Genomic DNA, 72,089 nt, shown 5'->3' with positions numbered 1-72,089 from the left:
AAATCGCTTCGCGCGTTCGCTAGTAGTGGGCCCCACCGGCTCCGCCTAGCTCACCGCTGTCTGAAATAGAAGATTTTATCACAAACGGCCACTAACATGCCCAAAACAAGCAAAACGGCAAAACGACACGCGCGCACGTAAATATGACGGACGGAAACGGAAACGGCAGATTTGATACTCATTTCTAGTTTACCCATAAGTTGAGTTACGAATATCGGATTAAGGCGTATGAGATGCCAAATCGAAGCTTAAAGGATGAATAACAACTGTTATGAAGACATCCAGAACTAAAACTGGAGGCTTCAGTCCCAAATGACCAAACACAATCACTTACGAAATCTGGCCAATGCACAAATGGTCAGTTTTGAGTGTGAACTGTTTTCTATGCTACACATGGTCAAAAGAGCTGAAAATTGGCAGTTAGATAGTTCATTCCAAATGGAACAACTTTCATGAAGGTCGGCAATCCAAATTCGGAACGGAAATTGGTCATCAAGACCAAAACAGATCTGACCAGAAAATGGTTATCTTCACGGCCAGGCCTTATTTGCTCGGCTATATCTCAAAAACTCTCCAATACTAGAAAAATCATTTGAAAACGATATTTGCTCATAAACTTTATCTGGGAATTTTTCTAATCAAGAAAATGTAGAAAAGCGGGCATTAAACAAATAAACCCTAGAAAAGTAGAAAATTTCCGGGTTCTCAAACTCATTTTTTTTCGGGGCGTCACAATCTCCCCTCCTTAAAAGAATGTCGTCCTCGACATTCCCTGTTGTACCAATCAAGTCGAAACATCCCGCAAAAATCTCTCAAGAGTCAAATCAAACCCACAGTCCGGCATCCTAAACTTCAAGCCTAGGATACACTACAGAGATCTGAAGCCTAAGCTCTGATACCAATTGTCACGGCCCCACCTCCCCCTAAGGCGAACCAGAGGGTTCGGCGGGCCGCCTGCCCGGCTCTCGCCGGGACTCAGTCGCTCACTACAGTCCTCAACCCAATTACAATATAAATCTCAAAATTTCATCAAATTCTCCAATGATTACATATTACAAATGCAGCGGAAACTGATTCCAATCGTAGAACGTATACTTACATCCATATCAATTTCAAATATTTATACAAGACCAACTCGTACATAAAATAGATCCAAACTTAAACTGTACACGATATAAGCCATCCAGTCACGTGAATAAGCACTCCAAGCTTTTCTTCGCCTTGAGCCCTGTGGGGGGGAAAATAAAACATTTTTGGGGTGAGCTAGAAGCTCAGCGAGTAACCATTAAAATCAGTAATCAAATCGGTTTCACAATATTTCTTTTCAATGATGTCATAAATCAATGATGTCATAAATCAAATGATAAGTCCAGAAACGATTACAGCATTTACAAAACATTAAATATGGAGTATCAATAATTCAAGAAACATGTACAATGGAAAGCGATAGTAACATTCATGAAAGGATACATTCATTCTCCTGACATTTCCTCGCTCATTTGATCATTTATTTCATTTCATTCACCCCGTCCCTGGCTTTTGGCCAGGCTCCACCAACCTACATAGGTAATACTCGAGTATACCAAACGTTCACCCAAGTTCCTAATCGCCTGACCGAGTCCGCTTCTGGCTCAAGACGACCGGTAACAAGGGGCAATGGCCAGTTCAGCCCAAAAGGCTTACATTCATGCGCAAGTAACATTTCAATCGAAAATTTCACATTTATCGAGGTCGAGTGCGATAAAGTACACACTCGCCTCGAAAACTCGTTTTGAAAATCATTATAAGCGCTTAACACGTTATCAACCAAAATACAAGTCATGAAGTCAAGAAATATAGCAAACAAGGCACACTCACATGCCAGCACGCATGATATGCAAGAAAACATTTCAAAAGTAACTTTGGAAACAGTTCAAAAGTAAATTATGTAAGAAACGGATCATAAATAACTTTAGAAGTAGTTTGAGGTCACTCACCTCCACGGCTCACAATCCTCGTCCAATATAGCCAATTTCATCATTCAAGTCCTTTAAAAGTTCGGACAGCACTTCCCCTGAATTTGCTAACTTTTCCAGCCATCATGGCTTCATTATATCCTCAGCCAGTCCCAAAGGTACACACACAACAACGAGTTCATCCCATAGCTATTCAGCAAGCTCCAAGTAGTACTAGTACAAGTCAAGCTAGGGAAAAGTTCCGGAAATGAAGGTTTAGCTCAAACCAGAAAAATAGTTTTGGACGTCACTTTGCGGTAATGGCACAACTTGTACTACGATTATCGGATTAGGGTGTAAGACCCACCATTTCGAAGCTAAGAACCAGGGCTATAACAATGTAGAAGGTCACTCAGTCCAAATCCCAGCACAACTAAGTCAAAAATGCAGAAAACCAACCCAGAACCGTAATTGCAGGTTCCCAAATCACACAATGCTGTAATGAACACAACTCAGTCTATACAGGTCCAAATGCCGAAATTCCAAAGGCATATGTTAGATAAGACATCCAGCTACATTTCATCAGAAGACACCAACTTCAAAATCCAAACTAATTCAAATCAAAACACACAATTACAAGTGCAGTTCGCACATTCTGATCACCCAGAACAGCAACAGTAAAAACGGTATAAATCACTCTACACTACTCCAAATGCCCTGAAATTTTGCAGGCACTTCAAAATCATTAATACCTACAACTTTCATGTTTTGAGAAAATTCCAATTCGGCCTCTAACTATGACCTAAAATTTCGGACAGAATGTTCAACCAAGAACCCTAATTTTCCAGAAATTCTTCCAAATTCAAAATTGATTGCAATTATCACTAATTCACATCTACTAGAGTCATTTCCCCTCATTAACAACCATCATAGATGACCACAACATCACATTCATATTAAACCAGCAAATTCATCATAAAATGGAAAACTTCACCAAAACTCTTCAAATCAAGAATATGATAGCCAGCCTGTATAGACTGACTTGGACTGATTACAGTTTTGTGTGATTTGGGAACCTGCAATTACGGTTCTGGTTTGGTTTTCTGCATATTTGACCTAGTTGTGCTAGGATTTGGACTGAGTGGCCTTCTACATTGTTATAGCCCTGGTTCTTAGCTTCGAAATGGTGGGTCTTACACCCTAATCCGATAATCGTAGTGCAAGTTGTGCCAATACCGCAAAGTGATGTCCAAAACTGTTTTTCTGGTTTTGAGCTAAACCTTCATTTCCGGACCTTTTCCCTAGCTTGACTTGTACTAGTACTACTTGGAGCTTGCTGAATGGCTATTGGATGAACTCGTTGTTGTGTGTGTACCTTTGGGACTGGCTGAGGATATAATGAAGCCATGATGGCTGGAAAAGTTAGCAAATTCAGGGGAAGTGCTGTCCGAACTTTTAAAGGACTTGGTTGCTTTGCATTTGTGATCTAAGGCTTGGATTTGAGCAAGGCAATGCTATATGATGGATGGTTTCAGAGCCGTGGAGGTGAGTGACCTCAAACTACTTCTAAAGTTATTTTTGATCCGTTTCTTACATTATTTACTTTTGAACTGTTTCCAAAGTTACTTTTGAAATGTTTTCTTGCATATCATGCGTGCTGGCATGTGAGTGTGCCTTGTTTGCTATATTTCTTGACTTCATGACTTGTATTTTGGTTGATAACGTGTTAGCGCTTATAATGATTTCCAAAACGAGTTTTCGAGACGAGTGTGTACTTTATCGCACTCGACCTCGATAAATGTGAAATTTTCGATTGAAATGTTACTTGCGCATGAATGTAAGCCTTTTGGGCTGAACTGGCCATTGCCCCTTGTTACCGGTCGTCTTGAGCCAGAAGCGGACTCGGTCAGGCGATTAGGAACTTGGGTGAACGTTTGGTGTACTCGAGTATTACCTATGTAGGTTGGTGGAGCCTGGCCAAAAGCCAGGGACGGGGTGAATGAAATGAAATAAATGATCAAATGAGCGAGGAAATGTCAGGAGAATGAATGTATCCTTTCATGAATTTTATAAACCCTAACTTTCCATTTTTCCATCCAAATCCATAATTGATTGCATTTATCAACAATTCACACCTACTAGAGTTATTATAGTCCATTGCCAATCATCATACAAGGCCACAACATCCCATTCATTTTAAACCAGAAAATTCATCATAAAATGGAAAACTTCGTTACATTCTGAGCTAACATATGCCTTTGGAATTTCGGCATTTGGACTTGTATGGACTGAGTTATATCGATTACAGTTTTCTGCGTTTTGCAAACCTGTTTTGGTGAATCTGGTTTAGTATTTGGCACATTTGACCTAGTTGTGCTAGGAACTGGATTGAGTGTCCTTCTCCAATATTGTAACCCTGTTTCTTAGCTTCGAAACGGTGGGTCTTACACCCCCATCCGATAACCATAGTGAATTTGGTGCCATTACCGCATATTAAGGTCAAATACGGTTTGTGATCCTGTTTTGCAATTCTGGTATAGTGTCTTGCATTTTTGACCTTGTTACATTCAAAATTGGACAAAGTTTCCTTCTTCAACATTGTAGCCCCTTAAGTCCCGGATATCCCTGTAAATTTTCAGGTTAAACGGATTAGTATATCCTGAGCTATAAACGAAATACTCAGACCTGTTTTGACCGTCAAATTCTGTTACGTTTTTGGACAGTTTATGACTGGAACTTTGGCTTCACATTTGACTAGGTTACAAGCTGTTTGGGCTTGCAACCAAAACACCAAACTTATAGCCTTATATCAGAGCTTTCTAACGCCCTTGGAATTTCATGAATCGGATTTATAAAACCTGAGATATAGCCGAGCAAATAAGGCCTGGCCGTGAAGATGACCATTTTCTGGTCAGATCTGTTTTGGTCTTGATGACCAATTTTCGTTCCGAATTTGGATTGCCGACCTTCATGAAAGTTGTTCCATTTGGAATGAACTATCTAACTGCCAATTTTCAGCTCTTTTGACCATGTGTAGCATAGAAAACAGTTCGCACTCAAAACTGACCATTTGTGCATTGGCCAGATTTCGTAAGTGATTGTGTTTGGTCATTTGGGACTGAAGCCTCCAGTTTCAGTTCTGGATGTCTTCATAACAGTTGTTGTTCATCCTTTAAGCTTCGATTTGGCATCTCATACGCCTTAATCCGATATTCGTAACTCAACTTATGGGTAAACTAGAAATGAGTATCAAATCTGCCGTTTCCGTTTCCGTCCGTCATATTTACGTGCGCGCGTGTCGTTTTGCCGTTTTGCTTGTTTTGGGCATGTTAGTGGCCGTTTGTGATAAAATCTTCTATTTCAGACAGCGGTGAGCTAGGCGGAGCCGGTGGGGCCCACTACTAGCGAACGCGCGAAGCGATTTTGCTTTCGTACTACTTTTGGTATTTTGAGTAAGTATTCAGGCCAGTTTGATGTGTTTTCTTGGCTATGTGTTTGAGATATGTGAAAAGGGTACTTAGGCGAGGGTGTACTTTATCGCACTTATACCAACTGTGACGACTCCACTTCTCCCAAGGGCGAACCCAAGGGTATCGGCGGGCCGCCTGCCTAGCTCGCGCCAGGACTCAAAACTTAAAGCAATCAAACGAGATAGCTCGAAAGAGCACTATATACAATATATACAATCCCAAAAGTTATATTTACATCTTCAAAAGTCTCGAGTCAAACCACTCTAATATACTACAACCACAACCAGCAGAAGATAGACCCTAAGAAGGGTCCTTATACAAACCACCAAAACAAAAACAACCATCCTAACTGTTCAACTATTACAAGCCAATCTAACTATACTAGTATACGAGCCAAAAGTCCCCGCGTCGGCCCCTGCTAAGGAAAACAAATGGAAAGGGGTAAGCTATATGCTTAGTAAGTAAACAGGGGCGAAAGCATAAATTTCACGTAACAGTTACACAGTAAGAGTAAAGCAAAAGCAGAAAAGTAACATCACATAATAAGGATACAGGTGGCTCCAAAGCCAATTCATATGCCATGCGTGATCTCCTGCCGACACTCCGTCGACCACACTCAATGGTCCATAGACTTCACTTGTACACCCACCGACACCTTATCACCTCACTGGCCAGTCACCTCACAAACTTGCCCGGGCGAACGAAATCACAAACTTGAGCTTGAGTCACAAGCTCGGGTCACAAACTTGGTCACCTTCTCGGTGAACCGGATTCACAAAATTGGTTCATAACATGAACCTACAAACTTGGTGACCTCAGACTAGGTTGGACTGACTTCGACCAAGCCCTAACCGGCTCGAATAGTCCAAACAGGTCTTAGATCGGGCCCACGAACTCACAAACTTTGCAAACTTCACAAACTTTACTCGAAAGTCGCCCCGAGCCACAAGCTCAAGGGTTTTGGTTCCAAAAGGTTCATATACATATGCCAAGTACAATTATACATTCAAATTAGGGTTTAGGTCGAGTGCGATAAAGTACACCCTCGCCTAAGTACCATTTTCACATATCTCAAACACATAGCAAAGAAAACACATCAAACTGGCCTGAATACTTACTCAAAACGGAAATAGCAAAAGTAAGAAGTCGGATCGAAACGAACAGCTAGTAGTGGACCCCACCAGATCCGCCCAGCTCACCACCGTCTGAAATAGGAGATTGTGTCACATAATATCGTATACGGCTACTATCGTGCCTCAAACAAACAAAACGGCAAAAACGGCACGCGCGCACGTACATATGACGGACGGAAACGGAAACGGCCGTTAGCGGAAACGGCAGATTTGATACTCAGTTCTAGTTTACCCATAAGTTGAGCTACGAATATCGGATTAAGGCATATGAGATGCCAAATCGAAGCTTAAAGGATGAACAACAACTGTTATGAAGACATCCAGAACTAAAGGGCCAAGTACAATTATACAATAGGGTGTACTTTAAATGCAATCAATTATGGATTTGGATGGAAAAATGGAAAGTTAGGGTTTATAAAATCCCAATTCTGTCCGGTTTTGGATCATAGGGTTAGAGGCCGAATTGGACTTTGCTCAAAACCTGAAAGTTGTAGGTATTGATGTGTATAAGGTACCTGTAAAATTTCAGGGCATTTGGATTAGTGTAGAGTGAGTTATGACGAAATTACTGTAGCTGTTCTGCTTTGATCAGAATGCGAAAACTGCGTTGGTATTTGGCTGTTTTGACTGGAATTGGTTTGGATTTTGAAGTTGGTGTCTCTGATGAAATGTAACTGGATGTCTTAGCTAACATATTCCTTTGGAATTTCGGCATTTGGACTTGTATGGACTGAGTTATATCGATTACAGTTTTCTGCGTTTTGCAAACCTGTTTTGGTGAATCTGGTTTAGTATTTGGCACATTTGACCTAGTTGTGCTAGGAACTGGATTGAGTGGCCTTCTCCAATATTGTAACCCTGTTTCTTAGCTTCGAAACGGTGGGTCTTACACCCCAATCTGATAACCGTAGTGAATTTGGTGTCATTACCGCATATTAAGGTCAAATACGGTTTGTGATCCTGTTTTGCAATTCTGGTATAGTGTCTTGCATTTTTGACCTTGTTACATTCAAAATTGGACAAAGTTTCCTTCTTCAACATTGTAGCCCCTTAAGTCCCGGATATCCCTGTAAATTTTCAGGTTAAACGGATTAGTATATCCTGAGCTATAAACTAAATACTCAGACCTGTTTTGACCGTCAAATTCTGTTACGTTTTTGGACAGTTTATGACTGGAACTTTGGCTTCACATTTGACTAGGTTACAAGCTGTTTGGGCTTGCGACCAAAACACCAAACTTATAGCCTTATATCAGAGCTTTCACAAAATTGGTTCATAACATGAACCTACAAACTTGGTGACCTCAGACTAGGTTGGACTGACTTCGACCAAGCCCTAACCGGCTCGAATAGTCCAAACAGGTCTTAGATCGGGCCCACGAACTCACGAACTTTGCAAACTTCACAAACTTTACTCGAAAGTCGCCCCGAGCCACAAGCTCAAGGGTTTTGGTTCCAAAAGGTTCATATACATATGCCAAGTACAATTATACATTCAAATTAGGGTTTAGGTCGAGTGCGATAAAGTACACCCTCGCCTAAGTACCCTTTTCACATATCTCAAACACATAGCCAAGAAAACACATCAAACTGGCCTGAATACTTACTCAAAATACCAAAAGTAGTACGAAAGCAAAATCGCTTCGCGCGTTCGCTAGTAGTGGGCCCCACCGGCTCCGCCTAGCTCACCGCTGTCTGAAATAGAAGATTTTATCACAAACGGCCACTAACATGCCCAAAACAAGCAAAACGGCAAAACGACACGCGCGCACGTAAATATGACGGACGGAAACGGAAACGGCAGATTTGATACTCATTTCTAGTTTACCCATAAGTTGAGTTACGAATATCGGATTAAGGCGTATGAGATGCCAAATCGAAGCTTAAAGGATGAATAACAACTGTTATGAAGACATCCAGAACTAAAACTGGAGGCTTCAGTCCCAAATGACCAAACACAATCACTTACGAAATCTGGCCAATGCACAAATGGTCAGTTTTGAGTGTGAACTGTTTTCTATGCTACACATGGTCAAAAGAGCTGAAAATTGGCAGTTAGATAGTTCATTCCAAATGGAACAACTTTCATGAAGGTCGGCAATCCAAATTCGGAACGGAAATTGGTCATCAAGACCAAAACAGATCTGACCAGAAAATGGTTATCTTCACGGCCAGGCCTTATTTGCTCGGCTATATCTCAAAAACTCTCCAATACTAGAAAAATCATTTGAAAACGATATTTGCTCATAAACTTTATCTGGGAATTTTTCTAATCAAGAAAATGTAGAAAAGCGGGCATTAAACAAATAAACCCTAGAAAAGTAGAAAATTTCCGGGTTCTCAAACTCATTTTTTTTCGGGGCGTCACAATCTCCCCTCCTTAAAAGAATGTCGTCCTCGACATTCCCTGTTGTACCAATCAAGTCGAAACATCCCGCAAAAATCTCTCAAGAGTCAAATCAAACCCACAGTCCGGCATCCTAAACTTCAAGCCTAGGATACACTACAGAGATCTGAAGCCTAAGCTCTGATACCAATTGTCACGGCCCCACCTCCCCCTAAGGCGAACCAGAGGGTTCGGCGGGCCGCCTGCCCGGCTCTCGCCGGGACTCAGTCGCTCACTACAGTCCTCAACCCAATTACAATATAAATCTCAAAATTTCATCAAATTCTCCAATGATTACATATTACAAATGCAGCGGAAACTGATTCCAATCGTAGAACGTATACTTACATCCATATCAATTTCAAATATTTATACAAGACCAACTCGTACATAAAATAGATCCAAACTTAAACTGTACACGATATAAGCCATCCAGTCACGTGAATAAGCACTCCAAGCTTTTCTTCGCCTTGAGCCCTGTGGGGGGGAAAATAAAACATTTTTGGGGTGAGCTAGAAGCTCAGCGAGTAACCATTAAAATCAGTAATCAAATCGGTTTCACAATATTTCTTTTCAATGATGTCATAAATCAATGATGTCATAAATCAAATGATAAGTCCAGAAACGATTACAGCATTTACAAAACATTAAATATGGAGTATCAATAATTCAAGAAACATGTACAATGGAAAGCGATAGTAACATTCATGAAAGGATACATTCATTCTCCTGACATTTCCTCGCTCATTTGATCATTTATTTCATTTCATTCACCCCGTCCCTGGCTTTTGGCCAGGCTCCACCAACCTACATAGGTAATACTCGAGTATACCAAACGTTCACCCAAGTTCCTAATCGCCTGACCGAGTCCGCTTCTGGCTCAAGACGACCGGTAACAAGGGGCAATGGCCAGTTCAGCCCAAAAGGCTTACATTCATGCGCAAGTAACATTTCAATCGAAAATTTCACATTTATCGAGGTCGAGTGCGATAAAGTACACACTCGCCTCGAAAACTCGTTTTGAAAATCATTATAAGCGCTTAACACGTTATCAACCAAAATACAAGTCATGAAGTCAAGAAATATAGCAAACAAGGCACACTCACATGCCAGCACGCATGATATGCAAGAAAACATTTCAAAAGTAACTTTGGAAACAGTTCAAAAGTAAATTATGTAAGAAACGGATCATAAATAACTTTAGAAGTAGTTTGAGGTCACTCACCTCCACGGCTCACAATCCTCGTCCAATATAGCCAATTTCATCATTCAAGTCCTTTAAAAGTTCGGACAGCACTTCCCCTGAATTTGCTAACTTTTCCAGCCATCATGGCTTCATTATATCCTCAGCCAGTCCCAAAGGTACACACACAACAACGAGTTCATCCCATAGCTATTCAGCAAGCTCCAAGTAGTACTAGTACAAGTCAAGCTAGGGAAAAGTTCCGGAAATGAAGGTTTAGCTCAAACCAGAAAAATAGTTTTGGACGTCACTTTGCGGTAATGGCACAACTTGTACTACGATTATCGGATTAGGGTGTAAGACCCACCATTTCGAAGCTAAGAACCAGGGCTATAACAATGTAGAAGGTCACTCAGTCCAAATCCCAGCACAACTAAGTCAAAAATGCAGAAAACCAACCCAGAACCGTAATTGCAGGTTCCCAAATCACACAATGCTGTAATGAACACAACTCAGTCTATACAGGTCCAAATGCCGAAATTCCAAAGGCATATGTTAGATAAGACATCCAGCTACATTTCATCAGAAGACACCAACTTCAAAATCCAAACTAATTCAAATCAAAACACACAATTACAAGTGCAGTTCGCACATTCTGATCACCCAGAACAGCAACAGTAAAAACGGTATAAATCACTCTACACTACTCCAAATGCCCTGAAATTTTGCAGGCACTTCAAAATCATTAATACCTACAACTTTCATGTTTTGAGAAAATTCCAATTCGGCCTCTAACTATGACCTAAAAGTTCGGACAGAATGTTCAACCAAGAACCCTAATTTTCCAGAAATTCTTCCAAATTCAAAATTGATTGCAATTATCACTAATTCACATCTACTAGAGTCATTTCCCCTCATTAACAACCATCATAGATGACCACAACATCACATTCATATTAAACCAGCAAATTCATCATAAAATGGAAAACTTCACCAAAACTCTTCAAATCAAGAATATGATAGCCAGCCTGTATAGACTGACTTGGACTGATTACAGTTTTGTGTGATTTGGGAACCTGCAATTACGGTTCTGGTTTGGTTTTCTGCATATTTGACCTAGTTGTGCTAGGATTTGGACTGAGTGGCCTTCTACATTGTTATAGCCCTGGTTCTTAGCTTCGAAATGGTGGGTCTTACACCCTAATCCGATAATCGTAGTGCAAGTTGTGCCAATACCGCAAAGTGATGTCCAAAACTGTTTTTCTGGTTTTGAGCTAAACCTTCATTTCCGGACCTTTTCCCTAGCTTGACTTGTACTAGTACTACTTGGAGCTTGCTGAATGGCTATTGGATGAACTCGTTGTTGTGTGTGTACCTTTGGGACTGGCTGAGGATATAATGAAGCCATGATGGCTGGAAAAGTTAGCAAATTCAGGGGAAGTGCTGTCCGAACTTTTAAAGGACTTGGTTGCTTTGCATTTGTGATCTAAGGCTTGGATTTGAGCAAGGCAATGCTATATGATGGATGGTTTCAGAGCCGTGGAGGTGAGTGACCTCAAACTACTTCTAAAGTTATTTTTGATCCGTTTCTTACATTATTTACTTTTGAACTGTTTCCAAAGTTACTTTTGAAATGTTTTCTTGCATATCATGCGTGCTGGCATGTGAGTGTGCCTTGTTTGCTATATTTCTTGACTTCATGACTTGTATTTTGGTTGATAACGTGTTAGCGCTTATAATGATTTCCAAAACGAGTTTTCGAGGCGAGTGTGTACTTTATCGCACTCGACCTCGATAAATGTGAAATTTTCGATTGAAATGTTACTTGCGCATGAATGTAAGCCTTTTGGGCTGAACTGGCCATTGCCCCTTGTTACCGGTCGTCTTGAGCCAGAAGCGGACTCGGTCAGGCGATTAGGAACTTGGGTGAACGTTTGGTGTACTCGAGTATTACCTATGTAGGTTGGTGGAGCCTGGCCAAAAGCCAGGGACGGGGTGAATGAAATGAAATAAATGATCAAATGAGCGAGGAAATGTCAGGAGAATGAATGTATCCTTTCATGAATTTTATAAACCCTAACTTTCCATTTTTCCATCCAAATCCATAATTGATTGCATTTATCAACAATTCACACCTACTAGAGTTATTATAGTCCATTGCCAATCATCATACAAGGCCACAACATCCCATTCATTTTAAACCAGAAAATTCATCATAAAATGGAAAACTTCGTTACATTCTGAGCTAACATATGCCTTTGGAATTTCGGCATTTGGACTTGTATGGACTGAGTTATATCGATTACAGTTTTCTGCGTTTTGCAAACATGTTTTGGTGAATCTGGTTTAGTATTTGGCACATTTGACCTAGTTGTGCTAGGAACTGGATTGAGTGGCCTTCTCCAATATTGTAACCCTGTTTCTTAGCTTCGAAACGGTGGGTCTTACACCCCCATCCGATAACCATAGTGAATTTGGTGCCATTACCGCATATTAAGGTCAAATACGGTTTGTGATCCTGTTTTGCAATTCTGGTATAGTGTCTTGCATTTTTGACCTTGTTACATTCAAAATTGGACAAAGTTTCCTTCTTCAACATTGTAGCCCCTTAAGTCCCGGATATCCCTGTAAATTTTCAGGTTAAACGGATTAGTATATCCTGAGCTATAAACGAAATACTCAGACCTGTTTTGACCGTCAAATTCTGTTACGTTTTTGGACAGTTTATGACTGGAACTTTGGCTTCACATTTGACTAGGTTACAAGCTGTTTGGGCTTGCAACCAAAACACCAAACTTATAGCCTTATATCAGAGCTTTCTAACGCCCTTGGAATTTCATGAATCGGATTTATAAAACCTGAGATATAGCCGAGCAAATAAGGCCTGGCCGTGAAGATGACCATTTTCTGGTCAGATCTGTTTTGGTCTTGATGACCAATTTTCGTTCCGAATTTGGATTGCCGACCTTCATGAAAGTTGTTCCATTTGGAATGAACTATCTAACTGCCAATTTTCAGCTCTTTTGACCATGTGTAGCATAGAAAACAGTTCGCACTCAAAACTGACCATTTGTGCATTGGCCAGATTTCGTAAGTGATTGTGTTTGGTCATTTGGGACTGAAGCCTCCAGTTTCAGTTCTGGATGTCTTCATAACAGTTGTTGTTCATCCTTTAAGCTTCGATTTGGCATCTCATACGCCTTAATCCGATATTCGTAACTCAACTTATGGGTAAACTAGAAATGAGTATCAAATCTGCCGTTTCCGTTTCCGTCCGTCATATTTACGTGCGCGCGTGTCGTTTTGCCGTTTTGCTTGTTTTGGGCATGTTAGTGGCCGTTTGTGATAAAATCTTCTATTTCAGACAGCGGTGAGCTAGGCGGAGCCGGTGGGGCCCACTACTAGCGAACGCGCGAAGCGATTTTGCTTTCGTACTACTTTTGGTATTTTGAGTAAGTATTCAGGCACGTCCATTTCTTTCTATGATGAAAAGGAATTGAATTGCATTTGACTGGCCAGCATCTCAATTAGGTGGGGACCGTGAAGACTTGACCATTGTGTAAAGACACATTTTTGGTTTGCTCTCTTATTTGTGAACTTGTGCACTTGGTCAAAGGAAACCGACAAACCATAGTTGGCTTTGCTTTTGTTTTCGGTGGAGTTGATTAGGTAGGGAAGGAATGTTTTCTTTTGTGAGCGTGGAGTGAAGTTTCGAATTGGCTTGTTTTTATGCGTGGGAGAGCCGCACATTTCCGGAGTTAGTTTTTCTTCTTCTCTTCCGTCTGGGAAGAGGAGTTTTAGTTTTCTCTCCGAGGGATGTTCCGGAGGAGAGAATAGGGAGTTGTTTTGGCTTGTTGAATTCTAGTGTGCAATTTTCTTATTCTCTTCCGAAAGCTTTGTTATTCACTCTCTCAATTATCGAAGAAAGATGATGTCTTTAAATTCAATTGAATTGTGTGAAGATTTTCTTATGAGGCGTGGCTAATTTTCTCATCTAGTCAAGGATCAACGCGACGACGCAGTCCCATATATCTGTGAGATCTAATTAATTTTACGTGTTCCTTAATTTGTTAATATTTGCATGTTTTCTATTTTAATTTCCATGGGATTATTTTGTTAATTGGATATCAAGGGCCCGATGTGCAATTTGACTTATTAATCTCTTGTCAAATTAATCAATTAAATCCGTAATTGTTTAGTTGGTTAATATTAGTGACAATTAGTATTTTCACATACTAGGGGAACATGCAATCTGATTTAAATAACCCTCGTAGCGTGTTATTAATTTGGGTTAGGCTTTTCTAGTTTTTAATGCAATTAGGAAATTAATTTCTACGGTCGTACCTAGGAGTATTTCCTGGTTAGGGGTAATCAATAGTCGTACCTTGGTTATCAATAAATTAAGGAAAAGCTGGTTGTTAGAGTTTATCGACGACTATAACTAACCTGTTAATAAAATTAAGTGAACCTTCTTTGCATCAATGATCGGATGAATGGACTGTGTCTACGTAGTTGTATCCTTGGCTAGAATTTATTTATTATTTATTTAATTGCCATTTACATTCGTATTAATTATTTATTTATTTTTGGTTAAATTGTTTAATTATTTTTTAGTTAAATTGTTTAATTATTTATTTTTAGTTTTATCTGATAAAAATCCCCCGTGTCTCGAATTTAAAAAGAATCGAATTTTTTCCAATCCCTGTGGATTCGACCCTGTTTACTACTATACACAGAAAATTTATTTTTCTTAAACAGGTATTTATTATTGCACAGGCACGACACCTGTCAAGAATGTATTAAGCTAAGCATTTATGCTCTAAACATCTGGATAGATGAAGAATGGGTGAATCCCAATCTTGATGCTAGGCATCAGTGATCTTGCGGGGCAGCTTGCCCGTTTGTTTGGACCTTTGTCCAAATACTGTAAAGGTTACGGTTATTTATATAAAAAGCTAACGTTTCGACGAAAAAAAAAAAAAAAAAAAGTAAAGGGAAGACTTAGTCAGTAAACGCGCAGAAGGCCTACGCATTTTACAATTGAAACTTCTTCTGTAGACCCCAAATAGGACGGTTGACTTCAAATGAATGCAGTCAAGACGTAAAGGACTATTTGTTGGGCAATAATTTTCAGCTTCATTTGTGTATGGAGTTTACTGGGGAAGCTGTCACAGTAGTCGCTGATGACATTGAGGTCCACGTCTTTACGGGGCTGCTCATGCTAAAGACATAATGACTCCGCAAGGGAAGACTTTCAAGTCCACCCTGGTCTTTCCATTTATTCACGTGAAAAACAATAAGGGAACCGATAAATTTTTTCCACTTGATATGAGAAAAAATTCATAAATGTGTTTTTGGATGTAATGTATGTCATGAAAGTAATTAAGATATATGCTTCAGCCTATGAGGTTTTAGTCTAGTGACTAAGAGTGTATTAGATAAAATTAAAATTTGAAAACTAAAATATGAAATTTAAACTTTGAAGGCAGAATTCGTTAAATTATTGAATTGTTAAGTACCATATTTGATATATTTGAGTATATATTATATTAAGTAATACGTGGTTAGTTTATCACTTATATTTTTTTAAAAAAAATTATCTAGAAAATTCGATGCCACTTAATTAAATCAGAAGTTCGATTTTTTTTTATCAAACACGTTTGAACATGTTAAGATATGAACTCACTTAGTTTAAATATTGAATTGGGTTATCAAATAGGGGTCTAGGATTGAGGTTCCAGGATTTAGAGGGCTTGGGTTCAAATCTCTCCTCCCTACACCCGCTTCTTAAATTTCATTCTCTTTTACTAGAAAAAATTTTTAAAAAATAAAAAATATATGCTTAGAATGGTAGGATTAAAGAGTAGTTACAATTGACTGAAAGTCTCGACTCAAGATAACAATCTTCTGTCATGCCAAAGGGGTAATGGATCTTTACTTTTCCAGAGGTATCAATGCAGCCATCCTTGGCTATAGGAGGGTATGTTGCTGCTGGTGTGATAGCTGGCTTTAAGGACACCGTCAACACGAAATGTATCATTTGAACAAGCTTCATCACTGGGGAAACTTTGGACTGTGATGGCTATTTAATTTTGGGATGATGAGTTTTTTCTGGTGTTCTTGGAGGAGGCCATATTTCAATATATAGATCCTTCCCTGAGCAAAGCCACCCCAACATTAGAAAGTCACTCATCCTCAAATTGACTTGGCAAGTTCACTTGAATTATTCTGATACCGTGTGGTATGGGATCCTGAACGTTACTAATTGCATTTCAGCACTATTTCCTTTTTAACACTACTCCATCTTCTGTATGTGGACTCTTTACTTTTTTTTTCGTCATTTGCGCTACAATTGCAATATCAATTCATATGAGCACGAAACTCCAGTCATCGTGGTCGAGGGAACGGAATTTTATCAACTTTTCTCTGTTGAAAATTGTGGAATCAAGAAGAGATCAGATGATTGACTTTTCCCTGTATCACCTCTCTAGATAATAGAAAAATCGCCAGTAGAAAACTTGGGTTTTTTGTCCCATTAGTTTCCCAGCATGTACCCTACTACCACCACTACCAAACAAATGAACGAAGAATTGCAATTATAGTAGATGAACAAAATAACCTTAAGATTTACCACGTCTTGGCTGTTGCAATCGTGAATGAACTTATGTTCTTTGCCACTCTACCTTGGCTGCTCGTGCATTGGCTGATCGGGCCGTGTGAAGCACTCTAGGAACATAGGATGACTTATTCTCTCGATCCCAAGTATTACCATAAGTCTAGTCAGTCTCTTTCTGGGACTTCTACCAACTTTTCTGTTTTGAAGATGAATAAATCCAAAGAGAAAAATTGATTGACTTTTTCATCTATCACCTCTCGAGACAATATGAAAATTTCCAATGGAAGAGTTGTTTTTACCCAGAGAAGAAATATAGTTTTGGTCCTAAATGTTTAGCACCTGTGTGATTTTGATATCTAAAATTTTCGATAAAAATAAATCTGGTTTTCAATATGTAGAATTTGGACAATTTTAGTCCGTAAGATTTCAATAAAACTAATAACGCACAGTCACATGTCCGTTAAATTGAATTCAAAAATGAAAAAGGAAAGTAACAAATAACTTTACATAAGAACATTATGAACTAATAACTCATCTACTAACACTGGAGTAACTAATTAATCACAACAAAGGGAAAAAAAAAAGAGAGAAGAAATTAGTTAAACTACACAGTTCAAACCAATCAAAGTACCTAACTCATATATCCAGAACTCATTTTCACTCTCTATTCCAACCCCACTCCCCCTTAAGCAAAAAAATCCCTACAGGTTTTTGTATATAATTTCACAAATTTCTTTATTTTATTTCTATTTTTGTGGTTAATTAATTACTCACGTGTCATCACATAAGTTAATATTCTTATTGTCTAAAGTCAGGTGCTTTTTTATTCTCTTTTTTTAATTCAATCTAGTGAACATGTGACTGCAAATAACATGATTTCGTTAGTAATTAGGGAAAATCCGTCAATTACACTAAATTTGCTTCAATTGGAAATATTGGGAACCATATTTATTTTTGCTGAAAGTTAGGAACTAAAATTACACTGGTGCCAAACATTGGAGAGGTCTAAATTCACACAAGTGCGAAACACTAGGAACTAAAACTTTTTTTTCCTTTTCCTATCAGTATGAAATAACCCTAAGTTGGTTCACCACATCTTAATTAGTCGATGCAATCGTGAATAAACTTGTGTTCTTGGACACTCTAGTCTCATAAAGACTGCTAACCTTGTGCATAAATGTAGCCTGCACATGCATTAGCTGAGGGCATGTGAAGCACTCTTAATACCTAGGATGGTTGACATACAATTGAACGCAGTCGTCAAGATTCCAATTGGATTGTAGATATCTCTATGGGAATTATTGAGAATAATTAGATAGATTGCTAATTGCAGAAAGAATGAAAGGAAGTGATAGAAGCAGAAGCAAGAAGCAAGAATAATAGGGAAGGAAGAAAGGAAGAAGAAGATGAAAGAAAGAAACAGATATGGAAGAACATTCAATGCAAAAGGATTGGGACATTCATTCACTCCGTAGCTGATTACAACTTCCTCATACAATGGATATTTATAGGCTAGTATACTCTCTTCCATTTATATGGAAGAACTAACTGCTGTAACAACAAACCTAACCAATTGATACAATTGAAATTTAACTATTGGCTAATATATGATTGCTACTGTATCCTCTGATGAAGCTTGATTCTTTTTGCTAACACAACAAATGAAAAACTGGTTGTTGGTCTATGATTTCGAGCATGATTTGCTTATGGTGTTTACTGTAGAAGTTGTCACAGTAGCCTCGGACGTCTTCGAGTGGTTCGTTGGGATTTGGGGCAGGGACGGTCATTACAAAGACTGTCCCTGAATGGTTCCCTCACAAAACTTAAGAAGTGGTTATTATGCATACACGTCGACAGGCAGAAAGAAGGCATCAAAACGACACCATCTAATTAGCAAGTTTCAAAAAAAAAAAATATCAATTTCGGAAACACCAATATAAATGGTGTTATATGGGAACAGGATTGTTAAAATATGAAATTTGAATTCAAAACTGATTTTGAAAACAATCCCGGGAAAACCTTGACAAAAAAAAGGCTTTCATTTTAGTTCTTCGAAGGTATAGTGGAAAGAGAAGAATGGTAAGAAATAACTATCTATCTCCAGAGAAGAGAGGGCAAAAATAGCAAATACAGATTTGTGTACCAAATTAGGGTTAGAAAGTCTTGCTGTGGTGGGTTTTAAATGTTGATAATTTGGACCTCCACCCATATCTGGGACGGCAAGGGTACAAGCAAATATAAACACCGAAGCAATCATAGTATTTGCATTGACATCGCTTCCAAGAAGTGATTTAAACTAGAAAAGGCTATTGCAGTTGTAGCATACAATAATGGCCAAGACAGTAGACATTATAACGGGGTGAGCAAATAGTTACAACAATGCGGCGGAGATTGATGAAGGTAATGATGTTGATTATCATATGAATTGGATAGAAATTGTAGTGGTAGCAATGTTAGCAGAAACTAATATTTTAATGAAAAAGAAGTTATGCTCTGTTTTTTCAGCATGTCTGTCTGATTGTAGACATTGTTACCCAGGAAGAACAGTGCGCTCATTTGTATGTACAAGTGGAAAAATCATTGCTATCATAATAGTTAATATATAAGTGTTGTTAATGGGATTAAATCCTAGATATGTAGCTGTAAGATAACAAATAGCAAATATATACATGTGGTGTCTATATGCAACGTTAGAAAATATTCACAATGTGTTTCATGAGTATTACATTGAGTTTTGGTATATGTACAAGTATGTCTTGTTAGAGCACTATTTAGTCATCATGTTGCTATATGATAATTTTAAGAGCAACACACGTGGTTAGAATTATTATAATAATGGTTACGTTGTACATACTAGGGTATTCTGTTGCATAATCGGATTGAGAGACACCATAATTTGTACATTATAGTTGCCTCTTCTCTTACTTGTGTTTTCTATGAAAAATTTTTATTTTATTATACAACAGTTCTTTTGTGATTCTATTATCTCGTTGTTCCTATATATATATGCCACATGTTTGGATATTCTTTGCTAGATAGTTTCTTTTGTAATGCATAACAATCATCTGTAGTTGCCTCTATGCAAGTTTGCTTGTCCTTTGGAAAGATTCTTCCAATTATATATATTTAATATTACGGGTACAAAATTAAACTCTAATTGTTAGAATTTTCCCCTGCATGATTTGGCATATTAATTAGGCATGAGAAGAGTAGATCTGAACAGAGAGCAGTAGTTTTTTTTCGCCTATTCTTCTTGATGGCTGAAAGAGGTAGCATACACTAGTAGCTCAAGAGTAAAGCAGTTTTTGAGGAATGAATTATAGTCCTCATTTCTTCTGCATCCTGTTTTGGTTTATTTGGGCTTATCTCTTTTGATTCTAGTCGGATTTAGATTCTTAGGATGTCCAATTTCTTAATTGATAGTTTTGATTCAGTTGTCATGAGTCCTTAACTGCAATGCACTATAACTTATTTTAGAGTTTTGATTCTACATGGTCTAAGATAGCATGTACAAGATATGCATGCAATTATACACTCTGTTATGGAATGTTTACATAATGTTGATGAATTTATACACTCTAAACAAATGAAATTCATGTAGTGGAATACTTGAAATGGACAAAAGACGAGCCTTGGCAAATTGGAATGGAGTTTCATATAGAAGACAAAGCGTATAATTTCTACAATAAATATAGATTTGCCACGAAATTTAGTGTTCGATAGGACTACTTAAACAAAGACAAGAATGTAGTTACCACATGTTGGAGCTAAAGTTGGAGCATAACTATGTGTTGCTAAGATGGCTCTCAATTGCCGGCACCATCTTGGGAGAAAGAGAACAAAACAAGTTGTATGGAGTTCGGGCGTTAAGTTCAAAATTTTAAAGGTAGTGCTCCAAGCATTTGTAATTCTTCGGACAAATGTACTATTTGATTCCAAAATTGAGACCATTTCCTGCATTCTTAGAATTTAGTTGATTTTAGCACTTTTATATCTGTATTCAAAAATTTCACAAACTGTTATAATATATAAAAAAAATTGGACAGTTCCCAATTGGTAGAGGTCAATTATTATTCAGCATGTTTGCTGTAACCATACAAATTATAGAGTAAACTATGTGAATGCTGGGCAATATTGCTATTATTCACTTTCCTGCCCACTGTTTACTTTTCAGATTGTTGATTAAATTAGCGAATCGTGTCATGGATAGTATAATGCTATTTCAATAAGTTGTTAGACACAGTGCATGACATGTACAACTAAACAATAACTATGTGAAGTTCTATCTAGTGTTGATATGGGTCACAGACATAGTAATTGCATCACTGTTATGAGAAATTACAAATAGTTACCTATGTCTTATAACTTATTGGTAAGCCATTACACCTTTGAGGAATGATTGTACTCAATGGCATACAACCTTTGCCAGTAATGATTTTCATAAGATATGTAAGGATAAGAAAGTGCCACGTGACTATGAGTCAATAATAATTGAGATGTACAAGTAATAATTGTATATAACATCTATGTCACTTAAACATACAAGCAGTTGAAATTGAGTTACTACCTGTTACAAAACTAGAACATCCTCTAAAGAGATCTGGAGTAGGGATAGTTGTCAAATCAACCGTCCTTGAACGGCATAACTCTCTTTGCACAAATTGTAACTCCTCCTTAACTACTTATACATCTTTATAACAGAGATGTGATACTTTGTTATTGTTCATATGGGTCTCATATGTAATAATTGTGTCTTTGTTGTTAAGTTTTACAAGTAGTTTACATAAAGTTATACCTTGTTCAAAAAATATTATATCGTTTAGAATGGTTGTTACTGACAACTGTTGGTGCCCAAGATCCCCATCAAAGATGGCTACCAGTCCTCATCTTCCAACAGAATTTGAGAAATGCTGAGTCTAACCATATTTACAGTAGTAGAAAATATGCATAATATATAACCATGAGTTAGCATGATGAACTAGAAATCGACTCATCGATAACAATCTGATGAGAATGGCGTTCGGCCACTATGTACATGTTGGCCAAAGTTGTTGTTTGAGGCATCGGTAAATCAACCATATAGAATTTAGAGAGAATTAAAAAATTGTTACAAATTATTAAATATTATTCATATTCATATTGATTGAATTTGCAAATTGTAGAAAGTGGACAAAGAATGAATGTAACATTGTCTGAACTGATTGTAAGATAATGTCAACTATTTGTATAAGTACATAATAGATACGTGATTATTATGCATGAAACCCACAGAAACAGCTGCTAAATTTATCACACTTATATTGTGAATTTGTACAAGCAATTAATAAGGAGTTACAACTTGTTTAGGTAATGTTACAATGATCAGAAACAATTTATTTCATTTTAAATTAGGAATCCTAAATTGCTTGGCTCCAGATGCTCCCACATCTATGCCCTTATCATCGTTTTCATCAGAATCATCTTCTTCGGCATCTTTGTCATCATCCCCTTCTTTTTCATATTCATATTCAGAATTTTTGTCCCTTGATTCTAGATTTACAACCTTTGTTTCCTGTAGTGATTTTTTCCCTTTATTCGTTGATTTGGGCTTGTTGGATGATGCTTTGGCCTTGGTATGCAAAGTATCTTCAATCTTTAGAATCCTCTATGACATTTGGTAGCCAAATTAAACAACTCCTAAGCTAGCACTTCTCCAATCTCAATCTTCTTCACGTCATCCGTAACAATTTTGGACCAAAAATAAGATAATTTGTTTAATTGCTTAAGATTTTTACCCAGCATTCATAATACACTATAAAATCATGATAAGTACATTTAACCTAATACATACATATTAAAACCTACATTAATCCAATCAATTTTAATCCCATAGATTGGTACTATAGAAATAGGTACTAGTTTACAAACATGGGATAACAAACTATCAATTTAATAGTGTGTGCACTTTTCTCTTTCTTTTATTTATTTCCCTTCCACTGTAAATCCCACCAACCTTGCTTTAACATGATTATGTTAATTGATTATTAAGTTACAATTGAATGAAAGTGTTTGTCTAGTGTCACTATTTATTCACTGATAATAATAGTTATCCAACATGATATACAGATCTTGTAACCATTTTCTACAACTAAGGCACAGTAAACACTATGGACATTCAGTCTAACACATAAATTAGAATCTATACTTATACCAATTGACTTTTAAACAATCCACTCCAACTACTAGACTGCTATTGTATGAACAGGTACCAACTTTCAAACACAAGATAACAACCACTATTAATGTTCAATATGTGCACTTTCCTCCCTGCCTTCCTTTTATTTTTTTCCCTTCATTGTGACCTTTCTTTAACATCATTATGTTAATTGATTACTAATTATTACATGAATATATTTTTCACTATCACTATGTATTCACAAAAAGTAATAGGTGTCCAACATAATGTAAGGACACACTGCTAATAAAACATCTTGTAACTCTTTTATTACACTAAGTGGGTCACATTCAACAAGATGTACATTTGACCTAACACATACAAATTGACATTTACATTCATACCAATCAAGTTTGAAGTAATTTACTTCAACTACTACACTGCTATAGTATGATTGACTAGTAATTTTCAAACATGAGGTACTACCCATCGAAGTCTAATAGTGTATGCACTTTCCTCCCTCTTCTAGCTTATATGCATAGTCGGTAGGCCATCTTGTAATTTATCATAACTTTTTCACTTTTCTTACCTTTACTCTTAATGTATATCTCATACTACTTCAATGTAATCTGTCATAAACACCCAGTAATGCTATGCACATCATAAGGCGTCCCTGCTTATCCACCCATACAGAACAAAAAAAATTTTTGACTTCAAAATTTCCTTGTTATTTTATCAACTAAAATCTCCCGTACCCATTTAGTTCATATAATGATTACACTATTGCTATTAATGAGAGAGTTACGACCCCTGTTTATCCCGTCCTAACAACTCCTTCTACTAATTGGTTTGGAAGTTATCCTTTTCTTTTTTGCAAACACTTGGTGTGGAAAATTTTTCTCTACTTTACTCTCCCATATGGGCCATGACTAGATCTGATTTCTAACATACATAGGGTTTCCACAACCATGATATAAAATCATGGGATGCCATTCACCAAACAATGAAAATTATGTCATTGGCTTGCAATATTGTTACTTGAAGGGTTTACGTAGATGCAATTGGTTGTCATTGCTTCGGACTCCATCATCTTTAGCTTCATTGTTCGGTCCTGATCTTCCACAAGCCTTTATAGACATTAGGCCTCCAAGACTTTCTCCTTCAATAGGTAGTTCTTCCTTTTCCTAAGTATATTTTGACTGCTTTTCTTCCGTCCCTTGTCTACCACTTTCCTACTCACTGATTGTATTTTGCCTTAGTTCTAAAGTTGTGGATGAATATTGACAACTTTTTGGAGGGAGACTAAAAAGAGTTCTTCGTTTGAAGAATTGAAATGAATAGTCATAGCGAGTCAATTTGGGCGGGATTTTGTGGAATAGAGTTTCAATGGTTGGTAACGGAGGCGTTAGCTCACACATGCTTTTTAGTAATTTTTTCCCTGCTCACTAATCAAAGTGACACCGTTGTGAACCTTGTCAATGTGGATTGATAATGGCCACTTCTTCAGTTTTGTGAGGGGACCGTTAAGGGACGGTCTTTTTGATAACTGTCCCTACCCCAAATCTGTTGGTTGCTCATGCTACAAGTCTACGACATAACAAAGCTATCAAGGAAAGATTTCCAAGTCCACCCTAGTCTTCCTATTTATTCATGTTTTTTTTTAAAATTATTAACCATACTTTGTACATGATTTTCACTTGATATGCGTGAAAATTCACAAATCTGTTTTTGGATGCAATGTATGTCATGAAAGTAATTAAGATATATGTTTGTAATGCACATCTTCTAATATTTAGTCTGTGGAAACCAATATTTTAGTGATTGTGTGTCAGTGTATTTCTCTCTAAAATTCATTCTCTCTTTCTTCTCTTTAAGGCTCTCTAACAAAAATGGCCTTCAGATCTGATCTTTCTCCATAGGAGGGAACCTTTTTCTATACCTTTTATTTGCCTTTTTAAAATAAATTCCCTCTAGCAAGGAATTTTCTTTGCTAGCATTTCTTGGTAAGTATTTCTTCTCTCCTAATTTTTTCTAGTGAAAATTTTATTCTATCCTAGGATTTCCCTTGTAAGAAATATTTTCATTTTTTTCTCTTTTTTTGCTATGAGATTTGAGATTTCATATGGTTTCCTAGATTTGAAAATTTTCACATCTACCATGTTAGCTAAATTTCTCCTTGGGCTTCAATCATTTTTTAACAAATGTTATTTTTAAAAACAAGCACAAATCTTTTGAGTTATAGTGATTCACCTGGATGCATGGAAGATGTTTTGGATATTTAATGTTTTTGTGGAGCTAGACGGATATGGGCCAGAAATTTCATTGGTTAAGTTGGGGGGAGTTGTGCTGCCCACATCAGGAGGGTGGGATTGGAGTTCGTAGTTTGACGAAGGTATATGATGCTCTTTCCATTAAGTTTTGGTGGAACTTTCGGAAAAGGAGATCCCTATGGGCTGAATTTTAACAACAAAATATAGTAGAGAGGTGCACCCTTGTTTGGCAGAAGAGGGCTATTCAATTTCTTACACTTGGAAGAGGTTATGTTCGATTCAATAGTTGGCAGAAGAGCATATTTGTTGGGTCATCGGTGAGGGATCAATGGATTTCTGGCATGACAATTGGATGGGAACTGGGGCTATATGTCATCAGGTGGAAAATTTTCAAGATCGTGTTCTGTCAGATTTTGTCTTCCAAGCGCAATGGAATATGCGACTCCTTAATCAAGTTCTAGAGCCTGAGTTAGTTAGGCAAGTTGTGAAGATTCCCCCTTCATCCACTCATAGCTCTGATAGGATGATGTGGGCTTTAACACAGAATGGTTCATTCTCGGTTTCTTCGGCTTACACGCTTGTTTCGCAGGCTTCTAATTATTCCTGGGTGGTTTCGCATGTGTGGCTGAAGGGGTTTCCTATCAAAATCTCCTTCTTTATGTTACGGTTGCTACGTTTGCATCTTCCCCTAATGGACCTGCTACATAGATTTGGGGTACAGGGTCCGTCTAAGTGTCATTGTTGTTCTAAGCCAGCAGATGACGAGGTTAATCACATATTTTTAACAGGGGATTTAGCTAAGGTGGTCAGGAATAGATTTGAGGGTGTCTTGGGATATTTGGATATGGTGTCCACATTGAGACATGTGCTGTTACGGTGGTAACTGCGTAAGGGGCACAACGTGTATCTCAGGTTCATTTATAGTACATTACCTATGCTCGTCTGTTGGGAGTTATGGAAAGCGAGAAACAGGGGACTGTTTGATGGAAGGAAGGTGGGGTGGACGGAGGTGGCAGATCAGGTATTTCAATAGTTATGTGAGTTACTACATTGTAATTTTCCGAAAATAGCATGTTCTTTCGTCTCTTGGGATGTTCTTCACTCTTCAGTGGTAGCTTTGAAAAGAACGGTTTCTATTTACCGATTACATGGTCGGCTCCTAGGGCAGGGTATAAGTTGAATTTGGATGGTTGTGCAAAGGGGAACCCAGGAGTTAGTGGGGGTGGGGGAGTTGTGCGAGATGGGGAAGGGAGATTTATCGTCGGTTATTCCTGTTTTTTTGGGTCATTGACCAGTTTACACGCGGAGCTCAAGGCCACACTCTTTGGGGTGCTGCTCTTTGTTGCTCGAGGCTTACAAGACTTCCATGTTGAATCTGACTCACTTGTCTTGGTTCAAATACTCCAAGGGACACATGGTTGCCCTTGGAGACTCCAACGGGAGGTGGATGAATTACTCAGTTTCAAGCATCATTTCCGTGAGATAACCCATTGCTATAGAGAGGTGAACAAACCTGCTGATTATCTAGCTAACCTTGGCACAAATTCGGAGCAAGAGGATGTTTTTGACAACTTTCGTTCTTTGCTGGCTACTGTCCGTAGGGAGATCATCATGGACACTTTAGGTTTCCCTGATTTTCGTAGAAAATTACTATAGCTTAGCTAAAAATTTGTATTAAATAACTGTCATGTGAATATTTTCATGAGATTGGGTTTGTTGACAGGGAGTTTCGTCCATTTATAAGGGGAAACTCTGCCAAAATTTTTTAATAAAAAAACAGTAAATTAAAAAAGGGTTAAATACCAAAAACCCCCCTATGGTTTGCCTAATGTTCACTTTACCTCCCTATGGTTTGGAAACCTACAATTTGACTCCCTGTCGTTTTAACTAAAGTGTATTTAACAGAATTTCTGTTAGATTTTCACTTTAGGTGAAACGACAGGGAGTTAAATTGTATATTTTCAAACCATAGGGAGGTAAAGTGTACATTTGACAAACCACAGGGGGGTTTTTGGTACTTAACCCAAAACCCTTATAGAGGGGCAATTTTGACATTTTCCTTTCAGACGTTAGTTTTGATGCTTTCCGTTAGACTTTTACTTTAGTTGAAATGACAGGGAGTCAAATTGTAGGTTTCCAAACCATAGGGAGGTAAAGTGAACATTTGGCAAACCACAGGGGGGTTTTTGGTATTTAACCCATTAAAAAATATCTATTTGCTCAATAGATAGACTAAGATTTCATATTATTTACTAGTTTTGGAATTTCTCACATCTCCTATGACAGCTAAATTTCTCTTTGAGTTTTAAGCATTTTTATTAGATGATTGTTAGAAAATATGCACAAACTGACAAATCTTGGAGGGCCACAAGACCATTAGAAATTATTCATTCAGATTTATGTAAGCATTTCTCTTGAGCGGTCCTTGGAGAATCATGTTCATATCAGATACTTTTCAAACTGACAAATCATGAAGGGCCAGAAGACCATTAGAAATTATTCATTCAGATTTATGTACTGTGGAGGTTCCTTCTAATGGTGGTTGTAGGTATTTTATTACCTTTATTGATGCTTTAGTAGAAAAGCTTGGGTGTATTTTTTGAAACAAAAATCTGATGCCTGTGACACTTTTAAAATTTTAAAAACTTTCGTTGAAAGGCAAAGTGGGTGTCAAATTAAAATTTTGAGAATAGATAGGGGTCAGGAATATTTGGTGTGATGATTTTTTTTGAGGAAAATGGGATGAAGCATCAATTGACTAACAAGTACACTCCCCAATAAAATGGGGTGACAGAGAGAAAGAATATGATAGTTATGGATATGGTGAGGTGTATGTTGAAATTGAAAAATATGCCAAAGGTTTTTTAGGCAGAAGCAGTTTCTTGTGCAATTTATCTGTTAAACAGGAGTCCTACCAAAAGTATTTTCAAAAAAACTCTTGAAGAAATTTGGAGTGGTAGAAGGCCATTTGTTGGTCATTTCAGAGTTTTTGGGTGTATTGCCTATTTCCATATTCCTGATCAATTAAGAAAGAAACTTAATGACAAGAGGGAGAAGTGTGTATTTTTTGGTTATAGTGAAGTCTCCCGTACTTACATGTTGTATATTCTTGTGACAGAAAAAGGTGATATAATGAGTACAGATGTGACTTTTGATGAAAGAGGAATTTGGGACTAGTCAACTTACTACACTAGATGATGTTCCTTCTGACGAAAATATTATTAATTTTGTTTTGTTTGTAGATTGTGATCTAGTTGTGTATGAGGAGGCAGCCAGTGATGATCATTGGGTGAAAGCAATAGAGGAAGAAATTAATACAATAGAAAAACATGACACCTGGGAACTTACTTTTCTTTTAATTGGTAAAAAAGTCATTGGAGTGAAGTGAGTGTACAAGAAAAAATTCAAACCCAATGGAGAAATTGATAGATACAAAGCGAGATTAGTGGTGAAAAGATACAAGTAGAAATCCGGGATTGACTATTTTGAAATATTTGCACCCGTTGCTAGGTTTGATACAGTCCAATTTCTCTAACTGCCCAAAATAACTGAAGAATTTATCAAATGGATGTCAAGGCAACTTTCCTAAATGGAGTTCTTATTGAAGAAGTATATGTGGAGTAGCCAGCAGGATTTGTCAGAAGAGATCAGGAAAATAAGGTATATAGATTGAAGAGAGCCTTATATGGATTGAAACAAGCCCCAAGAGCGTGGTATACAAGAATTGATTCCTATTTTCTGACTCGTGATTTTCAGAGGTGTCCATATGAGCACACATTATATATTAAATCTTATGCTCGTGGTGATATTCTTATTGTGTGCTTGTACATAGATGATTTAATTTTTACAAGAAATAATCCAGAGATGATTGCAGAATTCAGGGTGGCCATGATTAAACAGTTTGAGATGATAGATATGGGACTCATGTCATGTTTTTTGAGAATTTAAATCTTTCAATCTGATAGTGGAACTTTTATATCTCAAAAGAAATATGTAAGTGGCATTTAAAGAAGTTCAAAACGGATACAGCAAAACCAATTATGACACCAGTTGAAGAAAAATTGAGATTGACCAAGGAGTGTGCTGGTGGATATGTGAATCCCATATATTTTAAAAGTTTGGTAGGGAGTTTGAAATATTTTACATTTACAAGGCCAGATGTCAATTTTGCTATTGGTCTGATTAGTAGGTTCATAAAAAATTTACGTTAGTCACATTTGCAGGCATTTGAGATATATTGGAGGTACTTGCAGTGATAGCATTTTTTATTTAGGAAATGATCCAATTGAGTTGTTTGGCTACACAGATAGTGATTGGGGAGGTGATACAATAGAGAGAAAGAGTACTTCAAGCTATGTATTTTTTATTGGTTCTGGAGTGCTTTTTTGGAGTTCGAAAAAACAACAGGTGACTGCATTGTCTACAGTGGAAGCGGAGTATATTGCAGTAGCTAACAGTGTTATTCAAGTTTTGTGGTTACGTCGTGTACTTGGTATTCTACAGTACAAGCAGGTTGATCCTACGAAAATTTATTGTCATAGTAAGTCAACAATTGAGTTGTTCAAGAATCTAGTACTTCATGGGCGTAGCAAACATATTGACATCAAATATCACTTCATACAGGAGTTAGTTCGACAGAGAGAGATTGAAATTGATTATTGCAGAACTAAAGAGCAAGTGACTGACATTTTCACCAAAGCATTGAAGACGGAGATTTTTATCAAGTTGAAGAAGTTGTTGGGCATGTCCAAATTACAGGAGTTTGGTTTAAGGGAGTCAATGTAGAAATATAAACCAAACTATGATTGATTGGTTAGTTTTATTTATTGACCGCATGTCATTTGTTTATTAGCTAGTTTTCTTGGCAAGTCTAAAGTTGGCTACATGGGATCAAATCCCATAATGTTAGTCATAGTAGAATTAGAAGTTTTGTGTCTAGCTATTGTACAAAGTAGCAGTTGCCTTTTGTTTTTGGTCTTTGTGCATAGCCTCTGTGTTTTTCGTTCTTCTGGAGCCGCAGCCTTCTTTGAGTAACAGAAAAAAATTTCTTTCCTTTACTCATATATCAAATTCTTGAGATTGTTCCTGTGGGTTTATGTGTGATTATCAATTTGGATCCATTGGATCCATCAATATAGCTCAATGGAGTAAGATGAGATTTCAGAAAAGTTTGGTGATTAATCGTACACAATACCTTTTTCAAAGAACTTGGTTAAAGAAAATTAAAAACATACTAATATGTTGTTGTGAGGTTGACAATAAAAATATAATTGCGAACTTTAGCGTTAAAAAGATGTTAACATATCGTGATAACATAATCACTAGTAATATCAAAAACACAAGTAAGGATGACGTAAAAATGCAATCCAGTCCTTCCCATGACCGCAGGATCAAATGATCATCTCCCATGGGCAATTGGCTGTATTTCTTGATTTTGGAGGCTATAATATGTAGTTGTCAACATAATATCACCGCCACGGGAGGGATTGGATTGTTCTTGATGATCAATCAGGGGCTCAATCTCTTCTTGGTTTAAAGCTTGAGAACCTTGAGTCCAACTATGCTTTGATGTGATTCGCAACCCTACCAGTTCCATTGCTGCTTCTTTCATGGAAGGCCTGTCGGCGCCTTTTACATTTAGGCATCGTTCGGCAAGCACAGCAACTTGTCTCAATTGGTCAATATTATCATCAGACGCGACAGAATCTTCAAGAATTTGAAACAGTCGATTTTCTTTCATCGAAGAAAGGAAATGATTGCTTAAACTTATCTCACCCTCTGATCTATTGAAGCATACGGGCTTTTCCCCTGTTAGTAGCTCCACAAGAACGACTCCAAAGCTATAAACATCACTTTTCTCTGTCAACTGAAATGTTTGGAAGAATTCAGGGTCCAGATATCCACGAGTTCCTTGCACCACTGTAGATAGTTGATCTTGATCAAGAAGGCCCAATCTTGAAGCACCGAAATCGGATACTTTTGCTGTAAATTCCTCATCCAGAAGTATGTTCGTGGTCTTTATGTCCCTATGGATGATTGGAGGTGAAGCAGCGGAGTGCAAATATGAGAGGGCTTCTGCAGTTTCTGCACCTATTTTCAGTCGGATGTCCCAACTAATTTCACGTGCCCGCTTCTTGTTGTGTAAATGGTTAAAAAGAGTGTCATTGTTGATAAATTCATAAACGAGTAAAGGTACCTCTGTCTCGAGACAACAACCAAAGAGCTTAACTACATTTTTGTGGTTAATTTGTGACAGAATCACAACCTCATTGATGAATTGCTCAATTTGGTTGGGATCAACTGTTTTTGACTTCTTGATAGCGACTTCTTTGTTGTCTATTAGACGACCTTTGTAGACTATCCCAAAACCTCCTTGACCAATAATGTTACCTTCATGGAAGTTGTTTGTTGCCTTCTCAAGATCTCTGGCACTGAAAATTCTTGGGCTATTTGAGGATTCTTCTTGTCCGTTGAGTCGCTTTTGTAGGAGTAGCCCTCCATTTTCTCGAAAGAATTTTTCCTTCAACCACATCATCTTTCTTTTCTTGGACACGTACAAGCACCAAGAACAGACCACTAGCAGAACCATAGTGCCCACAGCAACACCTAAGACAGTGTTTTTTTTACAATATTTAGAGGAAGAAAAATCCCAGAAAAGGAAGGAACGAGAAGGAACATGTTGAACTGCGCAGGGGTAAAGCAATATCAACTTCGAAGTATAATACAAGTGATTATTATCAAGTTTATATTAGTGAAATTGTCGATTATATTTCTGATCAAGATTTAAGCAAGAGTTTGTCCCTGAGTTTATTGCTTCGGCAATAATAGAATGCTTCTCTATATGTGATGCTTTTAACTGATAGGCAATGTGAGAAAATGTATACCCTAGAATTTTTTTTTTCTTTTCACTTTAATGGAGACTTCAAACCGTACAATAAGGGAGCAAAAAAAAAAGAAAAGACTTTGAATTCGAATAAAAAAGATAACGTCACTTGATTAATGCGGCTAATCATCGAATTGGTCTTGTGCTTCATACTCTTAACTCTCTTTAGTTTACATATATGTTGACTTTGGTTTGGCTAAATTCGAGGTCAAAAGTAAACCTGATTAAGAGGTGGTCGAGCTTTGGGTTGACATTGACTCAGCTAGGTAGTTTTGGCTTTCTAACAATAATTCCTTAAGAAATGCAAAAAATTTAAAAAGTGGAGTTTGGGTTGATCGTATGCGTATGTGTGTTTATAAACAAAAGGACAAATTACATTTTACCTCCTTGTGATTTAGCGTTTTTATACATAACTCTCATATGGTTTCAAAAACTATACATAACCCCTTTATGATTTGGATTAAAGTGTCAAAGTGACGGAAATAATCATTCGTAACGGAACTTCTAAAAATGTCGAAATTACCCTTATAAATACATGACACACTAACTCCCTTATGGTTTAATACTTTACCATATAACCCCCTTATGGTTTCAAAATATACACATAACCTCCCTTGGTTAATTAATAATTTTCAACTTTATATAAGGTTATTTTTGACATTTTAGGTGATTCCATTACAAATTATCATTCCCGTCACTTTGACACTTTAATCCAAATCATGAGGGGATTATATATAGTTTTTGAAATCATAGGGAGTTATGTAAAAAATACTAAATCACAGGGAATAAAGTGAAATTTATCCTAAACAAAATGCAAATTAAGCTGATCTGAGAACAGTAATTTGCTTTTTGACCAAGCTTGGTCTTTGTGCCTATCTGTATAATACTTGGGAACACTTCGGTAACACAAAAGACAAACTATTACCTGCAAGAATACCAGCCACAAGTGCTTGATGGCTTTTCTTAGTGCAACCTTCACGCCCTTTTCCATCATCTTTCTTAAGGTACCCCTTCGGGCAAGAGCAATTGTAGCCTCCTTCGACGTTTATGCAAAGTTCTCCGAATCTGCAATTATTGGTCTCTTCTTTTTGACATTCATCAATATCTGCATAATGTTACCCCAAAAAAAAAATCATGTTGGATCTATCAAGGATTTGTTCAAGTAAAAATCATTTTTCAAAAGTACACCAGACCGTGTTTGTTTGGATTGAAAGTTCTTTGGGAAAAAATTTATTTGAGACAAGGACATGTGTAGTTGTCCACTGTGTTGTAACAAACATTATTCTTCGCACAATTGTAAAGACCTGGATCTTGGCATTCATTAATAGCTATAGAATTCAATAAAAAAATAGAAAGCAGAAGCATAATTTCAAATGTGAATTGAAACACACATACATATATGGATTAATTAGATAAATGAAACAATTTTTTCCACACATACCTTGGCAACCATCAGGGAGATATGGGTTGCCTTCGTATCCTTGATCGCAAGAACAACGGTACCCCAACCCCTTAAAAGGTTCGTAACAGTGACTGTTTTTACCAGAGCATGCATAAGAGGTCGTGTTTCTTTGGGCAACTTCACATGACCCGTCCTCAATGGTCCAATCGGCCACGACGGGAAGACTTAAATCAACGCTCAAGTTGGTGAGGTTATCTGCAGAAAAATTGAAAGCCTTCTCTTCGACCACAAAAGCATAGCTGCAAGGATTGAAATCCCACACCTTGGTGTGTCTACTAAGACTGGTCAACCTCACATTAATATTCCATGCCCCTGGTGGGATATCTGTCCGGCAGCAACCGATGCCAGAACAAGAGCCATCAATTACATCTTCCTTATAATAACAGGAAGGGACACATCCAGTTGCGTAGCTCCGGTGTTGACCAAAACCATAAACTATACCGTAGGCATCACAGCCAACGACAATGAATTTATTAGCTGTACTGTTAAAGGTAAAGCGTTTAGATAATCTCATCCATGGTGAATTGTGGGAAAATAAACTTCTGTTTTCATTATAGCAATCAATTGCTATATACTGCATAAGGTGCACCTGACCTTCCAGAGATATTTCTGTGACATTGATTGTACTGTTGCGCAGAACTGGTTGAGGGACAGATGTTGAAGAGTTGATGCAGTTGATAAAGAATTTTTCGTTAAGGTAACAACCTTCTGTAATACCGAATGGAAATGGAATGCTTACATTTCCACAATGATCTTGGCAGCCAGGCCTTGCTATAGAAAATGTTGGGTGAAGAAGCACGGGACTTCCCCTAGGAGAGCTGACCTGATCAGCTCGGGTCGCTGATGGCAGAGCTGACTCCAAGCCTGCAAAACAGAAAGGATGAGCTAACAAAGGGGGCCCGAGGGTTGTCCCCGAGGGCACTCCGACGGCCAAGTTAGTTTTCCGGTGAGTGAGGTTCACGGGAAGTAGTAACTGTCCAGAGTAAATTGTCAATAGTGAGCGTACCTTGTACAGTGGATGTGTGTTATTATTTATACCTGCAAGGGAGCCCGACCTCCGCACGACGCGGGACTTGCCCAGTATAGATAGTATCCCGCACTCAGGGGGATTACCCCCGACCTCTTCGGGGAGGACCTTCGCCTCCCCTGGGAGCCCTAGTCGGTACGGCCCGGGGCCGCTCCCAGGGGTCTGAGGGCCAAGGCCCAGCTCGGCCATTCCTGGGCTGCCACGTGTCTGGGCCCAGAATGGGGCCTCTGCACTAGCCCCCTAGATTAGGTAGGACTGTCAGGCAGACCTAATCTACCTCCGCCACGTGGGAGGCCAGAGCCGCACACTACTCTGCCGAGGTCACTTCTGGTACAGGGCTGTCACAGGGACGCTGCGCCCGCGTCCTTTCAGCTGTCCCGCCTCCTCGGTTTTCGTGTCAGCATTAAATGCGTTCACATGGGGGTCGGTTCAAATTCACGCAACCGTTCTCCCTCCACTCTTCCCCCCATAAATAGGGGATGCCAAATTCTCCTCTGTCCCATTTGCCATTTCCGCTTCTTCTTGTGCATTTCAAGTTATCACTCCCCCTGTGCACCCACATTTCCGTTTTCCAGCAACTTCCGGCGTCCTGTGCCCAGATTCCGGCGAGCCTTCAGTCCTTCTCCTGCCGTCATCAGTAAGTCCTTTTTGCGATTCATCCTCCCTCTTTGCAGTGTCTCTTTTGCCTTCTGCCGCCTCCCATTTTTTATGTCGGATCATTCCGGCGCCTCTTCCTCTGTTGCTATAATTTCCGTCCGCCGCAGAGCCCCCCGGATCACCGTTCTCTCCTCGCCTTCCCCCTCATCTTCATCACCATCTTCTCCTCCTCCCCCTTCCTCTTCTTCTTTCTCTAACCCCAGCTTCCACACCTCAAACCTACTTGAGCCTACCGATACCATGAGTTCTCCGTCTGCCCACTCCCCTTCGGCCCAAGCCCTTGAGGAGGCAGCCGAGCTCGACGCGCTCATCGCGCGGCAGGCTACCTCCACTCCCTCCCCCAAATCCCCCCATGATTCCCCTGGCGGAGCCCAGGAGGGAGCCGGGGAGGATAGGGACTCATCGGGGGGGTCCCCTGCTCCCGAGCAGGGGAATGATCCTGAATTCTCCTATGGCTATCCCGACCTGCAGGAGGCCACCCTCTCTCCCCAGGATTTGGCCGAACTGGCTAGGTCGTACTCCATCCCTCGAGCCTACGAGCCGAGGTTGGCCGGGCCCGACGACCGGGCCTGCCGGCCTCCTCCTGGCTTTGTAGCCATCTATAGGGAGCAACTCATCGCAGGGCTCCGTCTCCCCATCCATCCAGCTCTAACCGAGATTCTGAACCACTGGGGGCTCAGAATCACACAGTTTCATCCCACCTCTATCAGGATCATCACCGGATTCCTGATCTACTGCCTTCTCTGCGACATCCCTTACTCTCTCTCCCTCTTCCGAGCTGCCTTCATTCTTAAGGCCGCCCTCCCGGGGTGGTACTACTTCTCCCGCCGTGGCCCCCAGACCAAGGGGGGAAAAGGGGCCCAAGAGTTGTTCTACGGGCTCCCCTCCTCCGTGAAGGACTGGAAGGAGGACTTCTTCTTTGTCAGGTCCACACATTTTCCCCCCAATGTGTGGAAGGTTGGGGGAGTCAAGGCCGACCCCTACCCGGAGGACCTGGACTACGAGACCCTCGGCCAGCTGTTGGGTTCCAAGGTGAAGCTCGATGTCACCAAGATCTCCACTGAGCAGATCTCCGCAGCCGGGCTGATGGGGACGGTGTCCGGATCCTCTGGGGAGGTGGCTACCCCCCAGTCCAAACTCGACACCTGTAACGCTGGCTTTGCCCCTGTCGCATTTGTAGTATATAGTTTTCCTTTTTTTTTACCCTTAACTGTCTTGCGTTTGGCTGATCTGGTGGTGTTCATTGCAGTGAGGAAGCTCTCCCAGCTACTGGGCGCACCCCTCGAGGAGGCCACTCCCGACCCCCAGCCTGAGGCTGCTCGGGGGGCCCCAGGTGGGGCGTCCACCCCGGGGGGCGGCTCAGCCCCCCAGAAAGAGACGTCACAACCCTACCCCTCCAAGCAGGCCGCCAACAAGAAGAAAGTGGCCGGGCAGAAGAGGGGCAGGGCTGAGGAGGCCCCACAGGTCGGGCAAAAGAGGCCCGCGCCGGCTGTTCCCTCGCCGCTCCCCCTTGTGCCATCTGGGGGTCCCGTCCACGTGGGCGTTGGCTCCGCTGAGGAGCATGCTCTGGAGTCCCCTCCTCCGAGCTTGTGGCACTTCCGCCACATCCTCCCCCAGAAGCCGGGCCAGGCCTCCACTATGCACGATCCCCGCCACTTCTGCCCCTCCTGGAAGCTCTCCATCAACGACCGGGTCCAATTCCCTGAGGCAGCTCGGGAGCTGATGGTGGGCTCGGTCCTTCCGCGGGACAAGAGGTGGATGGAGCTCGCCGACCCAGCCGAGCTCCAGGATATGTACTTCACCTCCCAGGCCCAAGTAAGTTTTCTGCCCCTGGGATGATTTGGCCTCCGTGTCTGGGCTAGGTAGTGTGACGCGTTGAACTGCTTTCTTTCTCCTTCAGGCCAACGCCGCTGGTGCCGCCCTGGTGACCTGCTTCTCCGAGCTGTCACCCGACCTGGAGAAGATTCGGAAAAAGAACCTGGAGGCGGAGAAGAATCTGTCCCAGGCCCTCAAGGAGGCAAGCTCCCTCAAGGCCAAACTGGACAAGGCCGAGAAGGAGCTGGACGCTGCTCAGGTCCAGCTCGCCTCTACCAGGTCGGAGCTCGACCAGGAGAAGGCCGGTGTGGCCAAGCTGAAGGAGGAGCATGTCCTCGAGCTCTCCGGCACCGTCAGCCGGGAGCGGAAGAGGGCTGTTCGGGAGTTCCTTACGTCCGACCAGTTTGAGGAGGACATCGCCCACCTCAACCTGCCCATCCTCCAGGTCGGCTGCACCCGGGCCCTGGACAAGGTGAAGAAGCTCAATCCTCCTGGTCTCGACTTGGCGAGATTCAAGGACTACAACCCTGCAGCCGAGGCGAGGCTGGACTGGCTCTTCGACGGGTATCGCAAGGGGCACTCCCTGAAGGAGCTGGCGACCCGGGCTGACACTGGGGCCGAGCTGGAGGAAGTTCCCTTGGAGGAGGACGGGTCTCCTGGCCGAGCTGCCGGGAAGGAGCCGGTGGTCTAGGGCGGCAGCCACCCCAGGGACCCTTTCTGTCTTCTTATAAGGATGTGACCGTGCTCCAGTTGAAAATGCTCTTGGAGGTCCATCCGAGACGGAAGGGCTCCCCTGCTCCCGGGCTCCTGAATGGCTTCCACCATACGCCTCTCAACATGATTAAGATGTACCTTCAGCTCCTATCCCGGTCGGGCCACCAGCGGGTAGAACAGACACCGAAGGGGGCCGCCAACTCGGGAATTTTGCGGTAGATAGGTGGAATACCTTGTAATAGATAGGCGGCTCAGAGACTCTGTAAGCCTTGTAATAGATAGGCCTCGAATGCATGTATAAAACTTGAGGACTATTCTGCATTTCTTGCCGGCTCCCATTCTGTCGATCCGACCTCCTGGGTCGAACAGTTCATAAACATTAAGTGCGCTCGTGCCGACCTCCTGGGTCGACCACTTCATACTTTAAACCTTAAGTGCATTCGTGCCGACCTCTTGGGTCGAACACTTCACACTTTAAACACTAAGTGCGTTCGTGCCGACCCCCTGGGTCGAACACTTCACACTTTAAACATTAATTGCGTTCGTGCCGACCTCCTGGGTCGAACACTTCACACTTGACCCGCTCCGTACCCCTAGCCCCCCACTAGGACATTGAGCGAGAGATCGCTTAGTGTGCTAGTGTGAGGTGCAGACTCGTTAAAAATGTGACCATGAAACAAGTACAAGCAGATTGTAAATTCAGGCTTTTATTGATTGAGAAAACAAGAATTCTGATTCCAGAGTACAGACTCGAATTTCTAGGCCACCCTATGCTATAAACAATCGCAGATTGGAGAAGTGCCAAGTACGGGGTACCTCGGATCCATCCATGCTGGCGAACCTGCAGTAACCGGCCCGACCTACCTCAATGACCTTGTAGGGGCCCTCCCAATTTGGGTCGAGCTTGTTGGAACTGTGAGTTCGGCTGATCGAGTTCTTCCTTAGGACGAGGTCCCCAGGCTGGTACTGTACCGTCCTCACTTTGGCGTTGTGATAGCGGGCGAGCTGGCTTTTATACTTAGCCATCCGAACAGCCGCTTCCTCACGCCTGGCTTCGAGCATGTCCAAGCTGCACCGAAGCTCTTCCTCGTTGGAGGTTGCCACGAAATTCTGTGTTCTGGGTGAGGGAAGTCCGACTTCCGCTGGCACCACCGCCTCTACTCCGTAAGTTAGGGAGAACGGGGTCTCTTGGGTAGCCGTCCGGGGCGTAGTACGGTAAGCCCAGAGGACGCTGGGAAGCTCATCCAGCCAGCTCGATTGGGCGGACTCCAGTTTAGTCTTCAACCCTTGCAGAACAGTTCGGTTAGCGTTCTCCACCTGACCATTGGCATGGGGATGACCAACCGACGTGAAGTGTTGGTTGATTCCAAGCTCAGCGTACCAGCTCCGGAAAGGGTTCTCGGCGAACTGGCGGCCGTTGTCGGATACCAGGACATGCGGAATCCCAAACCGGCAAACTATGCTCTTCCAGAAGAATCTCCGAATTGCCTTCCCCGAGATACAGACCAGGGGCTCCGCCTCCACCCATTTTGTGAAGTAGTCAATGGCCACCACGAGATGCTCATATCTCCCCGGGGCTCGGGGGAAGGGACCCAGGAGGTCTATCCCCCATTGAGCGAAGGGCCAAGGACTATGGATGGGAATCATCTCCTGAACTAGCTGATGACGCAGCGAGGCGTGTACCTGGCAAGCTCGGCATTTCTGGACCAGATCTGCTGCGTCTCGGAAGACAGAGGGCCAGTAGTAGCCCAGAAGGAGGCACTTTTTGGCCAATACCCGAGATCCCACGTGTGCCGCACATATTCCTTCATGGACTTCGCGCAGGACGTAATCACCTTCTTCGGGAGTCACGCACTTTAACCAGGGGGACAGATACGATCTCCTATAGAGGGTACCCCCGGTGTAGGCGTACTTGGCAGCCCGGAGCTGGATTCGGCGTGCCTCGGCTTTGTTTTCGGGGAGGGCACCCGAGCTGAGGAAATCTATGAGGGGCGTCATCCAGGTGGCCGAGCTGTCTATAGCCAGGACCTGAGCCTGATCGATACTTTTTTGTTTTACCACCTCTACTAAGACCTCCTTGCTCAGGTGGGCAAATGAGGAAGACGCCAACTTCGAGAGGGCGTCTGCCCGCTTGTTCTGGGACCTCGGCACCCGCTCTATTTCAAATGTTCTGAACAGGGCCATCGCCTCCCGTACCTTAGCCAGGTATTTCTTCATGACCTCATCCTTGGCCTCGTACTCCCCGCGGACCTGGAGGACGACGAGCTGAGAGTCGCTCCGAACTCTGACTGTGGTGACGCCCATCTGGTGGGCTATCCGCAGCCCCGTCAGGAGGGCCTCATATTCTGCCTCGTTGTTGGATGCCGGAAAATCGAACCTAAGCGCGTAGGTCAGTTCTTTTCCGGTTGGCGAGGTGAGCAGTAGGCCAGCTCCGCTCCCTTCCCTGCTCGAGGCACCGTCCACGAACAGCACCCAAGGCTGCTCCGCCGGGGTGTCCGTGGGTGTCGGGGTCAAATCGGTTTGGTTTAAGTTAGCCCCCTCCGCAAGGAAGTCTGCTAAGGCCTGGGCCTTGATCGCGGTGCGGGGCCGATAGCTAAGGTCGTGCTCGGCCAGCTCGACGACCCACTTGGTCATCCTGCCCGACACTTCGGGCTTGGTGAGTATCTGCCGTAGGGGCTGGTCGGTCAGTACTACAACGCGGTGAGCCTGGAAGTAAGGGCGGAGCTTGCGAGCAGCATGTACCAAGACAAGGACCAGCTTCTCGGCGGGCGAGTATCGCGTCTCTGGTCCCTGCAGAGCTCGGCTGACGTAATACACCGGCCTCTGAGCCCCCTTGTCCTCCCGTACCAAGACCGCACTAACGGCCTCGTTGCAGGTGGACAGATATAGGAATAGGGTCTCCCCTAACTCTGGGGCGGTCAGAGTTGGCAGCTCGGCCAGATACGCTTTCAGGTCGGCGAACGCTTTTTGACACTCCTCGGTCCAACGAAAGTCCTTGGACGCCAGAAGGGTAGTCCCCGAACCGCGGAACGCGAGAGGAACCTGCTCAGGGCTGCCATTCTCCCCGTGAGCCGCTGGACTTCCTTCACGTTCCTTGGGGGGGCCATGTCCACGATGGCCTGGAGCTTGTCCGGGTTGGCCCTGATTCCGTCTCGTGACACCAAGAAACCAAGGAACCTTCCCGACCTGACCCCAAAGGTGCACTTCTTTGGATTTAGGCGCATCCGGCTTTGCAGCAGGATGTTCAAGATCTCCCTCAGGTCGGGTATGAGCCGCTGGTCAGTCCGACTTTTGACGATCATGTCGTCCACATAGACCTCCATGTTCCTGCCGATCTGGCCTCGGAATAGCTTGTTGACCAGGCGCTGGTAAGTGGCCCCCGCGTTCTTAAGTCCGAACGGCATGGTTCTGTAGCAGTAGGTCCCTTCTTCAGTGATGAAGGAGGTCTTATCCCGATCCTCCTCATCCATCTCTATCTGGTGGTATCCCTTAAAAGCATCCAAGAAGCATAAAACATCAAAACCCACAGTAGAGTCTACTAACCTGTCGATTCTAGGCAGGGGAAAGCAATCCTTCGGGTAGGCTTTGTTAAGATCCGTGAAGTCTACGCACATCCTCCAGGTCTGGTCCTCCTTCTTGACTAGGACCGGATTGGCCAACCAGGTCGGGTAGTAGACCTCCAGGATGATCTTGGACTCCAACAGCTTGCCGACCTTCGCCTTGATCACCTCGTTCCTCTCAGGGGCAAAACTCCTTTTCTTCTGCTTCACCGGCTTGAAGTGAGGGTCGACGTCAAGGTGGTGGACTGCCAGGTCCGTTGGGATCCCAGGCATGTCATCAACCGACCAAGCGAAGACCTGGGAGTACTCTCTTAGCAGAGCTTTCAAGTCCTCCTTCTCTCTGGCGGGCAACAAGGCTCCGATGCGGAGGACCTGGTTGGGCCGATCCTCCCTTAAGGGGAATTCCTCAGTCTCATCCTGTGCCCAGCTGTTGGGCCTCGTCCCCTGGGATGTAGGGCTCCAGACAGGTTGTCTGGGCGACCACCTTTTCCTGCCCCCGGAGTGTGGCTAGGTAACAAGCCCTGGCTACCTCCGGGTCGCCGTGCACCTCGGCTATCCCTCCCGGGGTAGAGAACTTGACGCTGAGGTGGTAAGTGGAGGAGACAGCCCGGAGGGCGTTCAAAGCAGGCCTCCCCAGGAACACATTGTACGGGGACGGCTGCCTGACCACCACGAAGTTGACGGGAACAGTCCGGCATTTGGGAGCCTGTCCTACTGTGACCATCAGGATGATCATCCCTTCCGACCTGATGGGTGGTCCGGTAAATCCCACCAGAGATGTCCGAACCGGGGTGAGCTGGTCATCCCTTAATCCGAGCACCTTGAACACCCTGTAGAACATGATGTCGACCGCACTACCCTGGTCGACATATACCTTTTTCACCCGATAGTTGTTGGTGACAATGTCTATCACGATGGCCTCATGGTTCCCAGAAGCCAGGGGGACCGCATCCCTTGGCCCGAAGGTGATCTTCTCGTCCATGCGCAAGCGCTTCAAGGAATCGTCCCCTTCGGGGGGTGGTCGCTTGTTCTTCCGAGCTGCATGGCTGTTCCCCCCTGTGGGACCTCCGGCAATGGTGTTTATCACCCCCGCCAGGTTCTGGGTGTCCTGGTCGGGAGAGTGGCCCTGAGGAGCGTCGCGCCGCTCTGGGCGGTCCCGACGCCGTCCCTCGTGCCTGTCTCCGTAGTGGCTGCGCCCGGGCTCCTGGCCTGGTCGGCGCACGAACCGCCCTAAAAAGCCGCGCTGGATCAGGTCTTCTATCTCCTTACGCAGGGCCCAGCATCCCTCCGTGTCGTGTCCCACGTCGCGGTGAAAGGCGCAGTACCTGTCCTGGTTCCTTTTGTTTCGGGGCGTCCCCATTTTTGGCGGCCGATCTCCTAGTCCTTCCGCCTCCATAACGGCCAAGATCTGAGCTTTGGGCCGTGTTAGAGGGGTGTAGGTCTTCTCTGGGAGTGGCGGCAGAGCAGGGGCCTTCTCCTTCGAGAGCCGGTCGAAGACGTTTTTCTTGGACGGGACGTCCTTGCCCTCCGGGGGGTTCGTCCGACCTTTCCGATTTCCGAGCTCCCGATCTGATTCTTTCTTCAGACGACCTGCCTCCTCCGCATTAGCGGCCTCGTGCGCCCTGCGTAAGAGTTCCTCCAGGTTTACGGGAGGCTTCTTGGCCAGGTCATAGAAGAGCTCCTCCACCCTGAGCCCATTTGTGAAGGCGACCATGACCACTTTTTCATTTTTGTCCCTGACCTGCAAGCTCTCCGCATTGAAGCGGGTCATGAAATTCCTCAGCGACTCCTCAGGCCTCTGTCTGATGGACATCAGGTGGGTTGCGTTCCTCGCGTAGACTTTCGAGGAGACAAACTGGGCTGCAAACTGCCGAGCCAACTCGGGAAAGCTCCGTATAGACCCCGGTTTCAACCCCTGGAACCAGAGCCGCGCCTTCCCCTTTAGGAACATGGGGAAGGTCTTGCAGCGGACCTCATCCACGGCGGTTTGCAGGCGCATATGCGTCAAGAAGACCGAGAGGTGGTCCTCTGGGTCCGTAGAGGCATCGTACATCTCGATGCTCGGGATCTTAAACCTCCGGGGTAGGGGGTAGTCCTCTATCTCCCGGGTAAAAGGCGAGGTTGCATAGTTGTCCTCGTATGGCCGGGGCCTCAAGATCTGCTCGAGCTCATCCCGAGCAGGGTCCAGATAAATGGGGTCGCGGGGCCGGCTCTTGACAGACCGAGCCGTGGAACGCTCGAACCCATTCCGTGTGGGCTTCCTCGGAGAGGGGTCTCTGGGATGGCTCCTCGCGGACCTGTCGCGGGAATACCTCTCGCTGTCCCCGACCACCGAGGCTCGGGGGCGGGGAGGAGTCCGGGGGCGCTTCCTCCTAGGAGGTTGGTCTCGCGACTCATCCTCCGAAGGATCAGGGGGTAACTCCTTCTCCTTCCCCTTGGCCTTGGAGGTCTGCGCACCCCCAGCCCCCTCTCCCTTTTTCGCCTGCCGGATTATATCCTCCAGCATGGGGAGGTTCTCCGTCACAAACTGGAAGATCTGCTGCCTCCGCTCCCCTGAAAGGGCTGAGCCCCCGGCGCCCTGGGACGCCCCAGCCTCTTTCTGCTGGAACCCCTCACCGCCCCCAGGGCCGGTGCTCTCTGCCGTGCGCTTGGATCGCGTCCTGGCCATCAACACAATCTTACTTACCTTACGTTCACACAGACGGCGCCAACTGAAGAAGCACGGGACTTCCCCTAGGAGAGCTGACCTGATCAGCTCGGGTCGCTGATGGCAGAGCTGACTCCAAGCCTGCAAAACAGAAAGGATGAGCTAACAAAGGGGGCCCGAGGGTTGTCCCCGAGGGCACTCCGACGGCCAAGTTAGTTTTCCGGTGAGTGAGGTTCACGGGAAGTAGTAACTGTCCAGAGTAAATTGTCAATAGTGAGCGTATCTTGTACAGTGGATGTGTGTTATTATTTATACCTGCAAGGGAGCCCGACCTCCGCACGACGCGGGACTTGCCCAGTATAGATAGTATCCCGCACTCAGGGGGATTACCCCCGACCTCTTCGGGGAGGACCTTCGCCTCCCCTGGGAGCCCTAGTCGGTACGGCCCGGGGCCGCTCCCAGGGGTCTGAGGGCCAAGACCCAGCTCGGCCATTCCTGGGCTGCCACGTGTCTGGGTCCAGAATGGGGCCTCTGCATTGGGGGTGTCAAAGTTGAAGCGGAAGAGAGCATGAAGGCAATTACCAAATGCAAGAGCATCGGTAAAATGAACCGATTGAACCCCATTGGAATTGTTTTTCAAAGAAGCAAGTTTCCTTTCCAGCAGAGAGTTGCAATTGTTAATTGTGCACTTCTAAGGACTTTAAACTTACGATAGGGAAGACTTAGTTAGTAAACGCACAGAAGGCCACTGCAGTCAAGGTATAAAGGAGTATTTGTTGGGCAATAATTTTGAGCTTGATTTGTGTATTTGTTGGGCAATAATCTTCTGGGAAGCTGTCACACTAGTCTGTGACGACCATGAGGTCCACGGCTTTGCGGGGTTGCTTATGCTAAGGACATAAAGACTCTGTAAGGGAAGACTTTCAAGTCCACCCTGCTGTTTCCATTTATTTACGTGAAAAACAATAAGGGAACCCATAAATTTTTTCCACTTGATATGAGAAAAAATTCATAAATGTGTTTTTGGATGCAATGTATGTCATGCAAGTAATTAAGACATACGCTTCGGCCGATGAAGTTTTAGTCTAGTGGCTAAGAGTGCATTTGATAAAACTGAAATATCAGATTTATAATTTGAAGACTGAATTCGTTAAATTATTGAATTGTTAAATACTATATTTGATATATTTGAATGCATATCATATTAAGTAATATGTAGATAGTTTATCACTTATTTTCAAATTTTGTCTAAAAATTTTAATATTACTTAATTAATTCAGATGTTCTATTTTTTTTTCAAACGCATTTAAACATATTAAAGACCTGAACTCATTTAGTTTAACTGCTAAATTGGGTTATCAAACGTAAGCATAGGATTGAAGACCCAAGATTTAGAGGGCTTGGGTTCAAATATCTCCTCCCTCCCCCAGTACAAAAAAAAATATTTTTTTTTTTAAAAAAAAAGATATATGCTTAGAATGCTATCTTCCTGATATTCAGTTGGAAATGTGAGATATGTTAAGAAAATCAATGGGCTTCTATATTGAAGATCCGGCCTAGGCCTCATAAGGATCCTGGATCAGATCCATATTCGAATTCAAGTCAGAATGCTCAAGAAATTCGGTGCCAGATTCTTTGTTGCTGGGGATTCGTAAATGGATCTCATTCAGCATTCGAATGGTTCTGGGGTCGGATCCACGAATTTTCATAATTATATTGTGGCAACATTTTATACGCAAGGGTAGTTACTTTGCTGTGAAATGGTGTCTTAACATCTGAGAAATAATAAAATCTCTAATAATCGAACTAAGTATGCATTTAGTCGAATCCTGATTTTGCTGTCAAATTTTCTAATCCTTTTATCGCTACATTATTTTAACGAAGCAAAAATAAACTTAAGTGTATGAAACACAATAAGAAATCGCATATTCATTACTAAATCAACATATGCATTAGTTATTTATTAAAACGACTGTTCATTCGTATGTCTTCCCATTCTTACAATCTCAGGTGCAAAACTTAATAGTTTGATTATTCTCTCTAATCTCAAACTTTGAAAAGCAATCATACCTCGAAATATAAGTGCGAAATACTCATTTAATATTGCTAATTATATGTATACACTCATTTTATATGTTTAAGAAGAGAACTTTTCAAAATGTACAAACTTGATTATTAGTTTCAAAGTCACATGCAAAAGATCAAATGCAAGCAAGAAGAGGTACTTAAATTTAAAATTTGGCTAATTAAAACATGAAATAATTAATTAAAGTTGTACGCTCTTTAGTTTTGAACAATTTTTTCTTGGCACAATAGACATGGTTTTAACAAGTCAGCATGTAATATTAATTAATAACAAGTTGAACTTCATACAGTAATTAACGTAATAGCCAAGTAAAAAAAAAATTAAAGAGTCAAGAAGCAAAAGTTAAAGGGAGAGGGCAATGAAATTTTATTCAAATTTAAGGGAGGGGTGGGGGGCACAAGAAAAAGATTTTCAATGAAATTTTCCAAAATTTCTTTGGGGCCAAAAGAAAATTCTAAAATTTTAGGGGAGGGAATGGTGGCTGCTCCTCTTGTCCCCATATTGGCTATGCTTTTTCGTTACTTTTGCGTATAATGTTAACGGCAGGGCTCAAATTTAACAAATACAAGAGTTAGAAGCGCCATATATCTAAAATTAAAATTTATGATGCAAAGGGAAAATCAACTACAAGTTAGCGGCTGCAAAGTGTAATTGGTCCTATGAGAAATTGCCAATGGAAAAGTTGGTCTTTTCCTACCTTTAAAGTTCCCGGGATAAATTCACTTTGTCTCCTCAAATTACACACAAAATTCCACTTCAATTCCTGAACTTCAAAATAGAAGATTTAAATCCCTAAACTAAAAATTTTGTCCTACTTAAATAAAATCCATGACATAATCCAAAAAATTGATGGTGTCTTAAGGACGTGGAGACACGCTTCATTAGTATGTATGTGGAATTGTTATAAACCAGAAAAGTAGGGATATAAATGAAAATTTACCCCATTTTCTCCCTTCCTTTTTTTTTATTTTTTAGTTTTCCTATTCTTCTTCTTCCGTCATCTGCCACCACTGATATCTCCAATCCTATTGCCACCATTATCGGGAATTCTCCAAAGGACAGAGTTTGCCTTTTCACAAGAGGAAATAAAGGAATAAATCTTGACTCATCGTAGTAATTTCGTCAGCTTGGAAATATCTGATTATCCAATTTCTGAGGTTCTCTTTTCCTCTATTTCTTCCCTGTGGTTTTAATGCTAATTTTCAATAGAGAAAACCTGAAACTAACAATAACCCAGATGCAAAACAAATCTAGAAAAGCCAAAAAATCCTAATGTCAATTGACCATCTAAATATCAAAATTTGTAATAAACCCAAATTCTTAGATCTAGAAAGCAGTCAAAAAGACAACAGTGCCAGGAAAAACTATTTGCATAGGCAGCAGTAGTGTACAGTGTACTCTTTCCCGACAACAACCACACAACTAAGAAGACCTCTATGAAACTGAAGGCATCTTGGATGATACATGAGGTGCTAAACATTTCACTCTCTACCCATCTAGAGCAAGAGCAAACGAGCTCTTGTTCATCTTTAAGGACCATAAAATAGAAGAAAAAATAGTGGAATACATTAAGTGCTTAGTCAGACACACATCTCTCAAATAACTTCCTTTTTTTCCCCCCTTTTTGTCATCAACTTCTTCATCCCAAGAATCTCTAACAAAATCTGGGGCATTTTCCTGATTAATCAAAGTGGTTGAGTTCCATGCATGATGCTATCGCTGTAGCTTCTGACCTTGACGTCAACGTCTTCGAGGGGTTGCCCTTGCTCCAAGAGAATATTAGACTGCCAAGGGAAGACTTCCAGGTCTATCCCTCAGTCTTGACAGTCGAATGCTACATCCTGTTTGTACGATGATGGCTTTTTTAGATGTATAACGGAAAGCTTGATGAATTATAAGACTATCTACTTTATTTTTAAGTAAAAAGGCAACCTTTTACTAATCAAGTATACACTTGATAATAGCAACATTATTTGACAAAATCCTAATTACAGGAAAGGCCTGTTTTTTTTATATATTTTTTTTGCCCATTCCATAATTTTTGTCTGATTTCCCTTCATAAGTAAACCCTAGATGCTTTGTACTCATTTGACAAAATAAAATAACATTAAAAGGAAAAAAGAAACAAATGCAAGGCAAAAACGTGAAACCCTTTGATATGTTGTTGATTCTCAAGTTTCCAAGTACTTCTATCTTATGCACTGCAGTAGTACTTTTTTTTCTTTAACTTTTGGTTTTTTTTTATTTTCCAAGAACTTACATTAGCCTGGCATGTGAACTCCTAATTCAAGAGCCATATAGAAGAACAATTCCCTATTCTTATCCTGGATGTGAAGCTAGTTCCTCTTGGTATTATTGTGCCAAATTCGTCCCATGACACAAACAAAAACCTCAAGGGATTTCCACGCACGTGATTAGTTACCTAACTATTATACAAAGGTTTCTATTTTTTCATTTTTGTAAGTCCATGTGTCATTGATCAAGATAAGAAAAGAATGGTTATAACTTGGTTGCAGCGTTAACTTCCAGCCAGTTGGAGCCTATCACAAAATGTACGAAAGGTTTCTATTTTCTCATTTTTGTAAGTCCATGTATCATTAATTGATCAAGATAAGAAAAGAATGGTTACAACTTGGTTGCAACGTTAACTTCCAGCCAATAGGAGCCTATCACAAAATTTACGAAACAGAATATGTAGCTATACAATTATAAAAACAAACTAGGGTTAAGTAGGGTATCACTAATGATTCTCTTGAAAAATAGGGTTGGTTAAAAAATATTCCTCTTAAGGCCTAACTAGTTTTGCACTTTATCCCTTAATGTTATTTTTTTTTTCACTTTACCTCCTAAATTGTTAGTCAATTCCTATATTGCATAATGGAAATATCAAAAAGATATTGATACTCCTAAGGGTTAATTACAATAAATCCCTTTAAGATATGGCCATTTTTGCACATTACCTTCTAATATCATTTTTCTCTTAATTTGTCTATTTGTCTCTAAAACGATTAGTTAATCTAAAAGTATATTTGATCCTTGGATAGTAGCTGTGTGTAAATGATTTAAACTATAAAGCGTATCTTTATTGAAAGATGCAAAGTGAAAAAATGATACCCTATATTAAGAAATTATAGAAATTTTCTACTCCCTACATATGTCTAAATTATAATGACTTTTCATGTTAGTGACGCCATAAAACAAATTTACGATTCTGAGATTTACAAAAAAAATGTTTGATGGAGTTGTTGACACAACTGCAATTTTTTTTGAGTAATGTTATTTGCACTTCCATTATCTCATTTTTATTTTGATGAGATCATATTATCCCTTTCCTAAATTCTTCTTCCTACCTGTGAGTTAACTTTACTAGATTTTTTCTTACATTTTAAAACCATAAATCGCCGCCTACATCCCGCCTACATCTTAAAACCGTAGCACAAGTTTTGCTACGGTGCTCCTGAGAATATGATATTATGAAACGTCTCAATTCATTGCCACAAATCGCCACCTTCCCTACATCCGCTGCCCATCTTCCTCGTACCAGTAGTTCTATTTTTTGTCCCCTGCCCGTCCTTTGCCTCCCGTAACTAGCCCCAGCACCTAACCCCTTATTTTTCTTCTACTTCAAAAGTTCGCAATTTCCTCATCTTTTCCCTCCAGACGTCCTTCACTGGGTTGGGCACTACCTCTTGCAATTGGGTTTTTTTTTTTTGTTCTCAATTTCCACTACTCATTCAATATAAATCAGTTTTAATTTAGTTAAGAGCTTTCTGGATATTTTTAAGAGCTTTCAATAAATAAACTTCAAGGAGAAAGCTGTCATATCAGTACAGCGGGAATGGAGGTTTAGGCTAATAGTGAGAAGGTGCAGCATCCAACAGGTTGCTGGTGCTTTTTATTCTCCTTATCTCAATAGTACCACTTTTTATTTGTTTAATCAGTCATGTAAAAATAATTATCATTATCTGCTGAAGTGGTGCCCTCAAGTTGAGGTCTCTGTAGTTAGGTTCAGTTGATTAATTCTTATAACTTCCAGTGTAAACTCATATGGTTTTGATTTAATCGTGATTTTTACACCAACTCAGCCGTATGAGTGACAAAATTTATGCTTAGACCAAATTTATACCATTTTACACTAAATATTGTAAGAGTTACATTACCCAGCAGAACTGAACTACAATTCAACTTGAGAGGCCTTGGATCAAATAATCTACTCGCACACAATCAAAATTAATTGCAAGAAAACTGCTGAAAATTCAACTCCATTTGACATTTCTAGGAGGAACTCGTAATAATAAATGAAGAAGTGCACCAGAACTCGAAAGTCGAAACTTGCAGCTCCAGAACACCCTATCATTCATCTCCCACCAGCAATTGGTACCATCATATGCTCCATTATGCTATGACTCTCAGTATGTATGCAGCTAGAATCACCACTGTCGATATATGCTTTTGTTGATTGCATACCAAGCAAGGAGGCCTCAGTGTCGGTGAAATCAATCTTAGAAACTTGAATTGGAGATTGCTTTGCTCTTATTTCCAATACCTCAAGTTCTCTTGCTATATTCTTCATAGATGGTCTATCATCACCTTTTATACTCAAGCAAGATTTCGCAATCATTGCAACTTCTTTCAAAAGCTCAATACTTACATCGAACATAATGTTGCGATCAAGAACCTGGACCAAGTGACCACTTTTCAGTGAAGAAATGAAGTAATTCGCAAGAAACTTCTCTTCCTCCACTCTATCCAATGATAATGCCTTCTCACTTGTCAGTAGCTCTATAAGAACTACCCCAAAGCTGTAAACATCACTTTTCTCTGTCAACAATCCTGTTAGCATGTACTCGGGGTCCAAGTAGCCAAATGTTCCTTGCACCATTGTAGATACTTGATTTTCATCTAAAGGAGCCAATTTTGATATTCCAAAGTCTGTGACTTTTGCAGTGTAGTTTTGATCTAGAAGTATGTTTGCCGATTTGATATCTCTATGGATAATCGGTGGTGAAGCTACTGAGTGCAAATATGAGAGAACTCCAGCAATTTCTGATGCTATTCTTAATCGGATATTCCAAGAAAGATGCTGTGATTTTGTTGTGCTGCTTAAATGCTCGGAGAGAGTACCATTGTCGATGAACTCATAAACAAGTAATGGCACTTCCGTCTCTAAGCAACATCCTAGAAGTTTAACGACATTTCTACTATTAACTTGGGAAAGCATAATCACCTCATTAATAAATTGATCAACTTGATTTTCGTTAACTTCTCTGGACCTCTTAATGGCAACAGTACAAGAATTATGGTCTACTAAGATTCCTTTGAAAACTGTGCCGTATCCTCCACGACCAATAATTCGAGTTTCCTCGAAATTATTGGTTGCCTTTCGTAGTTCTTCAAGAGTGAAAATTCTAGCAACATTTGTGTTTCTTCCTTCTTGAGCCAGTCGTTGCTGTAGCATTAATCCACCATTTTTCCGGAAAAACTCCTCCTTCAATCTGTTTTCCCTTCTTTTCCTCAATTCCAAACACAAATAAAAGCAGCAGAAAAGTAGAATTGCTGTGCCTATGCCAACACCTGTTGACAAATTTGACTGAAAAATTAGCAAATGATGAGATCTATCGGATGCTTTGCAGCTAAAGACTCTAATTTTGCAAGTGATTATCAAGTTTCATGTTCTTTCACTACCTGGTAAAGAAAAGAATTAGGTTTCTTTCTCTCTTATACTATGATTAGTTGCCATCTTAAACCAAATGGAACGGGTTTCAAGAAATCTTCATTTTGTTTTAATACTCTCATGATACAGCACATATTTATCACACCACTTAAGAGATGGTTCAATCCATAGTGATAAATTCTCCTTTGCTTCTCCAATCATTTCAAAGTGTAGACTAACCTGAAACAATCATAGACCAATTTATTTGGTCAGGACTGCAGCCATCTCCACCTCTCCCATCACCATGATACCCTTTGAGACAAGGACATGTGTAGTTGCCCAATGTGTTGTGACAAACACTATTCTTCGTACAATTGTGTAGAGTTGGATCTTGGCATTCATTAATATCTGTCGAATTCAATAAAAAATAGAAAGCAGAAGCATAATTTGAAATGTGAATTGAAACACACATATACATACTGGTTAATTAGACGAGTTTAACAAAATTTTCGCACATACCTTGGCAACCATCAGGGAGATATGGGTTGCCTTCGTATCCTTGATCGCAAGAACAACGGTATCCCAACCCCTTAAAAGGTTCGTAACAGTGACTGTTTTTACCAGAGCATGCATAAGAGGTCGTGTTTCTTTGGGCAACTTCACATGACCCCTCCTCAATGGTCCAATCCACCACGACGGGAAGACTTAAATCATTGCTTAAGTTGGTGAGGTTACTTGCAGAAAAATTGAAAGCCTTCTCTTCGACCACAAAAGCGTAGCTGCAAGGATTGAAATCCCACACCTTGGTGTGGTTATTAAGACTGGTCAAGCTCACATTAATATTCCATGCCCCTGGTGGGATATCAGTCTGGCAGCAACCGATGCCAGAACAAGAGCCATCAATTACATCTTCCTTATAATCACAGGAAGGGATACATCCAGTTGCGTAGCTCCGGTTTTGACCAAAGCCTTTAACTAAGGCCAAGGCATCACAGCCAACGACAATGAATTTATTAGCTGTACTACTGAAGGTAAAGCGTTTAGATAATCTCGTCCATGGTGAAATGTTGTCCAATAAACTTCCGTTTTTATCATAGCAATCAGATGCTATATCCTGCATAAGGTGTACCTGACCTTCCAGAGATATTTCTGTGACATCGACTGCGTTCTGCAGAACTGTTTGAGGGACAGAGGTTGAAGAGTTGGTGCAGTTGATAAAAAAATATTTGTTAAGGTAACAATCTTCCGTAATACCGAATGGAAATGGAATGCTTACATTTCCACAATGATCTTTGCAGCCGGGCATCGCTATAGGAAATGTTGGGGGTGTCAAAGTTGAAGCGGAAGAAAGCATTAAGGCAATTACCAAATGCAAGAGCATCGGTAAAATGAACCGATTGAAGCCCATTGGAATTGTTTTTCAAAGAGAGTTGCAAGTTTCCTTATACGGAAGAGAGTTGCAATTGTTAATTGTGCACTTCTAAGGACTTTATACTTACGATAGGGAAGACTTGGTTAGTAAACCCAAAGAAGGCCTACGCATTTTAAGATTGAAGCTTCTTCTGTAGACCCCAAATAGGGACGTTTTATAGGCATTCCAAGTAAAGGGAAGACTTAGCCAGTAAACGCACAAAAGGCCTACGCATTTTACCATTGAAACTTCTTCTGTAGACCCCAAATAGGACGGTTAACTTCAAATGAATGCAGTCAAGATATAAAGGAGCATTTGTTCACACTAGTCTCTGACGACCATGGGGTCCACGTCTTTACGGGGTTGCTTATGCTAACGACATAAAGACTCTGTAAGGGAAGACTTTCAAGTCCACCCTACTGTTTCCATTTATTTACGTGAAAAACAATAAGGGAACCGATAAATTTTTTCCACTTGATATGAGAAAAAAAATCATAAATGTGTTTTTGGATGTAATGTATGTCATGAAAGTAATTACGATGTGTGCTTCGGCCGATGAGGTTTTAGTCTGCTTAGAGTGTATTTGATAAAATTGAAATTTGAAATCTGAAGGCGAAATTCATTAAATTATTAAATTGTTAAATACCATATTTGATGCATTTGAGTGTATATCATATTAACTGATATGTGGTTAGTTTATTAATTATTTTTTAGAGTAAATTTTGTCTAGAATAGTTGGTGCCACTCAATTAATTCAAAAGTTCTAATTTTTGTTATCAAATGCGTTTGAATATATTAAAATTTGAACTTATTTAATTTAAATGTTGAATCTAGTTATCAAACGGAGGCCTAGGATTGAGATTCCAAGATTTAGAGGGCTTGGGTTGAAATCTCTCCTCTCTTCCCCCGCTTTTTAAATTTCATTCCTCTTCTACTATAAAAAAATTTAAAAAAAAATAAAAAATATATATGCTTAGAATGGGAGGATTAAAGAGGAGTTAGGATTGACTGAAAATCTCGACTCAAAGATAACAATCTTGTGTCATGCCAAATGGGTATGGGATCTTTACTTTTCCAGAGGTATCAATGCAGCCATCCTTGGCTACAGGAGGGTATGTTGCTGCTGGTGTGATAGCTGGCTTCAAGGACACCGTCAACACGAAAAGTATCATTTGAACAAGCTTCATCACTGGGGAAACTTTGGACTGTGATGACTATTTAATTTTGGGATGATGAGTTTTTTTTGGTGTTCTTGGAGGAGGCCATATTTCAATATATAGATCCTTCCCTGAGCAAAGCCACCCCAACATTAGAAAGTCACTCATCCTCAAATTGACTTGGCAAGTTCACTTGACTTATTCTGATACCGTGTGGTATGGGTTCCTGACCGTTACTAATTGCATTTCAGCGCTATTTCCTTTTTTAACACTACGCCATCTTCTGTGTGTGGACTCTTTACTTTTTTTTCATCATTTGTGCTACAATTGCAACATCAATTCATATGAGCACGAAACTCCAGTCATCGTGGTCGAGGGAACGGAATTTTATCAACTTTTCTGTGTTGAAAATTGTGGAATCAAGAAGAGATCAGATGATTGACTTTTCCCTCTATCACCTCTCTAGATAATAGAAAAATCGCCAGTAGAAAACTTGGTTTTTTTGTCCCATTAGTTTCCCAGCATGTACTCTACTACCACCACTACCAAACAAATGAACGAAGAATTGCAATTATAGTAGATGAACAAAATAACCTTAAGATTAACCACAAATTTCTTTATTTTATTTCCATTTTTGTGGTTAATTAATTAGTCATGTGTCATCACATAAGTTAATATTCTTATTGTCTAAAGTCAGGTGCTTTTTTATTCTCTTTTTTTAATTCAATCTAGTGAACATGTGACTGCAAATAACATTATTTCGTTAGTAATTAGGGAAAATCCGTCAATTACACTAAATTTGCTTCAATTGGAAATATTGGGAACCATATTTATTTTTGCTGAAAGTTAGGAACCAAAATTACACTGGTGCCAAACATTGGAGAGGACTAAATTCACACAAGTGCGAAACACTAGGGACTAAAACTTTATTTTTTTTCCTTTTCCTATCAGTATGAAATAACCCTAAGTTGGTTCACCACATCTTAATTAGTTGATGCAATCGTGAATAAACTAGTGTTCTTGGACATTCTAGTCTCATAAAGACTGCTAACCTTGTGCATAAATGTAGCCTGCACATGCATTAGCTGAGGGCATGTGAAGCACTCTAAATACTTAGGATGGTTGACATGCAATTGAACACAGTTTTCAAGATTTCAATTGGATTTTAGTTATCTCTATGGGCATTATTGAGAATAATTAGATAGACTGTTGAAAGAATGAAAGGAAGAGATAGAAGCAAGAAGCAAGAAGCAAGAAGCAAAAAGCAAGAATAATAGGGAATGAAGAAAGGAAGAAGAAGATGAAAGAAAGAAACAGAGATGGAAGAATATTCAATGCAAAAGGATTGGGGCTTTCATTCACTCCGTTGCTGATTACAACTTCCTCATACAATGGCTATTTATAGGCTAGTATACTCTCTTCCATTAGTAGGATCTAACTGTTGGGATATCAAGTGTGAATCAATATCCCACATCGGAAAGAGATGAGTAAAATGAGGAACATATAAGTGGGAATGATCCATAGGCCCAATGCCTTAAGGTTTTGGGTTGGATGTGGTGTCAAACCCATGGTTGTGGTTCCCATTCTAGCTCATGGTTAAATTCTCCCCTAGTTTGGCTCTCGCAGAGCCCAACAAGTGGTATCAGAGCCGATGGTTATAAGAGCAGGGAAAAAAAAAGAATCATGCAGACCTGCAGTAAGGCAAGGGCATGTGGGCTCTTGAGCAAGAATCGTACACTCCAAATTGAAGTGGGTTTGATGGAGTGGATGGGCTAGGGAGAAAGATCCGATGTGGAAGAGATTCACAATTGAGGGGGAGATTGTTGGGATATCAAGTGTGAATCAATATCCCACATCGGAAAGAGATGAGTAAAATGAGAAACATATAAGTGGGAATGATCCATAGGCCCAATGCCTTAAGATTTTGGGTTGGATGTGGTGTCAAGTCCATGGTTGTGGTTCCCATTCTAGCTCATGGTTAAATTCTCCCCTAGTTTGGCTCTCGCAGAGCCTAACACTAACTAACTGCTATAACAAGAAACCTAACCAATTGATACAACTGAAATTGAACTATTGGCTAATACATGATTGCTACTGTATCCTCTGATGAAAATTGATTCTTTTTGCTAACACAAGAAATGAAGAACTGTTTGTTGGTCTATGATTTCGAGCATGATTTGCGTATGGTGTTTACTGTAGAAGTTGTCACAGTAGCCTCGGACGTCTTCAAGGGGTTGCTCATGCTACAAGTCTATGACATAATGAAGCTGTCAAGGAAAGACTTCCAAGTCCGTCCTAGTCTTCCCATTTATTCATGTTTTTAAAAAAAAAAAATTCACTTGATATGCATAATTTTATTAATCGTACTTCATGCATAATTTTCACTTGATATGCGTAAAAATTCACAAATGTGTTTTTGGATACAACATATGTCATGAAAGTCATTAAGATATATGTTTGTAATGCACATCTTCTAATATTTAATCTGTGGAATCCAATATTTCAGTAATTGTGTGTTAGTGTATTTCTCTCTAAAATTCATTCTCTCTTTCTTCTCTTTAAGGCTCCTCTAACGAAAATGGCCTTCAGATCTAATCTTTCTCCATAGGAGGGAACCGTTTTTTATACCTTTTATTTGCTTTTTTAAAATAAATTCCCTCTAGCGAGGAATTTTCTTTGCTAGCATTTCTTGGTAAGTATTTCTTCTCTCCTAATTTTTTCTAGTGAAAATTTTATTCTATCCTAGGATTTCCCTTGTAAGAAATTTTTTCCTTTTTTTCTCTTTTTCTATGAGATTTGAGATTTCATATGGTTTGCTAGATTTGAAAATTTTAACATCTACCATGTTAGCTGAATTTCTCCTTGGGCTTCAATCATTTTTTAGCAAATGTCATTTTTAAAAACATGCACAAATCTTTTGAGTTATAGTGATTCACCTGGATGCAGGGAAGATGTTTTCGAGATTTAATGTTTTTCATATTCATTAATATCTATTTGCTCAATAGATAGATTGAGATTTCATATTATTTACTAGTTTTGGAATTTCTCACATCTCCTATGACAACTAAATTTCTCTTTGAGTTTTAAGCATTTTTATCAGATGATTGTTAGAAAATATGCACAAATCTATTGGACTGCAATGATTTATTGTTTTGGAGCTTCTACGTATGTTATATTTATATATATATATATATGTATATATATATATATATATGTATATATATAAATTAAAAAAGACAAAAGATGCTAAGGACTAATGGCATTTGCCATTCTGTCATTGGCAATCCATGCTATATCCTAAGTTACCAAGCATTTTAGGTATATGACAAAAATCTTCTTGAATTACCAAACTATCTTTAGAAAGAAAAAGAAAATACAAAATTAATGATATACTTCATTCGAACTCAATCATTTCATGAAATCCTAATTACCAGTAAGGCCATATTACTTTTTTTCGATTCCACAGTATTCATCTTTTCAGTCATAACCAAACCCTAGATCCTGAGCACTTCTATGGCAAAGAAAAAATGAAGGAAGACAAGTGCACAATTTGATAGGTTGACTAAAGATCAGAAGTGTTCAAAATATTCACCAAAACAAAATGCATATGACATTGTCTCTACGTTCATTATTCTACTTAGAATTTCAAGCAACAAATTTCCCAATAGTAGTTTAATTTTTTTGAACGACAACTTCATCATTTTGTTGCGTATAGTATCGATAGAAAAAGAGTGGGATTAGCAATAATGGAAATCAGCCAAAAGCTTTGAGATGATAGCTTCTTAATTCTCTTCTAGTACATAAATATTATGATATGATTTTATTGTTTGCTCAATAAATCAATAGGATTTATATCAGGGAAATTAACTTTTATTAGTAGTGATAAAAGTCAAAAAATATGAATTTTTCATGCAATAATTGAAAATGTCAACACAAAATTCCATCTACAGCTGTCAACTCCATTAAGAACTATTACATGCTATGTACATGATAATTTTCTGGAACGATTATAGTGAAGATACAACATAGAATTGTATGTGCTTGTCAACTACAGCTGCTGGAGAGTTTTTGTGTGTGACTCTGACCAATAGCAAGCAAAGAGGATGAAGAATACTTGTCTACATCTTCTATGAGTACTTCACCCACAGAAACATAGAGTCACTAAAAACATAAACCATTGAACCTATAAAAAAAGCCGGCACAAATGAGAAAATAGAAGTACATTAGAGATTTTAGCCAATGGAACACTTTCAAAAGTCTATTTACATTTTATTGTATATCTTATCAAATATCTTCCTTTCAATGGATGATTAACTTCCACAAATATAGAGTAGCCTCTTACTTGAAAGGTTCTATTTAACGAGTGCTAAATGGGCACTCGTTAAAATATATTTCAGGTGTTAGATTTTCAAAAAAATTAAGATTAATTAGAGAAAGTGTATAAATACAAGGAAAGGTGGTAATTGTTAGAGTGCATCTATACATGGTAAATTAGGTGAAATGTAGGTGGGTTGATGAGTGTCAATTGAGCACCCTTAAGAAAAACTCTACTTGAAAAAGTTAAACAAAAAAGGAAAAAATCATATAAGGCCATTTCTCAATGCACAAGAGAATAAGACTTTATCTCGAAAACATTGTTAGGGCCTGCAAAAAATTGTAACTGCAAATTCAAACACAACTAGACTGTGAATTAAAAATAAAAAAATAGGACAACATGATTAGAAGCAAATCTAAAAGCTCTTGATAAACGCACAGTCAATGATGCAGAGAATGATGAAAAGACAAGCGATGACCATTGTTAGATTGTATTAGGATGGAGAAAAATCTAGCTAAAATCAAGGGATTGGGTGAGAAGGAAGGCTGTAAATATGGGGCCAAATTATCCGTTTGACCTTTGAACTTTTAGTTTAAGTAAAATTAAGCCCTCAAACTATTTGTAGTAGTCAATTTTCTGCCCTTGAGCTTATAAAATTGGGAATTGGGAACCCGTAGCCCTTTTGGATAGTTTATCCAGTTTTGCAACTCGAAATCAAATCACGCGAATTTCAGTATCATCCCAGTACATTTACCTCCATTTTCAGCATCCCAGCATAGACTCCACCTCTTTTTTTCTCTATAAGTATCATTATTACAGTGACTAACCATCTCACCACAAGTACGCTTACAAAAAACTTATTCAACCATTTCTGTCACTATAGATGCTCCTCTATTTCTCTTAATTTTGCTTTCAACTTAACAGCTTTTGCCTCAGATCTTGATGCTACAATTTCAAATTTCTCTTTTTGCTTTTCTATTGCATTAATCCTCCTTAGAAGGCCCCGTATCAACTCAATAGAATGACAGCACATCTCCTTGTCAATTCAATCCCAATACCCACAGCTACCAACTTCTTGTGAGCAAACGGCATACCTTCTCTCTAGGTTTCTATCAATCCACGAAATAATCATCTTTGTAACTTTACCACAAGGACAAATAGGAAGCGGAGGGCTGCGATATTTGGACATTTTTGCTTGTTTTGTGGCACAATTCTCTGCCTTCCCTCTGCAACTCATTTGTTGAGATCTATTAGCGATTCGGGTTAGGAAAAGGGAAAAAGATGAAATTGTTCACTTTTTGCTTGTTTCTATGCAGACAACAGACCTTTCTTTAAAGCATATTGTCATTCGTGCGATTTGACTTTTCGATTGCAAAACGAGATAAACTAGCCAAAAGGGCCACATGTTCCCAATTTTACAAGTTCGAGGGCTAAAAGTTGACTGCAAATAGTTAGAGGGTTTAATTTTACTGAAACTAAAAGTTCAAGGGCCAAATGGATAATTTACCCATAAATATGGAGAAAATTCTTGAGACCGCTTCTCAAGAATTTTAAGATTTAGTGGGCTGCTGAGTTACTTAGATAATTAAATTAAAGTATTGCGGAAACAAAATTCGTTCAAGGCTAAAAAACAGATCAAGGCTGTCTTTCCAGGTATCCCAAAACAATTTTTCTGCATTAAGGTCTGATAAATAAATTTAAAAATGTGTATACTTATTTGAGCAGTACATTATGCTACAAAAGGCTAAAATGATGGTCTCAAATTGCTGGCATTAAAAAAACTATATAGTCGTAACAATAGGAAATAATTCACTTCACTAAAGGACATTAAAAACTTATTAACAACTACTAAATGATTAGTTACCATAAACTTCCTGAAAACCAAGTTTTTAAGATAAATAGGAAACTTCACAAGCAAATTTAAGGGAAAGAAAGTAAATTGGCACAATGACAACAGTTAATAACTCTTTCCATCGTGAACACACTCTACCAACACATAAAGATTCAAATGGCCGTTTTAGACAAACCTCTGCATCAGACTCTTGTACAACGAGTTTAACCAAATTAACAGAATTGTTCCAAGCGACAAAATTAACCCTTAGTGGTTCAAATGAAATTGATAAACATCAACCTAGCTTTGAAATTTGAAGATGGGAGGACAGACCTAACGAAAGAAAAAGAAAAGCCAGCCGTTGAACATTCGTTAGGACCTATTTGGAATTGCTGTACTTTTGCTAAAAAAGTGTTTTTCGAGGATAAAAATACTATTTAAAAGTCGATCTTTTGGTCATTAAAGCATATTTAGCATAAATTCAAAATTGGCGCTTTTAGGGCAACTTTTACATTGCAAAAAATAAAAACTAACTTTAGCTATTTTATTATAAATTTTGAACTACAATTATCAAATTGAAAAAGTACTTATGTAAGTATGCACCTAAATGATATGATTAAACACTTAATAAATAGTTTGACCAAAAGCTCTACCAATTGAAAGGCTTTTAGACAAGTTACTGCAATCCCAAATGAGATCTTAATAAAAAAATTACTAAAAGCGCAACCAGTCTTTAAAGCTAAAAGATAAGAAGGGTGAACATGTTCAGAATGCAATATGTATATTCACATACAACCCAATCCCAAATAATTTGCTTTCAACGAGGTAGTTAAAAGCACAAGCAGTAGGTGAAACCAAACTACCTTTTTTATATAGTATAAGGATATCTCTCATGCTGTATCTCCATCCCAATTTGGTTGACTTGATTAGTTGAGATATCTTCCAATACTTAACTCCAAAAAAGACGATAACAAAGTACAGTCTAGTTAATAAGACACTTCACCTGTAATCGAATAATTAAGAAAGTAAGTGGAGAACTATTATTAATTCTCTAAAAATTAAAAAAAAATTAAAAACTCCAAAAAGACAAAAAGTAAAAGCTTTGTACCCTGTCCTGGTTTTCCTTGCGGCATCTCTGACTCATTCAGTCAATTGTAATTGCTTGCTCTTCCCTGCCACATAAAAACGGTTAATTGCAATATACACCATTGAACTACTATAATGTTTCGGTCTGCTCCTCTCATTAAATCTGTCAATTGCAGCAAGTTAGCATATTAAAATATCAATCAATAGCACGTACATTTTTTTTCTCTTTTGGACAAACGTCAATTTTGTATTTTAAAGAACCAACTTGAAAATACAAGAGTTAGTTACAAAACAGAGCAACTGCTCTTCTGTCATTTTGTGCTGCTTCTCTAAGCGCCACAGGGAAATCAGATTCCCATTGAACATCTTCAGTGAGCCTAACTGCAAATTTTGCATTTCCATGACTACAATCATTTCCAACTCTACGGGTAAAGGAAAACCGCAGAGTCGAAACAACATCCTCAGCTTTGCTATATCTTCCACGATAGTGCCTATGATGCTATTATTCAGCCCTTTACCTTGTAATCTGTCAATGATATATTTGCAATCAGATTCAATATCAATTTTGCTCCATCTTTCTTCCTTAGCCAGAGTCATAGAACCTGATTGAATCCACTTAAAATCTGTTAATTTATTGCTATCTTTTTGAATATAAAGACTGGACAGGAACTGCCTTTGTAGTAGGAACCTCCGGCTCTAATGCTCTTTTGTGTCATGGCAGCGCTTGTCAGTCAAGGACCAAGTGCTTTTTTTCCCCTTTTTTGAAAAAAAGCAGGAAAATGACAAATCAGGCTTTACGTGAATTCGAGCATTAAAATTTTGAATTGTTTGGTCTATGAGGTCACCAAAGTCCATCAAACATGTTGAAAAATGTTGCAAGTCAGTAGCTTTCACGAAATTACCAGCCTCCTGTACAAAATCTATAGGCATAGCTATTCATAATTAGTTCCCCACGAAGAAAGAGGACAACAGGAAACTGTAAAAGACAAAAGATAAATAAATAAAAATCAACTTAAGTTTCCTGTGGACGATAAATATCTTGATACTGGCAAGAAATTCTCATCTGCCATCATTTATCGGCAAAAGAACATGTTTTTTTGGGCTAACAATGATTGTAACATCACTAAGAAGGGATTCCATCTCCTCTAAATCTATTGCAGGATGTTGAGCCTGTTGGGGAAATCGGGTAATTTTCCACTCAAAAATACAACTAGTGATTAAATCCATTCAGTAATTCCCAAAAAAGATCGTCGAAACAATCTCCTTAGACAGAATTACCATTCCAAGTAAATTCCCAGGGAAGGCTGGAGAGGTCACAAGTGGTCCCACTTAAAATCCAGTCTCCTAGACAGAATTTACGTACACGGTGTATTATCACAACTAGATCCGTGTATACATAAATATTACGTACACACGAATAAGAAAATATACCCAAATGAATCGTATAAAACACTACAAATATACCCGACAAATATAGACAAATATATTGAATACTATACTTTAATAGAAAAGAAACTACTAAATAAGTGCGGAATAAATAAAAGAGATAAGAAAAGAACGCACCCGAAAAATTGATAACGGAGTTCGGCAAATTTTGCCTAATCTCCGAGCACCACTCAAGCGACCCGCTTTTATAAATTTAGGAGAAGAAAGAATTACAAAATCCTTTTTGGTGTAATTCTTTTGTTGGTGGTTGGTGTAATTGAATTGATTTGCTTGAGAGTTATAAATAACTCTCAAGCCCTTACCCAAGTTGAGATAACTCTCAAGCCCTTACCCAAGCTCTCAACTCTACCGATGTGGGATAGAAATTGAGGGATAGAAATTGATGCCACAAATTCAACAATTGTGACTTGAAAAAGTCTACAATTTAGGTTTTGAATTCAACAAATCTCCACCTTGGCATAATTTCTAGTCCCACCCAAAAAATACAAATCTTCTCACAAACAAAAATAACAAATGGTCCTTGCGGTATCTTCAAATTTGCGCCCTCAGGCACCAACTCAAATGTGCAGGATATTGACCAAATCTAAACAATGTTCAAACTTGGACCTTGTAACCACCTTGGTCACCATATCTGCAGGATTCTCCGTAGTCCGAATCTTCTGGAGAAAAATCTCCTCTTCTTCAAGAATTTCCCGCACAAAGTGATAGGGAACATCAATATACTTCGTTCTTGCCTGCAAAATCTGGTTCTTTGCTAAGTGAATAGCACTCTGACTGTCACAAAACACGTTAATGTGTTTTTGACCAACTCCCAAGTCTTCAAGCAATCCTTGAAACCAAATTGCCTCCTTCACAGTTTCTGTATTCGCCATATACTCTGTCTCCGTTGTAGACAAAGCCACCGTTGACTGCAAAGTAGACTTCCAACTAACTGGCGCCTTAGCAAACGTGAACAAGTAGCCAGTTGTAGAATGTCGCTTATCCAAATCACCTGCATAGTCAGAATCACAATAACCAACTACACATTGACTAAGAGATTTATCCTGTTCAAATAGTAATCCAACATCTACAGTATTTTGGATATACCGTAGAATCTATTTCACAGCTTGCCAATGACCATTGCCAGGATCATGCATAAACCTGCTTATCATACCAACTGCCTGTGAAATGTCGGGTGTCGTACACACTATTGCATACATCAAACTACCAACTGCATTAGCATACAGGACTTTCGCCATGTACGCTCGCTCTTCATCCGTTTTTGGAGATAATAGGCTGTTAAGTTTCAAATGAGGAGCAAGCGGAATACTTACAGGTTTTGAATTTTCATTCATACCAAAACGTTGTAGTACTTTGTTCAAATACTGCTTTTGTGTCAGACAAAACTTGCCTCTCGTTCTATCCCTGCTTATCTCCATGCCGAAAATCTTCTTGGTTTCTCCCAAATCCTTCATCTCGAACTCTTTACTCAACTAAGCCTTTATTTTGTCAATTTCAACTTGGCTCTTTGACGCTATCAGCATATCATCAACGTATAAGAGTAAGTAGATGTAGGACTCATCTCGTAACTTGCACAAATACACACAGTGATCGTATTTGCTTCTTGTGTACTTCTGGCCCATCATGAACTGATCAAATCGTTTGTACCATTGTCTCGGTGATTGTTTCAATCTGTATAACGATTTGCTCAGCTTACAAACCTAATTTTCTTTACCAGCAACTTTAAATCCATCTAATTGAGACGTATAGATTTCCTCCTTCAAGTCACCGTGAAGGAACGCGGTCTTTACATCAAGTTAAACTAACTCCAAATTTAACTGCCCTACCAAGGCCAACAAAATTCTAATAGAGAAATGTTTAACAATTGGAGAAAATACCTCATTATAATCAACTCCCTCCTTCTGAGCGTAGCCTTTAGCCACCAATCTTGCCTTGTAGCGAACATTAATCTTGTCAGAAAATTATTCTTTCTTTGCAAATATCTATTTGCATCCAATTGCCTTCTTGTCCTTCGGTAGTTGTGTCAACTTCCACGTCTTGTTCTTTTGAAGAGATTGCATCTCTTCTTCCATAGCATCTTTCCATCTATCATTTTCTGTACTTCGAACTGCTTCAGAAAATGTGGATGGAACATCATCAATAACTGGAAGTGCATAGGCCACCATGTCAACAAAACGAGCAGGTTTATGAATTTCTCGTCTTGCCCTATTGACGACAATTGACTCTTGCTGCTGTTGAGGTTCTTGGGTTGAAACCTCTTCCTCATTTGACTCCTCTTCTGCCAAGGGAGAGTCACTGATGGTGCTGTTTGTTGGACTCACCATTATTTGCTCAAACTCCACCTGCTTCGGCGTACACTCCACCTGTTGCGGAGTACCACTGGTCCCATCTTGTGCTACCTTATTCAACATGGTAGATTCATCAAAGGTAACATTCCTGCTGATAATGATTTTCTTTACTTCTAGACACCACAACCTTTATCCCTTAACTCCAGCATTAAATCCCATAAAGAGAGCCTTCTTTGCACGTGGATCCAATTTTGATTCATTTACATGATAATATGCAATAGAACCAAAAATATGCAAAGAATCATAATCTGTTACAGGTTTTCCAGACCATACCTCTAATGGAGTCTTACCACCGATTGTAGATGATGGCAAGCGATTAACGAGATATTGAGCGTATGTCACAACCTTAACCCAAAACTTTCTGCCTAACCCAACATTAGACAGCATGTGAGGACTCGAAAAACTATCATTTTTTTTAAATCCCTATTTTTGGCTAAATTAATTATTTATTTGAATTTTTGCCACGAATAATATTTTCTAGCCTTATTAGACCTAAGTACTTGGTATTATAGTTTCGTTATATTTTTAAAGTGTCTCGTTTCAAAAATTATTTTCTTAGAATCTTGTTTAGTGAAAAAAGGAAAACGCGTTTGAAAAATTTTAACCGATTGAGAGTACAATAAGTTTGAAAAATTGGAGACTTGTACAATGGTCCTAAAATAGGTAATTTTAGGTTTAAATACTCAAGTGATAGTTAGTGGTACGATCGTTATAAGAATTTCTCGAAAATTTCACTTTATCGCGCCTAATTTGGAAATACGCGTTTTCACGCGCGCGATTAATTGAGGGACTTTAGACCCTTATTTTGGAACAATTAAGAGTGAATAATATTTGTATGAATATAAGTGTACTAGAGGTTTAGTGCACTAGTGAAACAAATGCGAGAGAAATCGAGATTTATGGATATAAGTAAGTAAGTAATGATCCAACACTCTAATTTTGATTTATGGAGGTTATTTTACACTTATGAGCTTAGTTATTCATGTGGGTGGTTTGTTATTGTTGAAAATTTTTGAATGTGGGCTCTATGAACTCCCACTCTTGGATGATGGCTGATGTGATAATTGATGATGGATTTAATGTTGGTTTAGTGCTCAAAATGGTAGATTAATGGTGCATAACTAATATAAACTTCAAGGAGTGCATGAGGGAAAAAGTTTCAATTCTGCCTCTGCTTTGAACGTACCTATTTCTGCGGAATTTTGGGGATTTAATGGCTGATATATCATGTTTATATGTTGTATAGATGGTGTATAAAATTTCATTGAAAAATATTGAGATTTGGTTGGTCAAATGGATTAAAGCTAGTAAATCTGGAAAACTGTTCCCGTAATGCTCAGATAGCTCACTTGTTTCGTCCATAACTCTGTATTCTGACATCGAAATCGAGTACCGTTAATGGAATTTGAAACTAGACATTCTCAGCTTTCCAACGGTATAAAATGCGCGCAGGTTTTGGTTCCATTTATGTGAGCCGAACCAACCATTTAAAGTCGGATGTTCTGTTTCTCTGTTTTCCTGAAACGAAATGCTGAGGCTGCAACTTGTGGCTCGAATTCGAGCTAGTTGTGTGCCAAATTTCAAAAATAATTTCTTCTGTGAAATTATAGCTCTATGAATGTATTTTCCAACGCCATAAACCATGCTCAATTCCGAGTTAAGTTGAGTGATTTGTGATCAAAATACGGAACTTGCCCTGCTCTGGAAAACCCTAACTTTTGGACAGATTTGATGCAAGGCTTGGTGTAGACTTGCTAATTGAATTTTTTGGGTGTTAAACACTTACCAAATGTACCATGAATGTTCCTTAGGCTTTGCCTACACTAATAAACTATGTTTGGAGGTTTTTCCCTGGCCAAATGTTTGGAATGGAAAACAAAAAGCTCAAAGCAGTTCTACCTTGGGATTTTTCGAAACTTTGGTTGTTTGGTTGACTACCTTTCTGAAGGTATTTTTTTTCCATGAAATTTGATAGAGGGACACCCTTTATATAGGAGTATTCTAATGCCAAATTTGGTACCAATCCGAGTCCATTTCGCTGCTCGACTAAATTACCAAAGTTCAAGACTTGATTTTGAAAAACCCTTGTTTAACAAGGAAATTTGGGTAATTTTGAGCTACCATATCTTGGTACTCAAAACTCCGTTTCTCATTCTGCTTCTTTTGTTGTAAACTTGGATTACAACACTCATAGAGTTACGAATTTCAAAGACTAGTTTCAATCAAGTGAATTTTTGCCGAATTTTCAAAGTTGGCCAAAAACCAACTTAAATCTGCCTTATGAACCAAAACAGCGTCTTTGAGCTCATTTTTGAATGTTTTTCATTTGAAATCTTAGAAAAGTGTATTCTAAGAACTTTTAGTACTTTCAAAGAGGTTTCCAACGGCACCAAGTTTTCCAATTTTTGACATGTAGAATGTGAGATACGATTTTTCAAAATATCGTATCAAACCTGAAGTTTTTCCAAATTCCAAGGGAAGGGAGTTTTCAAGTACTCCTTATGCCTTCAATATTTCTTAAACGTTTTATACTTGATTTCCTAAAATGAAAACTCGATTACCCGTGTACTTTAAGAAACTCCATTTAAATCTCGATTTACGAGTAATTGAAGTTCGCTTTCATGAAATTTCCTTAGATTGTACTAGTGTACAATCTTCCTTGATAATTGGCATATATGAGTGATACTTCACTATTATTTGCTCAGGCGCACACGAGGACCCTCAAGAGGATCCCACGGTGAACGCTTAAATTTCGGTTGAGACTACTTATTGCTTGGTGAGTGTCAAGTGCATGTTTACTTGAACTCCTGTGAACCTGATACATGCTTGTCTTGCTTAATCTACCTGGTATTGATAAAATGGAGTCGAGTGTGTACTTTATTGCACTCGTACTCATTTGAAATAATTAATTCATGCTTGGCCTGGCTTGCTAGACTTACATATCCTGAATTACATGTTTGGACCTGTCAAATACTTGTATACATGACTTGGTATGCTATGAGTGCATACGTCGTTGGAGTAAATCTTCTCGACATTTACATGTACATGGGGACGCCCAAACTCATAGGCCGACTTTGGAACTCGGGCCGGTATGGGCTTGGTCGGGGACCTCGGTAAGCCATGAGATTCACATGATAAGTTTGATCTATTGAAAGATCTTGCTTGGCATACTCGTGGAGTATCGCCTTATAAATGTCGTGCGGGCTCGGAGCGGTGTACGGTGGACGGATGGGAAGTTAGTGGAGTTCTACGGATTGAAAATACCGACACGATTGACGGAGTGTCATCGCAAGGAGATATATAAATGTCATTGACACAGCAAGTGGAACTTAGCTCCTGAGAGCTACTATATTCTTGAATTGTTTCTGTTTACTTTCACTGGCTTTATTAATTACTTGTAATTATCTCTTGAACTGTTATTTGGGACTGTTATCTAGACTATGTGCTTGCATGTGTGTTCTTGGCTTCACGAGCGTTTTGCTCACCCTGTAGATTTGTTTTCCTTAACAGGATTGACCTCGGAGATGTGTTGGAGAAACCCTCCTGATGTACTTTTGTTTAGAATTTCTATTACATTTTGGCTATGCCCTTGATTTTGGGTTGTACTTTTTGGAATTGAAATGTAACTTTTGGAGCGTGATGTATATTTGGAATTCATGATGTACTTTGAACACCCGACGTGCGGGTTGGATAATGGATGACTATTGTTAAATTTGAACGCTTCCGCATTTACTATATTTAAATTATTTACTTGTGTTTTGTAAACTGGTAATAAGGTTGAATATAATTGCTTGAGTCCTGGCGAGAGTTGGGCAGGCATCCCGCGGATACCCTTTGGTTCGCCTTAGGGAGAAGTGGGGGCGTCACAGTTAGTATCAGAGCCAGGTTAGCGCTAGGTTAGATATCTATATGGGAGACATATTATATACTTTATCCTTAAGACCCGAGACCGGATAATTAAGTTGCACCTTAAAGGGTATTTAGAGCATACTAGTGATTGGATTAGACATGCATAAATGGCATCCGAACTAGATAGTGATTTAAATTTCTAACCCGAAAAATGCTATTATTTTGCAGGGATGAAAAACGAAAATGGAGTTCTGGCAGCTAACGGAAATAGCCATGCAAATGGTCATGTAGTGCCTCCTAAGCCTATCTACTACCGAGCTTTAGGTGGAAAAACTCATGTACGCTACTTGCCTGCTACTCGATACCCCCGATGTGCTTGTAGGATGACCTTTGCTTATCATAACCACGTTGTACTGGCCTTGAACGACGAGCGTTGTCAGTTGGTGAATGCCAACTTGGACTTACAGGCTAAGGTGAACAAGGTTAGACAGATGGTTAGCGCTCAGGGCGAGAGTGTAGACACCAAATTTTTGAATTAATTTTGTTTGTTTGGTTTTAGTGATAATTGGTTGATTTTTGTTTAGACGGTTTGCATTTTAGTTCATTTTCGTTTGTCTAGTTTTTTTAGGTTTTTATTTTATTTTTATTCCCTTTTTAGTTTTTTGTAGTTGTTAATTTATAAGTTTTAGCGTAGATTTTTTTTTTAGAGGAAAAAGAGGAAAGTGAAAACAAAAAGAAAAAAAGGGGGAAAGAGAAAAGGAAAAAATGGTTTAATGCATACTGGCCTATTTTTGAAAAAAAAGTGAAAAGTTTGAAATTTGAAGAAAAAGTTTTTAGTGTAATAGGCATTATTTACTTTTTGATACATTTTAATTGTTTTTCAAAGAAAAGAGGAAAAATATATATGATTATTTCAGGTTACAAGCATTTGTGTTTTTGATTGCATTTTATTGTTTTTTTTTATTTAAGTAAAGAAAAGGAAAAAAAAGGAAAAAGAAAAAAATGGATGAAAAATGGAAGTTGTAATTGGCTGTTCAATATTAATTTCTGTTATTATAAATTTTTGTTTTTATCATTTATTTCATTTTTATTGTTATTAATTTCTGTTTTTAATTAGCTAAAAAAAAAAAAAAAAAAGAGAGGAAAATTGTTGCCGCAGCATGAAAGCTGCGGAGTTACGCAGCTTGCAAAAGAAATCTGGGACGGCTCCTTGGCTGCAATTACTGGAGAAAGGACAATGGTTTTAGGGCTCCCAATTGATCATATAAAAGGTTAAGAAACAGGGCAGCCGCAAAAGGGAGAGAGTCGGAGGGGGGACAAAAACAAGAAAGGAACGGCAAAAGAAAGGGAGAAAAACTAGGGGAGGGGTTTTTACGGCTGGAAGAGGCAGAAAAGGATTGAAGGCTGCGTGGGTTTTGAGAGGAGAGCTGAGAGTCTAAGAGCTTGGAAAGCTATAAACCTGAGAGAGAAAAAGGAGAGCTACGGGAGAGTGACGGGAAGCAAGCAAAACAAACGGCAAAAAGAAAGAAACAAAAAGAGGGAAACGGCAGAAAATCTGGTCTCCAAGGTTGCAATTTTTCCAGTGAACGGCAGAAAAAATTGAACTCCCAAAATCTGGATTCATACGTCTCAACTTCATAGACAACAAAGGTAATCCCTTTTTGCTTCGTGTCTTCAAACAAACTCAGCAGTTTGTATGTTTTTTTCCTTTTCCATTAGGCTTTTATAAATCTTCAATCTGGTTCACAAGTTCACGGTAGGAAGTGGCAGGTTTGAACATGTTTTGATATATTGTGTTTATCTTGTTTTGATGTGCTGGGTTTGTTGTCGGAGGTTGGGATTGAAAATTGGGAGGTTGTTTGTCAGGAGAATCAGATTTGTTGGGTAGTTATTGATCATGTCCGTTTGGTCTTATGGGCTATTTCTTCATGTTTGTTCTAACGGTAGAGGTGCTGAAAAGTATAGAATTTCTGGACTAGATTTCGCATGTGGAAGTGTTGGATATTGTTTTATTGATAGAAATCTAAAAGTTCATGATGATGGTTGTTGTGATGTGGTTCATGTTTTGAAATCCATACGACAAAGGTTAGCTGTCGGTCTGATTTGGCATACAACCAAATTTGCATTTGCCGATATGTTCCCTCATCTCTTCGTTAGTTGTTTGCATCTTCATTGTTTCTGTTTTCTTGTTCCCTGGCCCTGCGTGTGATTGCATAGAAGTTTATGATGGGGTCGATAAATTGTAGCAACCCGATTGTTTTCCCAGATTTTCTAAGCGCTTGAAACCAAAGTTTGTTCACTTTCTGCTTTATGGTCTCCCGACAACTCCCTAGTTTGTCATAGTCATAAGCCTGACCTTGTAAATGCCGAAGCATTGGTTGTTACAGGTTTATTTGCTGTATGTTTATGTCCAGTTTCCTCGTTAGAATGGTCTGAGTTTTATGAATAAATTGCTGTGCTAACAACAAAGTGAAGACCACTGATTTCATTCGCTTGTTCCAGATTCGCATGATCCTTTGTGAATAAGTCTTCCAGCACTTTCATAATCCCTAGCTAGTTTTTAGCCTGTCTAAATGTCTAAATTTTGTTTGTTTAGTTTAGAGTTTGAATGCTTGGTTAGGAAAATCTGATCAAAATTTGTTTTGGACATGAGTTGGCAAACGAAAAATGCAGCAGTTTTTCTTTCATTTTTTTTCGGCAAGCAAAAAAAACTGATTTATTGGTTGTTCTTGGCATGATTTTGTTTTGTGAAACTGTATGGTTAATAAGTGCTAGCTATGTTAGTTAGAATCAAATTGAAAATGGTGCGTGAAATTCATTGATGAAATGATGTGATAGTTATGATAAAATGGTTAACACAAATTTTGGTTGCTCGAATGAATGGAAAAATTGCAGCAGTTTCGTTCTTCCAAATGTTAGAATTCCTGCCCAGAATTTTGTATGGAATTTTTCTAAGTTTTTTGCCTGCTTGGATGATGGTAATGATATAGTTGCTGT

General features: G+C 39.8%; 4 protein-coding genes across 4 annotated transcripts; 1 reads left to right on the top strand and 3 right to left on the bottom strand.

Annotated features, from left to right (window-relative positions):
• Window positions 1–25,473: 25,473 nt before the first annotated feature.
• On the top strand, window positions 25,474–26,801 carry LOC140012856 (uncharacterized). Its single transcript, XM_072061197.1, has 2 exons — window positions 25,474–26,024; window positions 26,255–26,801. Exons 1-2 carry the CDS (start codon window positions 25,474–25,476, stop codon window positions 26,799–26,801), a joined length of 1,098 nt encoding a protein of 365 aa, XP_071917298.1.
• Window positions 26,802–30,543: 3,742 nt separating this feature from the next.
• LOC140012855 (wall-associated receptor kinase 2-like) lies at window positions 30,544–34,706 on the bottom strand. The gene is made up of 3 exons (XM_072061196.1): window positions 33,470–34,706; window positions 32,954–33,133; window positions 30,544–31,751 (listed from the first exon to the last, which is right to left on the bottom strand). Exons 1-3 carry the CDS (start codon window positions 34,704–34,706, stop codon window positions 30,544–30,546), a joined length of 2,625 nt encoding a protein of 874 aa, XP_071917297.1.
• Window positions 34,707–37,676: 2,970 nt separating this feature from the next.
• Window positions 37,677–44,403, bottom strand: LOC140012854 (uncharacterized). Its single transcript, XM_072061195.1, has 6 exons — window positions 44,226–44,403; window positions 43,967–44,051; window positions 41,793–43,923; window positions 40,895–41,707; window positions 38,568–40,844; window positions 37,677–37,850 (listed from the first exon to the last, which is right to left on the bottom strand). The coding sequence occupies exons 1-6, from the start codon at window positions 44,401–44,403 to the stop codon at window positions 37,677–37,679; spliced, it is 5,658 nt and encodes a 1,885-aa protein (XP_071917296.1).
• Window positions 44,404–50,086: 5,683 nt separating this feature from the next.
• LOC140012603 (wall-associated receptor kinase 2-like) lies at window positions 50,087–53,086 on the bottom strand. The gene is made up of 3 exons (XM_072060866.1): window positions 52,169–53,086; window positions 51,890–52,057; window positions 50,087–51,570 (listed from the first exon to the last, which is right to left on the bottom strand). Exons 1-3 carry the CDS (start codon window positions 53,055–53,057, stop codon window positions 50,354–50,356), a joined length of 2,274 nt encoding a protein of 757 aa, XP_071916967.1. The 5' UTR covers window positions 53,058–53,086; the 3' UTR covers window positions 50,087–50,353.
• Window positions 53,087–72,089: the final 19,003 nt, after the last annotated feature.

Source organism: Coffea arabica, chromosome 8e (genome assembly GCF_036785885.1).
Source record: "Coffea arabica cultivar ET-39 chromosome 8e, Coffea Arabica ET-39 HiFi, whole genome shotgun sequence".
In the NCBI taxonomy this organism is placed as follows: Eukaryota; Viridiplantae; Streptophyta; class Magnoliopsida; order Gentianales; family Rubiaceae; genus Coffea; species Coffea arabica.
The sequence above is the reverse complement of the archived record's forward strand: the minus strand, read 5'-3'. Positions and strand labels throughout refer to the sequence as shown.

Coding starts and splice junctions, on each gene's coding strand:
- LOC140012854 (XM_072061195.1), bottom strand. CDS start 44,403: ATGGCCGAGCTGGGTCTTGGCCCTCAGACCCCTGGGAGCGGCCCCGGG. Junction 41,708..41,792: donor AGGTGCACGGCGACCCGGAG/GTAGCCAGGGCT, acceptor CCTACATCCCAG/GGGACGAGGCCCAACAGCTG. Junction 37,851..38,567: donor GCCCCTACAAGGTCATTGAG/GTAGGTCGGGCC, acceptor CGACCGGGATAG/GAGCTGAAGGTACATCTTAA.
- LOC140012603 (XM_072060866.1), bottom strand. CDS start 53,057: ATGGGCTTCAATCGGTTCATTTTACCGATGCTCTTGCATTTGGTAATT. Junction 52,058..52,168: donor TCTCCCTGATGGTTGCCAAG/GTATGTGCGAAA, acceptor TGAATTCGACAG/ATATTAATGAATGCCAAGAT. Junction 51,571..51,889: donor TTGGTCTATGATTGTTTCAG/GTTAGTCTACAC, acceptor ATTTGTCAACAG/GTGTTGGCATAGGCACAGCA.
- LOC140012855 (XM_072061196.1), bottom strand. CDS start 34,706: ATGGCCGAGCTGGGCCTTGGCCCTCAGACCCCTGGGAGCGGCCCCGGG. Junction 33,134..33,469: donor TCTCCCTGATGGTTGCCAAG/GTATGTGTGGAA, acceptor AACATTATGCAG/ATATTGATGAATGTCAAAAA. Junction 31,752..32,953: donor TGTGGCTGGTATTCTTGCAG/GTAATAGTTTGT, acceptor ACACTGTCTTAG/GTGTTGCTGTGGGCACTATG.
- LOC140012856 (XM_072061197.1), top strand. CDS start 25,474: ATGGATTTCTGGCATGACAATTGGATGGGAACTGGGGCTATATGTCAT. Junction 26,025..26,254: donor AGACATGTGCTGTTACGGTG/GTAACTGCGTAA, acceptor TTCACTCTTCAG/TGGTAGCTTTGAAAAGAACG.